General features: G+C 35.0%; 1 protein-coding gene across 2 annotated transcripts; it reads left to right on the top strand.

Annotated features, from left to right (window-relative positions):
- The first annotated feature begins 20,020 nt into the window (after positions 1 to 20,020).
- On the top strand, positions 20,021 to 42,993 carry LOC111511727 (probable cytochrome P450 4s3). Of its 2 annotated transcripts, XM_074181450.1 has the most exons (8): positions 20,030 to 20,243; positions 27,216 to 27,407; positions 30,300 to 30,488; positions 33,223 to 33,566; positions 37,949 to 38,017; positions 38,072 to 38,246; positions 41,904 to 42,077; positions 42,758 to 42,993. In XM_074181450.1, exons 1-8 carry the CDS (start codon positions 20,084 to 20,086, stop codon positions 42,913 to 42,915), a joined length of 1,461 nt encoding a protein of 486 aa, XP_074037551.1. In that variant the 5' UTR covers positions 20,030 to 20,083; the 3' UTR covers positions 42,916 to 42,993. The 2 variants fall into 2 exon arrangements, with proteins under 2 accessions (XP_074037552.1, XP_074037551.1); XM_074181451.1 differs by lacking the exon at positions 41,904 to 42,077 and having other exon boundaries at positions 20,021 to 20,243.
- The last annotated feature ends 29,096 nt before the right edge of the window (positions 42,994 to 72,089 follow it).

A 72,089-nucleotide genomic window follows, 5' to 3' on the forward strand; every position in this document is an offset into this window, starting at 1 on the left:
TGTTCTTTTAAAATCTCTTGTTATCTGTTTTTCCGATAACCAGCTGTCGACTCCTTATGGAAGACAACTTTCATAGGTCGAAACTTGTGCGAATTGAGGATTAACGAGGTCTCACCGTTGAACGTGCGATTCCTGACAGTCACACTCAATGTAAAACATTGTGCGAAGAAAACCAAAAGCTCTAGTCAAAATCTGGGTTATGAAGTGTCTGCTAGGAGAAAATCAGATATCAAGGAAATTCAACCACTACTTCAACTTCTAGCAGAGAACTATGGTTCGGAGACTAAAATTCACTGTTTCACTCCATTTTTTAATATATAACATTCCAATTTCGTCAAAGAATATTCTAAATTTTTTAAATGGTTACTTCACTCAGGTTTGTATTTGTATGAATTTAATCATTTTACAGATATGTCTTTGAACGAACAAATATATGGATGTATCCAGTGGTATCCATAAATGAGGATTTTCATAAACGAAAGATAAAGCAATATCGCCCTCAAGTGCCAAGTACGCCAATAAGACGCCACAATAAACGAGAGAAATAACGAAAGTGCCTTTTTCTTATTTTTGGGTTCAGTTATTTTCGTAGAAAAAAATATGTTTTTCGCTCAAAAACCATCTTCAGGTCAAATTTTTCAATACCGACCTGATATTCTTCACATTCTAGATATTTCAGACTTACAGAGACCTACCTATTCCTTAACATTATTTTCAGTACGGTTCTACTTCAATTCGATAATAGTCGAATGGGCCTCGACTCTATAAATCCTACATTACAGCTGAGATATGTCGTCTGGGCGTTTTGTAGACACTCCTAAGAGCTTGCGATAAGAAAATTCACTATTGTTTAATTTTGCGTCGTTATTATTATTATTATCATTTTTACCGTAGTGTGCGCTGGTCAGGCCCCATCCACCGAAGCCCCGATACATTCGGGAGGGCACAGTGTTGCCCTACGCTCCGGTGGATATTGAATCCGTTGTGAGGAACGGTGTTGCCCTACGCTATTATTGCTTCTCACATTCACATAAATAGAGCTGTACCTTTGTAGAATTGCCTGAAGCTAAAGTCCCCGTTTCACAGCCCTATTTTGTTCAGGTGTCCCCTCGGTAGACACTGTCCAATGAGTAACCTTTACTTATTCTGAACGTATCTTCGATGTCCGAAAGCAGTTTTACAGATGATCTCCACTTGAAGGCTTGGCATGTAGGTTCCCAGGTGAATTTTCCCAGTTTTCTCAATACAACTTGAGAGAAATTTCGAAATTAAGACCTCAAACTTGTGAAATAAAGTAATAATATATAATAATATGTTAAAGACACAAGGTTCGAATGTATGAGCAGAGTACTTGACGCTACTAGATGCTTTAACTGCACGTCGCGTATTCTTTTCGATTTCAATGAAACTGCTACTATATGATGTTTTTATTTGATTTAAAAATATCTAATTAAACCAATAGCTTAAGATGTTGAGATTTCTGAATATCATATATAAATTGTTGGTATTCAATGAGGGGTTTCAATTGGAGGGATTTTGTCTTATTTTCGTGAGATTATGGGAATCTGTTCGTTGTATTCGTCAGTTTCATTTGATTAACATATTCATTTGAGTTGTCTCCGTTGAGAATCCGTGCTAGGAATCACACTTTGAAAGGTAAGACCTCGTTAGTCCTTAGCTCGCACAAGTTTTGAAAGTTTTCGATCGTAGGGGACAATAGCTGGTTAACGGAAAAATAGATTTCAACAGATTTTTTCAACAGAGTTTGGGTTCAGGCACTGCCATAATCATAATATCAAATTAAACCTCTGGATTTCTGTAGACATTTATGCAAAATATTTTATCAGTTCGGACTTCCATTGTCTAATGTAATATGAATTGATTTGAAAACCCTGAAAAAACAATTAAAAAATCAATAAGATTGACCGAAAATAAAAATTTTAATAAAGAAAAAACTGAAATAACAAAGAAATAACATACAAGTAACAACCAAACAAATGAAAATAAAAAAAATTTAAGTAATAATAAAAGCTGATAAAAATTAAAAAATATTATTAACAAAAAATGAAAAATAAAAATTAAGGGATTTCAACCAAGTTATCTCACGACGTTTCGATTGTTAGTATCCACAATCGCCTTCGATATAGGTATAGGTCACTCGAGTGCTTTCATCTATCCCCTCTTCACTCTTTCCGCTTCATTCCGAAACATTGTCAACCACGTTTGTTTGAAGATTGACAATGTTTCGTGATGAATTTCACTAGTTCGGACTTCCATTGTCTACTATATACAATAATTTGAAATCCCTGAAACAACTAAAAAAGAAGAAGAATTGAAATTGAGTAGTTGAAAATAACAATTATGCAACAATAAACCTGAAATGAAATTTCAGGTTTATTGTTGCTTAATATAATTGTTATTTTCAACTATTTTTTTTTAATTATTCTTTTTTACTTGTTTCAGGGATTTCAAATCATTTTATATAGTAGACAATGGAAGTCCGAACTAGTGAAATTGTCAACCACCTTCAAATATTTATGCAAAATGTTAATATTCGTTCACAATCAAACTTGAATATTTGATTTCATTGGTTCAGTTTGATTAGGACAGTGACAATGATAGAATACTGAGTGAATATTGCATAACTAGGCTCCTAAGGTGAGATATAATTCAAGAATAATGACGCCTGAATGTTAATTTCATGGCCGTCAGTTTTATCGCTGGTGGGAAGAAGCGTTTTATCGCTGCAAAACTCTGTTTTGGTGGCCTTACCTTCAATTTTTTCATAATTCTATCGGTTTGGAAGAAATTTTTCGTCTAATTTTTTCATTCACCTCATAGAAAATATCGAAAAGTGAAAGCAAACAGCTGATAGTAGAAAAGTATTCCGTAAAAGTGGAATAAATATACTGTTATCACAAATAATAATACAGTCTTTCGAAAATGTAGAATATTTGAATATTTTCCGTCGGTAAAACACTATTTACTAGTTATTTCTCAACTGAACCATGAAAAAATGAAAATATGCTAATATTATTTGTGGAAGATAGTGATATAACATAATAATTATGTTTGCGTGTACCAAAAATAACATTTATTTGAAAAGTCGAGAATGAAAGTTTCCTTATTTTGACATAGTGAGTTCATATTTATAATAAAAAATGTCTTTATGAAGAAAACTCATGTGGAATTGAACACTTGTTTATGTTCAAATGTGATCATAACAATACATTTCTTGGTGAATATCAGAGATGTTGACTCTTATTTTAAAAAATGTGTTGTAGTGTTTGTAAAATTTCTGGATCTCCGTTTCCTAAATCTCCATTTGAAATTGATGCAGCGACAAAATGGACAGATGTCGCAGCCGAGTTGTTCAATCTGTCAAAGCCATCACTTCAAATGGAGATAATTGATTTGCAAGAAGATGTGTCTTTGCAAATGTATAGAACGGTATCCACTGAAGAATTTTGGGCCATACATGTCCCAGAAAAATATGAAAATTGAAAAAGACTAGCACTCAATTTGGCCACTATGTTTGGCTCGACGTACATATGTGAAACATCTTTCTCAAAGATGAATTTTTTTGAAAAATAAATATCGTTCGAGATTAACAGACGCTCACCTAGAAGACACACTTGGAATTTGCTGTTCCTCTCGAGAACCAAACTATAAAAAACGGGCTCAATACCGTCGGTGTAGTTTATATTTTATACTGATTCATGCTCTGCTTTTGTAATTGACAACTCTATCACAGATCATTTCTCCACCGTATTAACCAATATTATAAACCACACACTGATCAGAAAAACGTGTGATGATGCGTACTTTAGGAAATTCATTGATTATGAACAATTGAGAAGAACAATAATGACGCATAGCTGGTTAGAATTTCATGAAATTGAGGGAGTAGAAGAAGCAGCTGAATACTTTACTGATATAATAAAGAACATGATCGAAACACACACTAAAAGTATTAAATACAATAGTAAACACAAAAAAAGAAAACCTTGGATCACAATAGAATTAATGAATTCAATAAAACGCAAAGAAACTTTATACAAACATTATAAGCAAGATATGAGTAACGCAGAAAAGAAACGAGAATTTATCACATACAGAAATCAACTAAATGAATTGATTAAAACGACAAAATACAATTATTATAAAAATAAAATAAGTAAAAGCAAAGGTAACAGTAAACTTTTATGGGAAACAATCAAAGAAGTGAGCGGCGAAAACAAAAGCACAAATCAAATAAAATCAATTCTCAATGAAAAGGGAGAACTCATTGAAAATCAACCAGATATTACTAATATATTCAATGATTTTTTCACAAATATGGGTCCAAAACTCGCTGGCAAAATAATCAAACCTCTTTCTCCAGGCCCTCGCAGTTCTCACACAAGGGGCTCTATATTCTTGAAACCAACAGACCCCACAGAGATTCGCAATATAATCCACTCCCTAAAACCTCATAAATCTCCCGGAATAGATTCAATAAAAGCTGAGACATTGCAAAAGAACGCAAGAGAAATAGCTCTACTCTTATGTCACCTGATAAACAAAATAATAATAGAAGAAGTATGTCCGTCACAATTCAAAATTGCCAGTATAAAGCCCATTCATAAAAAGGGAGACAAAAATGTTCCATCAAATATCAATCAACCAATATCATTGATATCAAATTTTGCTAAGATATTAGAAAAAATATTGAAAACCAGTCTTGACCGTTACTTAGCGCAAAGTGATACTCTTTCTGCCAAACAATTTGGCTTCCGAATAATAAATCGACTCAGGATGCTATTTCCTTCCTAACCAGACAAATGTATGATGCACTTGATAAAGGAGGGGTGTCACTTTGTTTGTTTCTCGACCTTGCTAAGGCGTTCGACACTGTCGATCATTCCCAGTTGTTGGAAGCCTTAGACAGTTTTGGCATCCGAGGAAGTGCTTTAAAATTTTTTCAATCTTATTTGGACTCAAGAAAACAATTCGTGACTATAAACCGATGTATAAGTGAAGGAAGAACTGTACTTTGCGGACTTCCACAAGGAACAGTTCTAGGGCCAATCCTCTTCGTGATTTATATACTCACCTTGCAAACATGTGAAAATATCATCAGCTATGCTGACGATACGGCTATCTTTCATAGCGCAGACTCTTGGGACAACTTGAAACATATCGTTGAAGAAAATTTTAGCCACCTGATAGATTGGTTTAATCACAAACTACTCACCATCAATTTTGAAAAATCTATGTTTCTACCGCTGAGCTGTTATGCTTCCAACTTGCCTAATTATGAAAAGTTATCTTTCAACAATCACGGAACTACTTTTGAAATTAGCGCAACCGACCAAATCAAATACCTTGGTGTCACTGTTGACAGACACTTAAGATGGAATATACATGTCGACAACGTAACAAATTCCCTCAGAAAATTAATATATAAATTCAGAGTATTATCAAAGATGCTTGATATGCCTGAATTGATCACAACTTATTATGCACTCGTTGAATCTAGGCTCTCGTATGGCATAATGGGCTGGGGAGGTGTAGCTAGCACACATTTAAATAAATTACAAACTTTACAAAATATGTTGATCAAAATACTATTCAAAAAAGATCGATATTACTCCACAAATCTCCTATATAACGAAACAAAAGTTTTTTATATCAGACAGCTATTCTTTCATAAAATTTTGATACATCAATACAAAAATAAAGATAGCCTAGTTTTAGTATCGCATTCCTATCATACAAGAGCAAACGTAAACAAAAAGTCAACTATACCTATATCCTATAAAGCTATTGGGCAAAGATGTCACTCTCACCTTGGACCCAGACTTTTCAACACCTTGAATTCAGAACTCAGACAATCTCCTTTTTTTATATTAAAAAAAAGCTTAAAAAAATACATCACGGGCGTAGATCGAATGAAAATACATGATCCTATTGATATGAAAAATTCCCACCAATCATAACAGGAAATAACTATGTGTACACATGTATCATCTAGTTATTCAATTCTGGGAATAACAAATTGACTGTATTACCAATTTCAATGTATATATGTACCTACAATTTTGTCTCTGAATATATTTACAAAAAAAATGAAAAAAAAATATATTTTTTATATGAATTCTGAAATATACTAACTAACCATACATTATATATGTAAAATTATTGCTTATATACATTATATACTAACCACACTTTGAACATTGTAGAGTTTTCCACTAATAGCTTTCTATGAAAGCAAAGAAATCATGTTAATCTCACTTAGTCGAGAAACCGCACATAATAACCTCAAGATAAGTGAATAAAATCAACATTAATCCCTACGGACAAGATTATCTTTTGTAGGATTTTTGTTTATTTCTTGTAATTTCTTTATTCTTTGTAAATTTCCAATGTAACCATTGCCTTTCATGAAATAAATTGATTGATTGATTGATTGATATTCCTTTTATGATTCAGAATTTGATATAAAACCAAAATAATATGTTGCACTTTATTATTAATATTTTTTTTCTGGGCCCTGTTAAAATTTTCCCACAGTATCCGGACCCCACCTGAAGCTACTTTCCAACCTCTGATATATGTTCAAACAATATAATTTACAAAAATGTTGATCACATTGCTGATGACTCAGAGTTGATAATTGTTTTGATATTTATGATATCATTTTATTCCATTATTTCACCACGATCCGTTAGAAATGAAAATATTTGGACTACTGCCAGTCATCAATTCACCTTTTGGTACTTTTTCCACGTCCCTCCCTACTAAAATAAACACTCCGTCGCAGCTTAATTTAACAGTGCAGCTTTCGACTTTATAATTTATTATCATTAAACAAACATAAATAAATTTCAATAGAATAACAAGATGGCCCTCGTCCAAACAAAAACTTGATTCGATGCGGACGATGATCTCTCATCTGAATAAGATGGCGATTATCAACATCCCACTTGAGAAATCGAGAGAAAATATGATAGCGTGACCGAGCATGCGATCATTTAAATCATTTTCCACATAAATACATCGTTAATTGAGGTATCTGATGCTGGAGATTGGACGTTATATATTTTTAACAATGTGTGCCTGTTGATTTTAATCGTTACTATCGCATTCCGATTGATTCAGGAATTTTAGATATAGCTTTTTGAATAAAAAACATCCTAATCTTGAATATTTTGAACAAGATGTGTAGAAACCATCAACATACTAATTTTGATTCGTTTTGTGATCATCTTCGCTTGGTTGATTCGACGTCAATTGAATCTATTGATGATGTCAATCAGCAAGTTAATGATTTTCATCAGATCATCAAAATATTTTAGGTCATATCGATTTATGCATACTGTGAAATTTTCAGGTTGATCCGTTGAATAGTTTGTCAGAAACGGCTAATTAACGCTCATCATGAAAAGTCCTGTGTATGCAATAGATTGATAAAAATATAACAATAGGTTAGTATAAAAATAAGCTGATATCAATTCAACATTCACGTGATAAAAATCTAATATATTGTACTATTTCTCATTAAAACATTGACTTTCAGAAATAATGACTGGTTCTTGAGATCAGTTTACTTCATTAAACCTGGCCAGGCTCTCTGCAAAATCATACTTATAAAATTCTACAATGATTTAGAAAAAAAAATCATTTTAATTTGAAAGTTTTGTACTGGAAGATCTTTCAAATGCTCATTTCAAGGTCTAACGAAATTGTCTCTGATCTATTCAGTCTAAAACGTTGTCTTAACAGGTTAATGAGTCCCAATTTTTGCATAGGGAGTTTTTTATATCAAACTTAGGTATACACACAGATCTTTATCTCAGAGTTTCATAGTATTATCGTCGGCAAAGAGGATCCATTTGTTCAGTTGGCAAATATTTTGTCGTGTCGCCAGTATTTTATAAGTATCCATATTATTCACATAAACCACCACCTACGTAGCATTTTCTCTGCATGGTTCAGAAATTATTCCGAAATTCACGTTTGCGGTGATTTTTTGATGTTGGTGCAAGCGAAGGATTCAGTATTGGGTCGACTGAGATAAAACGCGGATATAAAAACCTGAATAAATATTGGAGCGAGTTGTATGATTAAATTTGTTTCCATTTCGCCCATGAATAAATGAAAATATGAAGAATGCGCATAATTTCCCTATTATCCGCTCGAGTGCTGTTACTTTTTAATGTTTTTCATTTACCAGTTATATTCGTTTTCATTAAAAATACAATAAAAATGTAAATTCCTCTAACAAGATACGCGAATTTACTACTCACCGGGTTCATTAATATTTTATGCGACAAGTCGCGATCCGTGAGATAATTCTCCGAGAAATTGGTTACCTAATAAAAATGTTTCTGGGACAATTTATACGAAATATTCAGTGGGAGGCTTCCATCTATAAATATGAAGTACTCGGTCCGATGAATATAATTGCAAATTTGATTTCAGTTCGAACATCTGATCATGGTTATTGATTTGCAAGAGTGTGTATTGCGTTTAACTCAATATCCGACCCTGAAAAGGTTGGTATCATCAGCATAGGTCTTCTTCGACCCTGAAGAGGTTGGTATCATCGGCATGATATGTCAATAATAGACATAGGTCCTCTTGGTCCCTGAAGAAGTTGATATCATCAGCATAATATGTCAATAATAGACATAGGTACTCTTCGACCCTGAAAAGGTTCGTATCATCAGCATAACATGTCAATAATAGACATAGGTCGTCTTCGACCCTGAAGAGGTTGGTATCATCAGCATAGCATGTCAATAATACACATAGGTACTCTTCGACGCTGAAAAGAGTGGTATCATCAGCATAACATGTCAATAACAGACATAGATCCTCTTCGACCAATAATACACTTATGTCTTTTTCGACCCTGAAAGGGTCGAATGCTTATCATCAGCATAGGTCCTCGTCGACCCTGAAGAGGTTGGTATCATCAGCATGATATGTCAATAATACACCTAGATCTTCTCCGACTATGAAAAGGTTGGTATCATCAGCATAGGTCCTCTTCGACCCTGAAGAGGTTGGTATCATCAGCATGATATGTAAATAATACACATAGGTCCTCCCCGACCATGAAAAGGTTGGTATCATCAGCATAACATATCAATAATAGACATAGGTCCTCTTCGACCATGAAAAGGTGTTAGGAATCACACGTTAAAAGGTAAGACCTCGTTAATCCTTAGCTTGCACAAGTTTCTACTTCTGAGGGTTGTCGTTCGTAGGGGTGCGACAGCTGGTTAACGGAAAAACAGATTTTAAACAGATTTTTTTAAACAGATCAGCATAACATATCAATAATACACTTAGGTCCTCTTCGACCCTGAATGGGTTGGTATCATCAGCATAACATGTCAATAATAGGCATAGAGGTCCTTTTCGACCCTGAAAAGGTTGACATCATCAGCATAACATATCAATAATACACTTATGTCCTCTTCGACCCTGAAGAGGTTGATATCATCAGCATAGTATGTCAATAATACACATAGGTACTCTTCGACGCTGAAAAGAGTGGAATCATCAGCATAACATGTTAATAATAGACATAGATCCTCTTCGACCATGAAGAGGTTGATATCATCAGCATAACATATCAATAATACACTTATGTCCTTTTCGACCCTGAAAAGGTTGACATCATCAGCATAATATATCAATAATACACTTAGGTCCTCTTCAACCCTGAATGGGTTGGTATCATCAGCATAGCATGTCAATAATAGGCATAGAGGTCCTTTTCGACCCTGAAAAGGTTGACATCATCAGCATAACATATCAATAATACACTTATGTCCTCTTCGACCCTGAAGAGGTTGATATCATCAGCATAGCATGTCAATAATACACATAGGTACTCTTCGACGCTGAAAAGAGTGGAATCATCAACATAACATGTCAATAATAGACATAGGTCCTCTTCGACCCTGAAAAGGTTGGTATCATCAGCATAGGTCGTCTTCGACCCTGAAAAGGTTGGTATCCTCAGCATGATATGTCAATAATACACCTAGGTCCTCTCCGACCATGAAAAAGTTGGTATCATCAGCATAACATATCAATAATAGACATAGGTTCTGTTCGACCATGAAAAGGTTGACATCATCAGCATAACATATTAATTATACACTTATGTCCTCTTCGACCCTGAAAGGGTTGGTATCATCAGTATAACATGTAAATAATAGACATAGATCCTCTTCGACCCTGAAATGGTTGATATCATCAGCATAACATATCAATAATACACTTAGGTCCTTTTCGACCCTGAAAAGGTTGGTATCATCAGCATAACATGTCAATAATACACTTAGGTCCTCTTCGACCCTGAAAAGGTTGGTTCTCTAAAATGAGTAACATAAGGATTTTCTTTTCAATTTCAACACTGAGATGGCTGCAACCACCTACTGGTGTTCAAAAATCAACCAAAAATCATAAAAATGCTTCTTCAAAAATACCATCTAGAATTGAAATCAAATTGTTGTGCACTAAATATTTCGAAGACACTGATATGTTTTGTATTATTGATCTCGTTTCTTACAATTTCACTTTCATGATAGTATTGGAAATAACAGAACTTATTTTGAATATATGTTTTTTCACTATCGATTTATCTGGAAAATATATTTCTTACAAATGAAAGGAATAGGGGAGACTGGGGCAAGATGAGATAGCTAAGACAAAACTCGTTATACAAGGAAAATTAAACACAAGCTTACTTCCCGTGCTGCCCCGAACTTCATCTTTCCCCGGTCTCCCCTACTCTCTGTGTACTTCAACAAGTAGATAATGGCAGAATATCCATCACATCTTACTTGAGTATTTGAATAAATTGAATGAAATCAACTCAGAATAAGGCCTCCTCGTATGTGTGCCCGCAAAAATTCCAAATTTCGCAGGACATCGAGTCACTCCTGCCACCAATTCAGCGCAACACATCACAAGTCATATCCTCTAAACAATGGTTTAGTATCGCTTACTCGTAACGAAGTGGAGCTTGCCGCAGTCTGCATAGTTAATGCTTATTACTTTCTTGTTTTACGTACCTTTACAGACCTTTGTTGGGGAAATTTAAGACTTCTTTGTGCTAGTTGAGAGTTTATTTAGTCTATGTTGAACGTTTTTACAACCCGAAAGGTGTTTGCATTCAGCTATATGCCTTGTTTCGAAAAACAAACAAGGTTATTAAATTTCAAAGGACACGGTTCTTTTGTTTATTGTTTTCGAACTGGAGCGGGTTAATTTACCACACGATTTGAACCTGAGCGATCACGGTTTCGAGGGTCTGAAGAAAAATAGGTCGGTGGAAATTGGGCCAAGTTTAATTCTGATGGTGAACTGTTTGATGGATGAATTGAGTTTCTTTATTATTCGGTTGAAAAACAACTGAATTATTAGTTGAAAATTACTTTTGCTGTGACAAAATTAGGGTGTATTTCCAAAATATTTATTCAAACTTTCTTCGTTTCGTTGAAAAGAATGTGATTTACCATTCAAAAACGACAATCAATTCCATTTGTGAGAACCGCGTCGAAAAAATGGTTATATAAATTGGATATGTAATATTTTTCCAAAAAATACCTCCCAATTTATGCGTAAAATCAAAAATTTAACACTGAATTATAACGATATTTTGGTGAACATTGATGTTGACAGTTGTTGTGACGAACGTACCTGTGACCATTTCAAGTGAACGAAATAGTTCAAACTTTTAAAATACAGTTAGAGAGCTAACTGATTTCGTTATTTAATAATCATTTTTGATTATATATATATATATATATATATATATATATATATATATTATATATATATATATATATATATATATATATATATATATATATATATATATATATATATATATATATATATATTATATATATATATATATATATATATATATATATATATATTATATATATATATATATATATATATATATATATATATATATATATATATATATATATATATATATATACACATCGGAAAAGTCTAGGGATATTTTTATAACATACTAAATATCATAAAAATAAATGCATGAGGTCGTTTAATTTCGATTAAATTGGTACACTCGACCACCTTGTAGATTTCTATGGGTTGAACAAAGCCTGCAAAAACGGTAACTAATCTTTTGTCAAGTTTTTTACAAACTGTAGGTTTTCGGCTAAAATGAATAATCTGAAAGTGTCGAGTTTGTACATTCTATGCAGTTCTTGCTCAGTAATTAAACTGGAAATATTGTGCTTTAACATGGAACGCCATCACTTACCTTCGGCTGAGATGAATAGAGCTGTAGGGCTTCTTCAAGGTGGCATGCGACAAAATGATGTAGCTCTTCGTTTGGGGGTCTCCCAAAGTGTTATCAGTCGATTGTGGCGGCGTTTCCGTGAAACTGGCAGTCCAGCCGAACAACATCCAGGGCGAGGACGCGCCACAACTGCAGTTCAAGACCGATTTTTGGTCTTAACCGCAAGAAGACAACCGACAATCACAGCACCTAAGTTGGTTAACATGTTGCAGCAGACGCACCAGGTAACCATTGGTCGTGATACTGTCAGAAATCGACTGCATGAAGCAGATCTCCACAACAGAAGGCCACTTAGATATCTACCTTTGTCGAGAGGCAATCGCGGTAGAAGATTAGAGTTGTGTCAAGAACATCAAAACTGGGATGCAAATGATTGGGCCACAGTTTTGTTTACAGACGAATCCAGATTTGGATTTCATCCAGATTCTCGTCGAGTAAGACTGTGGAGACGACCTGGAAATAATGAACGTTTGAGACACGTCCAGGAAGTCCACACATACAGAGGTGGTACAGTAATGCTATGGAGCGGAATCATGATCGGCGGCAGAACCGATCTCGTTTTTCCAAATCGCTCCCTCACAGCTCGACAGTACCTCGACACCATTCTTCTACCTATCGTCCGTCCGTTTGGTGGTGGTGTTGGTGAAAACTTCCACCTAATGCACGATAATGCTCGTCCACATGTCGCGCGTCTAGTGACTGACTGCCTCACCAACAAAGGAGTTGATGTATTGCCATGGCCAGCACAATCACCGGACCTGAATCCCATCGAACATGTGTGGGACATGCTTCAACGAAAATTTACTCCGCATATGGGGAACATTCACACAACGTTTCAATTGAGAGAGCTTTTAATCTCTGAATGGGCAAATGTACCTCAACAAGACATTGACAATCTCATTTTGTCGATGCACGATAGATGTAGGGCCGTAATAAACCAGCGTGGAGGCCATACTTTGTACTGATTCCAATTTTTTTTGTATCATGATTTTTTTTCGGGGTGCCAAAGAAGAGCCATATTTTTTTTTTAGTTTTGCTTATATGCGCACTCAGTATTTTTGACCATTTAATAAATTTTGTTGTAGGTTACATTCGTTTAATAATCACCCGTCAACTTTTCTTCCCTAAAGCGATCTAAAAAAAATTATTGCCATTTTTAAAAATATCCCTAGACTTTTCCGATGTGTGTATATATTCAAATTCGATTCTGTACATGGGAATCTCGTAAACAATAAGAGATAGAGTGTCGGTTAAATTGTGACAAAGTTGTGTATTTTAGAGACCTATTCAATGATGTAAAGAAATCGAATTCAGCTCTTTTGGTTCTGGAGATATAGAGGAAAAACAAAAAAATCGCAAATGAATTTTTTGCCTATATCTTCTTTATTCGCAGACATATTGAAAATCTGTCCACATTTTGCTATTGGCACTTGATGCGGGCCCTCAGAATATATCCATTAATCTTTTATACAGGGTGTCATCTGACTTGGGCCACCCTCATCTTTGAATTTTTAGATACGGACCTGTATTTTTTGTTGTAGTTTTTGGATCGTAGACGTTCACTTCATACTGGAAAATTCAATTCAATTTTATATTTCGGGATGTTTCGGTAATATTCGATTATAATTGTGTGAATTATTCCGTTTTAAATTACGGCCCTGGAAATTGGTTGACTGAGTTGAATAAAAACATAATAGCAACTTTCACGTCTCCCTATGTATCGTAGAGTTTTTTTTTCATTTTTAGGTACCTATTCATATTTTTTCCATTGCTCTGAGCGTTTTCTACAATGAACTTCGAGTAAGAAAACCTTTTATGATTATTTGAAGCATATCTACATCAAAAATATATTATATGTGTTTTAATAAGCAGAAAAAGAAATGATAGTAATAATAACATCCGAAACGAACACTATAATTGTAATGAAAATTGAAATGAAGTGATTTATATAGGTACCCAAAAAAACTATTGGCGCAATAAATGTTCGAATTGGAGTCCTTCCATTTCGAGACATTTTTAAACTCGGTTTTTCATACTATTTATTGCCCTTAATACACTTATTTGCTGCATTGTTGCGAAATCATTCAAAATCCTCAATCTCGAGTCTTCCACATTTTCTATCTCTCTGCCAGCGTAAATCCAATTTTTCAATGTCCCCCATAGAAAATAGTCCAAATTAGTAAGATCTGGTGATCTTGCAAACCATCTTATTCTCTCATTATTTGTCTCGAAATGGAAGGACTCCAATTCGAACATTTATTGCACATTTATTGTCTGTATATCTCCAGAACCAAGAGAGCTATATTCGATTTCTTTACATCATTGAATAGGTCTCTATAATAGGCAACTTTGCCATAATTTAACCGACACTCTATCTCTTATCATTTACGAGATCCCCATGTACAGAAACGAATTTGAATATCCCTGTATATAAATAGATCTAAACAAATAGTGGGGCTTGGCAGCAAATGAAAGAGTACTCTTTAAAGTTTGTCCAAGCTTTCGGAAATTTAATATATTGTTTCCATCATCAGGAGTGCTACAAAATTGTGGGTGTAAGTAATATTAAGATATGAATGAATGGTTAGACTAACAACTTTGTTGAGAATGTTTCATACGATGGTTATGTTAAATATTGGGCAAATAGTGTTCGATGAGCATTGATACAAAATATTTGATGAAAAACGTTACAGTTCAAAATTGTTTTGAAAGAGGATAATGTCACATGTCGAAATTTCACAAATCGTTTCTATTGGTTAGGATTAACAGACAGTTGACATGACATATGTCAGTGGTTATGGTGATAAAAGTTGTTGCCAATTTCGAATTGTAAAGAATTCTTTGGAAATTTCTACCTGTGGCTAGATTTTAAAAGTGAAGTTAGGATAATAACATTTGAATTAAATATATAAATACATCATTCTATTGATGCTAGACTTGATAGATTCATTGAAACATTGTTATATGGATTTTCATCCGACGTCAAAAGATAGAAATATATCTCACTGATAATGAATAATATCAGTTTTTTTATTAATGCAGTTTTTATTTTCAGCAATGAAGGCCATTTTGAGAAAGGACCTTTTTGTTAAATGTGTTTCACTAGCTAAGACCTTAGTGGCATCAAAATTCATATGGTGGTCAAACTTGTTGACATGTTCGGCTAGCGAACATCTGGATGGTGTCTACAATCACTTTTGTGAGATGTTATTCTAGATCCTAAAGTTCTTGACGTTTGACCAACATAGTTTTTGTTGCACGATTGACATGGAATACTATATACCACATTCGTTCGAGAAGTGAGGGGGGTTTATCTCTGTTATATAGAGTTCTAATTGTGAGAACTGCTTTGGTGAGTATTTTAATATTCGGTAATTCGTTGAAAATTCTAGAGAGTTTGGGAATAATCTGCCTAATGAAGGGTAAAATACTATGAAAAAATTGAGTTGGAGCAATATTATTTTCTTGAGTTTGGTGGAGAAGTTGTAGTAATGTCTGATGTGGATGAGGAATTAAACAAAATATTTTTCAACATACTTGAAGGGTATAAGTTATCAAGAAATAGTTTAAGTAAAATATCAAGATTTTTTTTGTGAAATTGGATGTCAGAGATTTTTTTCAACACTCTATTTTTCATTTGTTTCACTGGATTCACTTTCATCGAGTATTTATGATATGACCAGTAGTTAATATATCTTCCTGAGCTACAAGGTTTTCTGTACCAATCTATCAGAACATTGTTGTTGGTAGTTCGTATGAACCTTGGGTCAAGAAAGGGTACGGAGTGGTCAGTGTCTTCTGTTTCCATAGTGAATTGAATGTACGGATCATAGCTTTTGAGTGTGTCGAGAATCTCTTCAGTACAATTCATTGGCAGTGACACTATCGATCGCTTCAAAAACACTTCTGTAACTTTATTCGAAAGCTTCTGATAAAGTTTGCTGTTAGAAAGTCGTTTCATTGAAGAGGGAATAAATGCCACCATGGATGATAGAATAACTTCCGTAACTTCAGAAGCACAAGTTGGTGGATCTTTAGAGCTGTAACTAACATCTAGCCAGGGGAAATACCGGAAATGGTCTTGAAGATCCTCCCTTACGCTGATCTGTAATGCCAAACTGTGAGTGGCTTAGATTGTTCCCCAACATTTATCGGTAATTCACTCAACACAGAAATGAATGTTTGGTCATAAAATCCCAATGGAGACATAAGGGTGGGTGGCTGTGTAAATTTCTGGATTGGTTGTTAAGTATGGTCCAGAAGACTAGCATATTCTCCATCACGGTCAGGAATCTTGGTTGACACATTTATAATAACGCATATATAATTGCACAATGTTTATAGACTTGTGTTACGTTGGCAAAAGTGCATTAATTCAAATGACGCCTATTTTGATCAAATTGAATACGTATTCACTGAGATTACTAACTGTAACAAGTAGACTCATGAAAAGGGACAAAACTTTAAAAAAAACACCTATATATCTTGGTACTATCAACTTGAAAAATTGTGAGGCCATTTTAACATAAATATAATCAGCAATTCGAATTCAACTTCATTTGATACTTTCGAAAATACAACGCTCTCAAAGTTTTTCAGAGATTATCCTGAGTTTTCTCAAAAACATATATTCCTGGTCATTTTGTAGTTTCCTAAACCTGTTGACAGTTTCATATTCAACTTCACAAGATCCTAAGATTTAACCATCAATTTCGAAACTGTAATTCTATTTTTATATACCGCAGATAGATATCCAAGCAATGAAGTTTGTATCGAAATTTATTAGCGCCAGTTGCGAAAGGAATCAAATTTCCGTATTTTTTAAATAAAACATTTGGATAAAGAAGTGTTCCGGTTGCCATAAAGTAACTATTTTCGAAGAACTCAACACCGCATTCATTTTATGATTATGTTTACATAAGGAGACTGATTCAAATGTATATTAGGCTGCATTGCAGACATTGTAGGGGGTTATTTTTAGTAATTCGTAGTACCCCCGTAAACCATCTTATTTATATTCTGAAACATTACATGAAATAGCCCGATAAAGAAAAACAACCCGATAAAGATTGTGATAGCTATCTGATCCAGAAGTGGGTGCAAACAATTGTCACTACCAAAATTTTTCAGACTTATAAAATTTTTAAATAGCTCACCAAACAGTTTGAAACTCCCTCATTTTCAAAAACCAGATTGAGTAGTGCAAATTATCATGAATTCAGAGAGAAACTACAGGATTTATTGGTATGGAGAGATTTGATGTTCTACTAGGATGAATTTTCATTTTTCTCAAAAAATATTCATTTATTATTCTATTCCCTCCAGACCCTTATCACAACCCACCATAGCTGGAGCGCCATCGGTTGTCAAGCCTACCATTTTCGATATTAGAATTTTCTCGGAAGAAATGATATTTTTCAAATGAGAAAACAACTCATGTCCAGTAGTGTGTCCTTTCAGTGGAATGAACTTCAAAAGATCTTCTTTAACCCTAAAATCACTAAAAACCATCCTGACGAACACGGCCATCTGGGCAGTGTCAACGACATCTGTTGATTCATCCAGTTGAAGTGAAAAATAAACACAGTAATCTAAGTCAGTTCTTAACTGTGAAAAAATATCATTGCTCATTACTTCTACACGTCTCATCACTGTATTAGCAGAAAGTTGCATAGATTTTATAGCTGAAACTATTCCGTTTTTATTTCTAAAGTTGGCAAATAACAAATCAGCACCTTCTAAAAACGCTTTTATTTTCCCGTCTTCATAAGGTTTATTTTTTTGTGCAATTATCTGGGACACACGGTACGATGCTTCAGTTGCAGCCTTATTTTTGTCGATTGTTGTCCAATTAACTGCTTTTTTAACTGTTTCAGTTTCTCCTTTCTGGCGGCAGAATGTAGTGGGAATGATTTTTCAAAATTAGAATGTATAGTTTTATGATGTCTCTCAATATTTCCTTTTTTAGCAACGGAGACCAAGTATTACATAACAAACACACATTTTTATCTTTAACTTCTGTAAAAAAGTATTATTCTTCCCATTCCGAATGAAAGTGGTATGTCTTTACCTTCTTACAACTGCTTGCCATAATATTATTTTTGTTGTTCTCTACTAACCCAACCGCTGGACGTTGGTTACGCGTTCAGTTTTAAACTAAGCGCAATGTCGCCGCGCCATGCGTATTTATCCCGTTCTCCCGTTCAAAGCAATCCAGATCGTTCTCGAACACTAACGCGCTGGTCCGGCTGGTCGGTTCTAGCCGATTCTAGCTTGATGGCGTCAGCGGCAGATCGCTCACCGCAAAGTTGCGGCTGTTTATGTTTATTATCATGACAATTAAATTTTTTTGTGGAATTTTCCGAAACGTCTCTGATTTTTGCAGTTTGTATTTTTTAAATTAAAATCGTTGTGAGAGCTACCAGAATTGCCTCCGCGAGCTACCGGTAGCTCGCAATCGACAGGTTGGCGACCACTGATTTACATCAATGATCTGTTATTTCATTTATTTCCAAATAATATAGTGATGGTTGCTGATGATGCTATACTCATAAACGCGGATAGAAAAAAGGAAAACTTGGAGATTATTATTGAACAGGCAGAAAATCAAGCGGAGGTGTGGTATAATGCTAAAAATTTAAAATTAAATAAAGAAAAAAACTCAAAATCTGTTATTTCAACAAATCATAACGTTGCGGCAGGTAATGAGGTCACATTGCTTGGAATTATTTTGGATGATAAACTGAACTGGTCCAGGCACATAGTAAGTAAGTAAGAACTCAGTAAGAAAGTATCGAGCTAAATTTTTCCAATGCGACAACTAAAAAAGGTTGTTAACATTACCACTCTGCTCTCTACGTACTACTCATTGGTACATTCTCAAATCACTCATGGGATTCTTCTGTGGGGGAACTCAAGCTATGCTCTGAAAATATTCGTTCTACAGAAAAAAAACAATGAGTATAATCGTTGGTGCGGACCTCAATCAGTTCAAGATACCTAAATTACAGTTAAACAAAAAGTTACCAACTAGTTTGAAACAACTTCCTCTAGGACTATTCAAGAGAAAATGCAAAGTGCTATTATTAAAATATTGTTTTTATTCCATCAATTAATTTCCCAAAGCTCTTTGGAACGACAACTCCATCTGCTATTGAGGTTCAGTGTGATTTTTAACAATTTTTTACAATTGTATAGTAAATACTCTTATTTTTTTTATAAACTTGTAACATAGGTATTGTAACTATTTGTCGTGTAGGATGAGCCCATGGAGGTATATGTATATTCATGTATTTGTCATGTTCCCATTTACAGTGGTAGCATTGGTCTTACTATTTAAATTCTACATTACTTCAATTCTTGTTCCGAAAGGTGGAATACTGACTTACTACAAATGTATTGTATGGATATGTAACGTGGAAATGAAGTTTTATTCGATTCTATTCTATTCTATATTTTATCCAATTTCATGACAGAAATAACGTCAACCTAGAATTTCAATATATTTCAATATTATTATAATATTATTTCAATGAAATTATGTTTTCCCTCTGTTTAACGCCTGAAATTGTACGACTTATTCAATGGTGATCCCATTCGTGATTCCATTTGTCTTTAAACTTTTTTCTTCAACGGCTTCCTTCGACTAACGAACTGAAACTCCCAATCAACATTTTCGCGATAAGCGTAGTACGTAAAACATTTCATTACTCTAGTTGCCATTGCTGTGATACTATGTTTTCGGTGGTGTTAGTGCTTTTCGTTATACTCCTCACTGTTTTGTATTCGTCTCTATGTCTGTACAGATATAATACGTATTTGAGTACTGTGCCTAAGCCTTCCTGTAAATTGAGCTGGATTCTAGGACACACCGTAGCCTTATTCAATCCCAGAGGTATGAAAATTAAGAATAATAGGAAAAGCGTGTCGAATAATTTCCCTGGTAGAAATACGAACTTCACTGATGTAGTTAATCTTATTCGAATATCAGAAATTCGAAAACAAGAATGAAACAAGATATTCGATTAACATGATGTTTTTGATACAGGTAACGATGGGTCTACGAACTATACAAGTCAGATGAAACAAACGGTCTTTCCTATTTTATTCTCTCACTAAGAATATTTACACAGTACACTATGGAACGCCGTTTTACTTTTTATTGTCACAAATATTCATTCCTCAATTTATTCAACTAACAATTTATTTGTTTGAATTTAATTGACTCCTGCATTTGTTCGACACATTAAAAATGATTGTTCGCAAAATTTGTTCTATTTTAAATGACACTTGATTTAAAATGTTACATGAATAAAATTGTTATTTGAATAAAAAAGAGTAATGAAATAACTTGAAGCTTTTATTGATTCCGAAGAAAAATATTCTTTCACAGTATTGGAAAATGGAACGCCAATCTATTATATATTATGCTGAAAAATAATCTATATACATATAGTTCAACTCAGCAATAAACCAACATTTTAATTCAACAATCAATGGAATGTATTATTCGAGTAAATTCAACAAACGTTTCAATTCCGCATATAATTTTGACCTTTCAATAAAATGTTAGTTATTTATATGAGTGTTGAATTACAATGAAACTTTAAATTCACTTTCTAAAAGTAAGTTTGGGAATAAAATTTCAATGAATATATTTGAATGACTGACAAAGTTTTTCCATGAAACATTGTTGGTAATAAAAATAGACTTTCGTTTGTCTGAAAATATAGCAAATTAACTTTCCATACTAAATATTTTTCAATGAATAATGAAGATTGTTATATTTCAATTTTATTGAAAGTGTTCAATATTTGCAACATTCACTTTAATGCATTCAATTTAAAATTTGGTTACAACTTTTGTGCAAAACATTCTCAAGCAAGTATCATTTTATTTCATCAGTCTTTTTAAAGAGCTAATTTCTGACAAAAAATTAAATTTTTTGATGATTTAAAAAGTTTCTTGTATTTGAAAGATACATTTAAAACGATTGTTGATAATTTTAATTCGGCGCTGGTATCGAGCGGATTTATCAAGAACTTCAATTGTTACATATGGCAACATGCTAGTTCATTTATAGTACGACAACACGCCGTTCAACCGTGGCGCCGAATAAAAATTATCAACAATCAATTTAATTCATGTATCACTGAAATTCAACAAACAAAATAATTCAGATCATTTCAAAGGAATATTATTAAAAAGTAAAACGGCGTGGTACGCCGTTTTACTTTCTATTGGTATTTTGTGAAAATGAATTGTTTTGACTGTTGCATTTAGGAGATACATGAATTAAATTGATTGTTGATGATTTTTATTCGTCGCTGCGGTTTAACGGATTATTACCGTACTATGACCAACGCCATACATATATACAGTTGAGTAATTCCATAAAAATACGCCCGACGACAGCACCGAATAAAAATTATCAACAATCAATTTAATTCATGTATCACTGAAATTCGACAAATAAAATAATTCAGCTCATTTCAAATGAATATTAATAAAAAGCAAAACGGCGTGCCACGCCGTTTTACTTCTTATTATTATTCCTTTGGAAAGAATTGAATTAATTTTTTTGTTGCATTTCAGTGATACATGAATTAAATTGTTTGTTGATAATTTTTATTCGGCGCTGACGTCGGGCGTATTTTTGCGGCGGCATGGCACGCCGTTTTACTTTCTATTGGTATTTTGTAAAAATGAATTGTTTTGATTGTTGCTTTTAGGTGATACATGAATTAAATTGATTGTTGATAATTTTTATTCGGCGCTGCGGTCGGACGGAATATTGTGTTACTATCACTAAACTATCATGTTGCCAGATTTAAAAATTCAGTTTCTGCAAGAATCCGTTCGACGCTAGCGCCGAATTAAAATTATCAACAATCGTTTTAATTCATGTAACTATAATTATCAACAAACCATTTTATTCATGTTTCACAGAAATTGTAGTAAATTATTCGATAGTTACAAAAAAAGTGTATATGACAAACATTTACTTCCAAAAATTTCAAACAATGAATCTATTTTATAACTGTTCGCAACTTTTCATCAAACAAATTATTTCATGTAACATTTTAAATCAAGTGTCATTTAAAATAGAACAAATTTTGGGAACAATCGTTTTTAATGTGTCGAACAAATGCATGAATTAATTAAATTCAAACAAATACATTGTTAGTTGAATAAATTGAGAAATGAATATTTGTGACAATAAAAAGTAAAACGGCGTTCCATAGTACACTGCTAGTTATATGCAAACTGACTTCTCGATAAGGTAATGGATCTTCCCTTTCATACTATTTACAGATATCGGAAAATATATTCAAAAAAACATCCCCTTTCCAATAGTAGGTACTCTCATGTATTTATTTTTTCACTGGTAGTTTTCTAATAATATCATTTCAAAATTACAGATTCATTAATAAGTTGTATATACTAGAAATCTGGTTCTACCTCTCTCAATAAAGTAAAATTGAAAAATTGAGAAGAAGATGTAGTGACAATATTTCAAACTTTGAGTAACTGATAGAATTTTTTCATTGTTTCACTTCTACAAAAATATCTTTCAATTTTAGTTAAAAAAATTCGAAAATAGAACACATGGCATCTACTTACTCAATATCTGAGATTTTGTTGTAAATGTTTCTAAACATCATAAAAATATGTTTAATAATGATAGTATTAATAATAATTAACGTCTATATCGTGTCCACTCATTATACTATTATAATATTTCAATCTAAATATAATTCAATATAAATGAAATTAAAAGGCGGAGTTCACTTTTCGTTCACTTCACAATTGATTCTGAAGTAAATATTATACTCACTTCAGGTGGTTTTTGAAATGTGAAATGCTTTCGTGTTTTATCTTCTGGAAGATTTCATTCATTAATAATAATAATAATGATCGTCTTTATTGTTTTCCAGCTGTAGTTACATACAAATATTTAAATAAATTACAGAGCTAGTTGCTGACATAACAAAAGGCGAAGTTCAACTCAGTTAACACAAGTGCTACTGAGTTGTTCTGGTGATTTAAAATGAGAATGATCGTTTGAAGGTTTCTATTCTAAAGGCTGTAGATGTCAAGGTACCTTTGAACCTCACATTCAATTTGTGGATGTCGGAACGAAAATAATTTGTCCGTGTAGATACCTACCACGAGGTTTTGTTCGTGATAATCATATGAAAGGGATTTGCACTATGTAGATGTCTCCTATTAGCTATATTCAAGCATTCGATGTCTCATAATTTATGTGAAATTCTCTGACGTCTACGGATTCCAAAAATTAGTCTCAAACATGAACTTTATACCTTTCGAATTTTGTTTTGATAATGGCTTGTTAGTCAAGGACCATGAAAGGAATCACCATAATTGAACAATGACAGCACCAATGTTTCTCAAAGAATAGCTTTCACATACGGTGTTAGAGTTTTTCGACTACCGTATATCGTTTTCAAAACAGAATATAGATACTCGTTGTAATAGACCATTGGTTGACAATCACGTTGAGGTTTTTGACGAGTAGCGACTCAGACACTTATTTGCAATACGTTTTTGATGTATCAAAGCAGTCAGTTTCAAGAATTGTTCCAGAAGTATGCAAGGTGATAGTGTTGCCTCGCTAGCCTAGGAACGAAAATAGCTCATGCTCGTCTACATCTAAACGGGACTGTTGGAAGACAGTGTGTGTCGCCTTTGTTTTGAAAATGATGAAACAGCAGAGCACATACTTTGTGCCTGCCCCGCTGGGGACTGAATCAGGTTTTTATAGTTCGGCAGAGCCGTACTCTTACCATCTAACCTGAAAGACCACTCGCCATACAAACTAATCAGCTTCGTTGAAAAGCTGGGTTTATTTGGTCGAGTGTGAATAGGTGTGAGCCACAATGATCCCTTGCGGGTTGCGGTAGAGGGTCGAATAGACCCACTCACTTTGGACCTAACCTAACCTTACATCTAGACGTATTGTATGCGAATTATCTTTGAAGTAGCGACAATTACGGATAGCTTTTGACTATTTGTCGTCTACATCAAACGTTCGGCTTGTTTTCACATGCCTCATTCGTTTTCGCGTTCAGATGTAAACACACCTTAAAGATATAGCTTCGCACGGGTAGCAGAACATATGTCTACATTTTTTCCGTGATAGTTTAGCATCATCTTGTAATTGATAATAATGACCTGTGATCAAACTCACGCAAACAAAAGTATACTCATAAATTGCATAATAAAACCTCATTACGATTTTTGCGGGACTCTCTTATATCTCTTGAATCAGAACAAATTAAATCAATTACAAAAATCACAAAATCGTGGAATGCGAATAATATTACTCTGCAATAGAATGACACCTATATATAATATTGTAATGAATCTGAAGCCGGCCCTGACCGATGTCCCAGTCAGCAAACGTATGACGCATCACGAAATACCGCGAAAGGTCCGGATGGGTCCCGAAATCCGCAGAGGGATCCGGAACGTTCGTTGACGATATAAAAACGTCGCTCTCCGTCCCGAAGGGTAGTCTGTACCAAGAAAGCGAATCGAGCGGTTAACAAACGGTGAAGATGAATTAAGCGTTAGTTACTGAGTGGTGTAAATAAATTAGTTGTGATAGTGAAGTATTGTTAAAATAAATTTGTTTAAGACAGTTAATTCTTTAATTCGTTACAATATTTTCATTTCTTCGATTGACGACTTGTTTATTTTGTGGAAATTCATGTTCACTGAGAATACACTACAAAAACACACTTTTGTCTATTTTCCACTATATTTCTTTATTGTTGACCGGCTTCGGCTATTTGACCATTTTCATGACTAAATGATTACATTTAAATCTGAGTAATTTATACCTATGTTGCTTATTCTATCATAAATGATTTGATATACCTGATACCCGGTACCTGCGTTTCATATACCTGTAAAATCCATGAACATAACAAAGCTTTCAATATAATGTAGGTTTTGGGATCTGGATTATAGGTTCAGGAGAGGACTATTATTTAAATCAAGTTTTTCGTTGAGGACAATAGAATTGGGATTTTTCTTTGAACTGTTTATTTCCATAGATTCCAACAGATTCATCATTTTCCCTTTTTCGCATGTGTGTAGGATCTTTAAATTATCTTTATCTATTTTATGTTTCGAATTTTGAAGATGTTCGTACATTAATGATTTTTTATCCGAAATGACATGTTCGTGGTACCTTGTATCAAAATTTCTCCCAGTTTGGCCTGTATATATGGCGAGGCATTCACCACATTCTATTCGATATATACTTTCTCTCATTTATTTAATGCCAAACCTAAATTAGAGAAAGGGAAGAGATCTGATATATATCGAATAGAATGTGGTGAATGCCCCGCCATATATACAGGCCAAACTGGGAGAACTTTTGATACAAGGTACAACGAACATGTCATTTCGGATAAAAAATCATTATTGTACGAACATCTTCAAAATTCGAAACATAAAATAGATAAAGATAATTTAAAGATCCTACACACATGCGAAAAAGGGAAAATGATGAATCTGTTGGAATCTATGGAAATAAACAGGTCAAACAAAAATCCCAATTCTATTGTCCTCAACGAACAACTTGATTTAAATAATAGTCCTCTCCTGAACCTATAATCCAGATCCCAAAACCTACATTATATTGAAAGCTTTGTTATGTTCATGGATTTTACAGGTATATGAAACGCAGGTACCGGGTATCAGGTATATCAAATCATTTATGATAGAATAAGCAACATAGGTATAAATTACTCAGATTTAAATGTAATCAGTTAGTTTTGAAAATGGTGTAATAGCCGAAACCGGTCAACAATAAAGAAATATAGTGGAAAATAGACAAAAGTGTGTTTTTGTAGTGTATCCTCGGTATATATAATATGCTCTGTAGTTTGAGGTGGCTTAATGTCTCTCAACGATTGTATTATCAAACTATGATATGTATATTTAAAATAATAAATAAATTGCAACCAACATACTTAATAAACCTTTTATTCACAAATAGTGAAGTACATCTTCGTGGTACTAGATCGAACACCAATTTTCACATTCCAAGGACAAATTCATGTAGCAGTATGAAGTCGTTATTTTTCAAAGGTCTGGACAGTTTCAATAAACTACCAAATAACATAAAAAAATCTCCTTCTCTCCGTCTATTTAAGAGGGACTTGGTAACATTCATAACGAAAAACTGAAGTAAACCTAATTTATATTTAAAATATAATAATAACTAAGACTTTGTTTTGAATGAATATATAAGTAAATGTGTAAACGTGTATCCTATACATATAGAATATGTGCGATATAGTTTTTTTCTTTTTTGTGATTTTCTGTTATTTGGTTATAATAGACTAATTTATTTTTATTTTCATGTATTATATTTAGATGATGTACATTAATTATATTTATATTAGGCTTCCCTATCTGGAAATAAAGTTCTTCTTCTTCTCAATTATATCGGTTACAATTTCAAAATAGGTAAGACAACACATAATAAAAGTGCAACCTTAACCTTCAAAGTGATCCACTATGTCAAAGATAACCATTCGCAATTGCAACTTTTCTTTATTGATTAAAGTTCCCGAAATCTATAGGAATGAGCTTCGTTCTATCGATTTTGATAAGGTTATCTGAATTCTATGGAATTTGACAATACCTGAACAGACCAGACAACGTTTTGAGGAAATGACAGCTGGTTAAAATTCGATAATCATCTGTCATAACTCAAAAGTATCTATCAAGATATTTATACTAATTTTTTCCACTGAATACCAATCTATTGTTTTGAATATCGCGAAAAATGCTATCACATTTTTAATTATCTCATTAACTGTTTCAGATATCCTTCAAGTAGGAGTTGACGCAGCAATTAAATATGGCGGAGTTATTAGAGTACTTATACCACCAAGTGTAACTATCGCCATTACTGATAACGAAGTAATACAGCAATTTTTCAAAGACTCAATAGTTAAGGCAGGTGATTATGCTTTTTTCAAACCATGGCTGGGGACCGGTTTGTTGACAAACAACGGTAAGCCGATATTTCATTCAATTAATTTCATTTACAGCCCCAAATAGGAATTCCTACATTAAATGATGAACTAATCAGAAAAAATATTATGTCATCTTTATCTTCATTCAGTCACATTACAGAGTATTATTCTATTTGTGGTAGGGCCAGGACAGGTCCTGGCATAATGTCACCATCATGCTAGGACAAACATCAGACTTCTTTGGGTACTTTATCTCGTTATTTTTCTAATAGGGACACATTCTACAGGGTACTCAAATGAGATGTAAATAAAACTCCGTTTCAGTGTCACTATTCCGGGTGCAAAGGCCGCAGTGCAATTGTGCGAAAGAGAATCTGTTCTTTAAAGGAGATGTTGCCCAGAACAGTATAAACATAACTTTTTTTCATTGCCTGAATCAACTATTGCAAAGAATCTAATATAAATTCGGAACAAAGTTTTGGATAGGTTGCAGAGAGATTTCACCAATTTTATGTTTCTCGCATATTTGTCATATTCTCCTAAAAATAATTTGAGTTATCTATGAATTGCCTTGCTTTTGTGCATCACATTCGCATAAAATATGACGATCTGTCTTGATCCCTTCATTACAATGTCTCTGATCTACAGCCAAATGGTAAGTAATAAATATAGCTGTTACTATTTCAAGTCGATCAACGCTGCGGTAGTTCTACAGTTTTTTTCTTAAACGTTTCCTTGATGAAGATTTTTTCATGTGAGTTCCCAGGACTATTTCCCCAATACTTTTTATGACTCCTATCAAATCATTTCCTGATATTATCCCGTACATGTTTTTGGATACCGTGAAACAGCTATGATTCCCGAGTATCCTAGCACCCAGTGATGGCTCGTGCATTGGAGAACAGGGAAGGCTAAATTATACGTATAAAACTGACTATTAAAAAAACAAAAACAAGGAAGAAAGGTTGTCTTTGAGTTATTTAATATAAATCATTTTTAATTTTTCATTTTTGAACACAAAATTTAATAAATCTGTAGGAAACTTGCAATTTTGAAACATTTGAGGGTCGCTGTACATTACGATTTATTCATTTTTCAGTTGAATAACATTGAAAAATAGATACTGAGCTATTAAGTAGTTATAAAGTAGTCAAATCAAAGTAGTTTAATTTAAGTGAATATTCAAATCTAACTTTGATTTGCATTAGCAAGGTGTCCAATATTTCATTTGTTTATAATTTTGTCTCAAAGCGGGTAAGTCTGAATTGGTTTTTCTTTTTTTCGGCGCCGGCGGATCGAGAGTTAAATCAATTGATTCGAAAATATTATTAAAAAAATGTATCGTTATTTCTAAAATTCATCAACATTTCATGTTCATTCTCAGACCTAATGTTCCTTGGGAATCTGTTGCAAACTTTTCATTTCAAGTAGGGACAGGTGTGGTGGAGCATGAAATGACAATGGATTATCACCAAAAAACACTTCAATTTAATTTTTATTTCTAGGAGGATCAATTCCGATATGGGAATTATATCCGAAACTTCACCCCCCAACTACCCCCCTATTTTTCTCAATGGCAAGCTCTTTTGTCCTCTATTAATTTAAGAAACAACGAAATATTCGCTGTCGTTCATTTTAATGAGGAAATCAACAGTGGAAACAAAATCAAACGGAGTAATTCTTTAAAATGACCTCCACCTAGTTGCTGAGCACAAGAAACACGCACAGCGAGGAGAAACCAGCAAATCCGGAATAGCAGAGCATGTTTGGGCTCATCAACATAATATCAAGTGGGCTCAAGCTGAAATCATTCACAAAGAGGAACATTGATGTAAGAGAAAATTCAAAGAAGCCGCGTATATGTTGTCCAACAACGCATTTAGTCCAGCTAGCGTAAAGATACGTAACATATGGAAACCTCTAATCGAACGTAAAACGACCAACTCCTGCCAAACGGTCATCTCCCGCTAAAAACCAATGAAGCGGAGAGAGAAAAGAGGGGAAAGATGAAAGCACTCGAATGGCCTATAAATAGTCGGATCTCGGAGGAATAAGTCCAGTTATCACCCGAAGACGATTGTGGATACTAACAATCGAAACGTCGTGACATAACTTGGTTTGAAATCTTTTAATTTTTATTTTTATTTTCCATTTTTTGTCGATAATAATTTTTAATTTTCAGCTTTTATTAATATTTCAATTTTAATTTTTTTGGTTGTTGTTTGGTTTTATGTTATTTCTTTGTAATTTCAGTTTTTTGTTCAAATAAAATTGTGATTTTCGGTTGATCTTTTTAATATTTTTTCAGGAATTTCAAATCAATTTATATTATATTAGACAATGGAAGTCCGAACTGATGAAATAGGAATGAAAGACCTTACGAATGATGTATCACTCGACCCCCAATGCCATTGAAAAAAATAGGGGGGGTAGTTGCTGACCGCAGGAGGGTGAAGTTTCGGGTATGATTTCCATATCAGAATTAGTCCCCCTAGAAATAAAAATTGACATGTCCTTTGAAATTTTCGAATACACGTCCGTTTCTGACTTACAGGTGGGGTCAAATTTTCGTTGGAACGCCCTGTATATTAGTTTATGAGTATTGATACCAATATTGAATCAATCAATCGATACTGAAATATTTACTGAAAATATTTCTTTCATAAATTGAAAGGGTTATTTTTTCAGGAGTGATTGATTTTTGGAAAAGAAAGTTTATGGCTTTCTATTACTCCATCTCGATACAAAAAAAGTGATAATCTTCCAAAAAAAGGTAGGAAGAGTTCCTTTTTTGAAATTGATTGCTTCCTTTCTTTCTTCGGAAGATTCTCACAGTTTCAAGATGGAGTAGTAGAAAGCCAAAAACATTTTTTCCAAAAAATTTCTTTCATATTGTGATGAAGCAAAAAGTAATCAACATTTTCTTCTAGGTCAAAGTTGGAAATCGCGTAGAAAACTTTTGTCTCAATGTTTCGGAAGTTTAGGTCTCATGAAGGATTTCATCAAGGTTTTCGAAACAAGTGGACGACATTTCATGAACGAACTTGAGAGTAAGATAGATGATGAAAACCTGGATATTATTCCCATAATGAAGAAATATACGTTGAATGTTCTGTGTGGTGAGTAAAATTCATCATCGTAGTGAGAAGTTGAAACTGAGGGAGTTGAAACTGTTTGTGGTTTTCTTCCTGACGATTCGTCAGGAGAGAGTCCAATTTTGGGGTGCAACTCCCACCTTAGAAGCAGTAGTATACAGTTAGGTTAAAATGTTCGTAGGCTGACAGAATTTTTTATAAAATTTAGCTTCATAATTCAATATAGTTGCCTTTCAGGGCGATATAACAATCATAGTAGTCATACAATTTTTCGATATCATTTTTATAGTACGGGTTGCTTTAGCCTCAAAACGCAGGTCTCAGTTTTGACGATCACCTCATCATCGGAGCTATTTTTTTTTTCAAGTGAGCATTTTCATGAGGTCTGAAAACGGCTGGAGGCCGTATCTGGAAAATACAGCAATTCGACGCCCAATTCATTACAATTTTGTCATCGTTTTCATTGATGTGTTGGTGTCAAAATTGCTGTCAAAATTTACCACTTTCCCTTCGGTACTAGGTATACAACGCAGCACTTACTGATATAGCGGAGTTTCTTTCTCAAGTAACCCAAACACCTCAATTTTATCCAATTATATAACTCACCCATGAAAATATCTTCCAACTGTGTAAGACCTTAAAATCACAGCACACCAACGTTACTTTCGAACACATACTGGCGCGTATGCGAACACTGTTCTAATACCTATGTTCAAATAAAACAGTTTTTTTTTTCAAACTAAAATCAATGAAATACTTCTTTAAAAGAAATGCTGTCCATTCTATGCAAAATTCCTGTAATCTTCAGTCGAATATAATATAGTTTTGTATATAGATTCAAAAAACTCTTGTAATAAACGAATTGAGTTATTTGAAAAAATACAGTTTTGAATTCAAAGAAACAATGAGATCAAGTTGATATTGCTCTCCATTTGAACAGTTTATTTTTCTCTTCTTGATTCAAAATAGTTCATCATCGGAATAATATAATCAAACGGATGGTGTCGTTGAAAGACCAAGAAATTTGATTTCTTCGTTAATAAAAAAGTGTGATTCTCTTGTGGAACATGGCGCTTTTGGCATGAAGTAATAGTTTCTCCAATAGAGATAAAAATTTCAAAGCAACCTATGATCTCCTTTAAAAGAAATACACTTTTTGAAAGTACACCTGTAAATATACCTAACTATTTTTAAAAGTTATAGAACCTCAACCTACTTAGGCCAACCCACTGCAAATATTTCAGATTATCTGCACAGCAAAGATGTAAATACTGCTTTCAAAACCAAGAACAACTTAGGCATGCACTTTAAGAATAACAGAGAGAAAAGTTCAGTTTCAGAAAAATCAGGAGTGTAAAATTATTGTGTGGGTCATGTCCGATGTTTTATATAGGTTAAACAGGAAGAGCGTTCAAAGCCCGCATAAAGGAACACAAATATAGTTTCCAGAATAGGAAAATAAATTCCACATATGCCACTCATTCAATCTCAGAGGGACATGAGTTCTACTATGAATACAAGCCCCTCCATTTGCAGAAGAAAGGTTTGAAACTTAACATGTTGGAGGGTATGGAAATGAACAAATTTAAAAACTCCCACCATCTTATGAACGATCAAACTGAATTGAATAATTTGCCATTATTGAATATGTTCATTTGCAGGTGAAAATAGGGTATATTTACAGGTATACTTTCAAAAAATGTATTGATATAGTTGGTGAATTCATACCTGACCTTTTTAGATAGATTCATTCGTTAGGCAGACGAGTAGGTGATAGGTTAGAGTATAAAATAGTTTAGAAGTAAATTTCAGTTTATGCTTGAGGAAGCTATTATATAGCGAAACACGTGTCGCGGTTTTTGTAAAACCCTTTAGAGTGAAAATCATACAATGAACTGTATTACTCGTAATTAGTTTTTAAATACGGATTTTTATCAAGTATCGGCCAATACTATTCAATTATTGAACCAGAACATTATACACACCTCAGCCACAGTAAACTTACACAGTAATCCCACTTCGGGTGATTTTCGATTTGAATTTTCTACACGCAGACCCAAGAGTTGCAGTCTCAAGTCTGCACAAACGACGAGTTCAAGACAGGCACGCAACCCTTCCATAATTGTCGAATTTGGGTGAAAGCTTGAGAAAAATAAGGAGTCTTCTTTGTCCTAATACCAAAAATTCTGACTGCAACCCAACTAAAGCTTTTCCAGATACACTATAGGCTACATAGTTTAATTTTTTTCTTCTGTACTTATCAGTCAGGCCAGGAGGAAAAACGTTCTTCATCGGTAACAACCTCTTTGAGGCGTACACTGTTTGCACCGTTTTCAGAGCTTATTTCACCTCGTTTAAACTTAGCAAACCACTTCTCAACGGCAAAAAACAATGCTTCATTAACACACAAAATTCCTTCTTCAAACTAACAAAACTTTCTTGACTCAAAATGTTCTGTTCCACAAACTGATAGTCCGACAGCTGTGAAATTTCTACACATGTCTTTTGAAGCTTAGGGTTAACTGAAAATCATACGAATTCGATACTAGCAGCGCCACCTATGTGTTAGCCTACGAACTTGTAAGCCCGCCTAATAGACGTAGGTAAATGGCGACCACTAGAGCTGCCGAGATACCAGGAAGAAATTGCAGTAGACAACAGCCACAAACAGTCTCGAAAGATTTCTATAGAAACTCTTGAAATAAGCAAGCCTCAACCCTACTGAACATTTAGAGATACTGTATTGTTTTCTTTTCAGAAACAGCTATGGGCGTGTCTCTTTCCTCAAGAGGAACCCAAGGCGATTTGTACATACGAAACATCCAAAATATATGTAAAGTGATGATAAACAGATTCAAACTACCTTACGAGCGAATCCACTGGATTTTTTATTTCACAAATGATTATAGAACCCAGCAACGATCCATTAAAATGGTGAACTCCTTTTTTGATGATATTTTTGAGGAGAAACTAAGAAGGGTGGATGATGAAATGAAAATTGATGGCAAACGTGCTCTGTTAGACGTTCTGATACAGTTCCATAAAAGTTCCATTTTGACGAAGGAAAATATTCGAGATGAAGTCAACACGTTCATGTTTGGGGTGAGAGAATGTGTGATGGTTTCAAGTGAAGCTAGCTGATATTACATGATGAATCATTATAAAATCACCATTGATTGTGAACAAGATTTCGATTCATGCTTGTGATTGAACTTTTCAGTAGCAACTTTACCTCAAGATTAAGTTGAAAAACGCCTGTCAACTGGGCAGATATACAGTTTAGATCCCCCAAGAGTAGTTAGTCTGTTAGCATGTCACTCTTTACAAATTGAGCTCAAAGAACAGAATGAACATATTTTAGAATATTCTGAAGTGGGTAGGATTAGATAATTTAGGAAGTACTTTCTACATCAATAGCATTTCACAAATGTTGTTCATGACGAAGAATTTCAAGAAAAAGGTTTTAACGATGAACGAAAACGAGAATGTTTCTTACTTACTCATCAAACTCAAGCACCTGTTCATGCAGCTGCAGTTTCGTAAGAATCCACTAGATACTCGTTAGGATAACAAGAGGATTGCTCCGAATTTTTGGGGTTCTTGTTGAATACTCTTCGTAAGCAAAAAATAGCAGAATCAATAATCCGGACCGCTCTGGATTGAATGAGTCCGTACAGTATATCTCGTCTTGTGTTTGTGGATAATTTGCTGGAAGAATCCTCACTTGTTTACTTTGTAGCAAATGTTCAACGTGTGAACTTCTGAAACTTCAACTAGCGTTTCCTATTATGACTAATAACCAGTCCGTGCAAAACTTTTTGTTAAATCACCTGAGAATGGAAATTTTAACAGATGATGATCGACTGTATTGACAAACATGCGTCAAACTAACTAACTGTTATAAGAAAATAAGTATAGCTGAGGCACCAGTCAATCTAATAATAACACTGATGATCTTCAAACATGACTCAACCTCTGACAAAAAAACACCAAATTCTCACGAAGGTTCGAAATAAATTAACACTTCAATCTAGCAGATCACTATTATAATCTTCATGCTGTCATTGTTCACTGTGGTTCTGGCCTTAAGTCTGGTCATTATTACGCCTTGGTCAAAGACGACTGGTTTAAGTTTGACGATACTCGTGTCACTGGCGTGTTCTGGCGATGTATTGAATTTATTGAAGCCTCTGGAGACACCCTACATTTTGTTTTATGAAAGAGAGGACATTGGCAGATCAAGATCTTCAGATGATGTAGTGCTGCAAGTTTTTCCGGGTTTTCCTGCAGCTGAAAAAGCAAATGCGCAACTGGAATCAATGAAGTCACCCCGGAGCGTCAATTAATTTTTGTTGTTGTTTTATAATTTCCAAATTAATCAATTGGAAATATAAATAATTACATTTGAATGACACTATTTCAAGTAATTTTGTGTGTAACGATAGCTAGTTGAGAAGAAATCATTTTGATGACTTTGACTGTAACTGCAGTAGCATTTTGTAAAATGTCACATTTTCTGAAGAATCATGCTATTCAGAAATGTTATTGCGGAAAGAATCAGTAATGACCTGTCGGGGTATAATTTTCTTACTTTTTGTATGAATCAATCTACTTTGTGTGAAAAAAACTCCGTTGTTGATTTCCAAAGCGACCTCCGAAGCGAATGATGTTTTTGAATGGATGAAATGAGAAAACCAGGGCCTTGGAATACAGTGTGTCAATTTGAAAACTTCCCACCCTCAATATCTCCCTTCCAGTACATAATATGAAAAAATGGTCAGACAGGTCAACTTTATTTGCAAGGGGGACACTCTGAATGAATATTTTCAACCCTCGGGGTTCAACCCCCTAGGAGGGGTGGATGTTACCCTCAGAATTTCAAATGGAAAGGGGGGTCAAGTGGCACATCATTTTGAAGGGCATTCAATTCTCTTGCCAATGATACCTTTTTCATTAGTTTTTGATGAGCAGTTTTTGAACAATAACGTTCCAAACGAACGGTGATTAGAAGTGAATAAGAATAAATGATTAAAACTCGCCCGCACTAGATGTTTGGTATTCAGGTTGGTATTCAAAACAAATGATTGTAATGGACTATTGGAAAAGGTGAGCATCGTACTAGGTAGCATCGTTCCAACCCTTGAGTAATATTCGAATTCGTGGATGTGAGAGGAATGTAGAACTACTTAGTTAACGAAATACGCATCGAGTGCAAACAAAAAATACTAAATTGCAAAAAACAAATTTCAACCATCTTGTTACGCTTTATCTGATAATATGTTCAAAATGTTGTCCATTCTGCTCTAAACAGTAATACAGTCTGTTTTCGAACTCCTCTCGAACATTTTGGAAAACTTCACCACTAATTGACCGGCATGCTGCTGTAATTCGTCCTTTGAGGTCATCCATATCAGTGGGCTGTGTTTTATAAACGACAGATTTGAGATATCCCCAAAGAAAAAAATCTAATGGAGTCAAATCCGGTGATCTCGGTGGCCACTCAATTGATCCCCTTCTGCCAATCCATCTCTCCCGGAATCGCTCGTTCAACCATTGTCGGACGGGGCGAAAATAATGAGGTGGCGCACCGTCCTGTTGGAAATGTAACAAATCTTCCTGCAACAGTAAATTACCGTGTGCATCAATTTGAGTTTCGAGCTCGTGAGTTATAAGTGGATCGATAGGTGCTTGAAGCATATCTAGGTACAGATCACCATTCAAGTTTTCTTCAAAAAATAAAGGTCCGATAATGGCATTTCCAAGAATACCAGCCCAAACATTAACTTTTTGTGGGTGTTGTGTATGTCCTTCTCGAAAATTGTGAGGGTTTTCGTCACTCCAATAGCGACAATTTTGCCTATTAACATTGCCATTCAGGAAAAATGAACATTCATCACTGAAACAGATATTGAACAGAAGATTAGGTAAAGCATTGATTCGAAGAGTCATGATTTCACAGAATTCTATTCTTCTGTCATAATCATCCTCATGGAGCTCGTGGAGAATCTGCATTTTATATGGATGAAATTTGTGCATTTTCAGTGCTTTCCTTACAGTCTCGTGTGACATTCCCGTCTGTTCTGCTACTGATCGTAAGGAGCTAGTCGGCTCTGCAGCAAATGTTCCCAACACCTCAATTTGAGCATCCTCATTCAGTACTCTGGGGTTATTCCTTTTTTTATTCCTCACCGAACCAGTTTCGGAAAACTTTGTCACCAAATCAAGCACATACCGGTGACTTATATTAAGATTTGGATTTCTTTCATTAAAAAGAGATGCCGCCCTTCGTGCGCACTTGCCCACCTCTCCATAAATAAAAATTATTTCAATTCGGTCTTGGATAGTGTAAACCATTCTTAAAATTTATACACTTTCTAAGGTATCGCTGATCAGCTCAACAAATGAAACTGAAATGATAGTACTACCAAATGGCTTGAATGCGATGAACACCTTTTTTGCTCAAAAAACGATACTTTTTATAGCAGAAGTAACAAAAAAGGGATAAGAGTTTTAAATCCGATAATAAACCCAAATGAAAGTCACCGAAATCAGATAACTAATTAATGTAAATTTTTTGAGGCTTGTCTAATTTTACCCCTGATGGAAAGTTGAAAAGCTGACCCGTCATCACAAGTTTTACTTATAAGAGAGTCAATAAATTGTATTTCTTTGCATACTAACTTGATAACCAGGCATTTTAGTATAGGCCAATTCTAATTACTTCTATTAGTTTAGAACTACATTTTCGGATACTGCTGATCGGAAAATAATAAATGAGGGCACCGTCGGCAAGCGAATTGAATGCCCTTCAAAATGATGTGCCACTTGACCCCCCTTTCCATTTGAAATTCTGAGGGTAACATCCACCCCTCCTAGGGGGTTGAACCCCGAGGGTTGAAAATATTCATTCAGAGTGTCCCCCTTGCAAATAAAGTTGACCTGTCTGACCATTTTTTCATATTATGTACTGGAAGGGAGATATTGAGGGTGGGAAGTTTTCAAATTGACACACTGTATATAAAAATATTGCTAAGAGGGCTCTTCACTTTCCATTTATTAAAATTTATTTTTGCACCCTAACTGAAAGCCAAATTTTCGATCCGACCCTGCATTATTTTTAAATTCTTCTACAAATTGCACTTTTCCAACAGAAACCTTTGATTTCCTTACTGATGTTTACTCTTGGGATTTGGAATATCAGTGAAAATCCTTGATTTTATGAGTATTTCATTAACTTACGTCAATTGTATTCAATAACGAACTGAATATTTCCTCACTGTTGTTAGGAAAATGCTGGAAAATATTTTGAAATTTGTTTCCGGTAACCAACTATCGCTATCTTATGAACGACAACCCTCAGAAATCATGCCTTCATTACAACTACTGAGAAAAATGCTCTTTTGTTTTCAATTCATATTTCTTTATTTTTCCAATATCAACATATATTCTTCGGGAGTGCTAACTTGTTTATATTTACACTTTAGGGTTACGATACTACAGCCATCGCATTGTCTTTCGCCCTGTATGCATTAGCGTATCATCCAGATATTCAGGTGAAAATAGTTGATTTTATTGTTAGTGTATTTCCTATATATTTTAGTTTGTAGGAAAAAATAATAGAGGAACAAATAGAAATATTCGGAAGTTTAAATAGTGGCATTGAAACGACATATGGGCATCTGCAACAAATGAAGTATTTAGAATTGGTTATTCTCGAAACTTTGCGGTTATATCCTCCTATTCCTTATTGTGGAAGAAAAGTAATTGAGGAAACTGATATAGGTATGTTCTACACATCAGCAATGACTCTTTTTGTGAATAAACTAACAATATAACTGTTATAATATGGCGCAGTCAGTAGGATATGAGCAATACTTGTCAATAGCGAAAGCAATCTATTGCTGGTGTTCCCCAGGATCTATATTGTCTCCAACCCTCTTTTTATTATTTATCAACGACTTATTGGAAAACAACAAGAATCCAAAATATTGCTTTGCTGACGACAGCACACTTGTCTTATCATTCCATTTGGATTCCAGGACATCGGCTACGGAGGAACATCTTCACCGGCAGCAGGAGGTTGCATATCGTCGCTGCCGTGGAAAAATATTCTATGTGTTAAAATGTGAATTTTACAGGAGACCAAAAAAACATAATATTTTGAAGGGAAGACAAACGGCACTTCTTCACTTAATTTTATTATTATAGACAAATATGCCTCTATATATTTAAGAAAAGAAATAAAACAAAGGTTTGTGATTTTCAAACTACATGATTATTTCAGGTTTCAGTGAACACATGAGAGCTTTTGCAGTTTTTTAACATGACTCACATAAGCGATTTCAGCCCATCTGACTGCAAAAGAATATCAACTTAACATAAACAAATAAACTAAAAACTAGGTACAATGTTACAGAACATCAATAATATTATCTTTAATATTTAATTTTTGGTTTTAACTTTTCTATCAGATTGAAATGGAATATTATCGTAGAAACTACGATCTTTCTCGATGACACGCCTTAAATCTTGGAGGCATCTAGCCACTCAGAGCAATAGCTAATACTCTATTTCTATTTTGATAATTACATCCATCAGCTATGCTTATAACCACCCGGAATGTATCAGTTTGAAATGTAATAAAATCTATAACACAACTAGTAAACTCATTAGATGTTACGCCACCATTTGACACATGCGATAGGTATAACGTCACATCTTTATTATTAAGAACAAAAATAGTGAAGTTATGAAGCTGTAAGGTCCATGGTTAGTACTAAGTGATTCTCATCAGATTTATCCTTGGCCGCATTTTTAGCATCCCCAGCTTCATTTTTCCTCTCAATGTGTTTCTGGTACACATCTGGAGAGATCATTTTCACTCCATATCCACAACAGATGTCGCATTGGTCTTTGCGAGGTTGGTGTATTTTAATATTTTGGTCTTTTAGAACATCTAAGAAGAAGGTTCTTGAAACACTCTTCACTGAGTTTTGCCTACACCACTTTCGAAACACGTTATGCATTTGAGAAAGAGATCTAAATGTGAATTCTACATATGTATTGCTCCCACAGTAATGGCTTGGAACAGTTGGAAGTAATTTTAGCCATTTGACAACATTTTCCTTCATCTCTTCATGTGTTTTTTTTTATTCCATCGGTTTTGCTGTTTACTGTTGCTCCTCGTTTCACTTGTCTCCTCAGTATCTGGAATTTCGTCACACTCACTACGTTTATACCATCTTTCAAATGTATCTGCTTCTAAATTTAGGGTGTTGATAAAACAGTTCACACACTTCTACTCTCTCCCTATTAGAGAGTAGGAATATATAGTAACTTTATGTTTTTCTGAATACTTGTTTTGCACCAAATACTTGTGCTCACCAAACCCGTTGCCAACGCTTTCTTCTCAGACCAAGTGGAAAATCTCCAAAAATTTTTGAAAAGTACATTTCTTTCGTCATCAGTCATCACATTACACATAAGAGTTCTACAAGTCTTTTTAATTGTATTTATATGGGCACAACACTGCTTAACTGACCTTGATGATTTTTCGCAATTCTGGTCGATTTTCACATTTTCGAGCTTTGAATATCCCACATAGAATTGACCCAAAACTCGCATCTTCTTAGCTTTTAGTATGTTTTTACTTATTCGAGAAACTGACTTGTCCGGTGTGCTGGATGAATGCTCTTCTGAAATGCTTGAAGACCTTCTATTGCTCTTCCTATTTTCCTTATTGGTTTCCAAAATCTCTTTTTTCTTATTGGAGTTTTCTTCTTGTGAAAAATAACTTTCAGCTTCCATGGATTCACTTTCTATCAAGTGCAGTTCTTGAACATCTCAAGTATACATTTCCACTGGTACCTTCCCAACTTCTTTCTCTTCGTTTCTATTATTTTGTATTGAGTTTAATTCTTGCTTGCTCTTTCCATCCTCCTCTAGTATGTTCACTACTTCAATTTCCTTTTCCGTAGGACATATTGGCAGCAAAGTGGAAAGGAACAGTTTACTTTTGTCATACTGAAGCTGTTCATGTTCTACATTAGGATATGTGAATAGTCACATCTCCTAATGTTATTTGCTGGTGTTTCCATATCGTTTGGTTTTTTTCGAGCTGCAAATCCATGATCAGATATCACGGCCTAAAATACCCCAATTTTCGAACACAATGACCAATTCGGTTTGACGATACTTAATGAACAACCATGATCTTCCGTAATTGATATTTCAGATCTTATTCAGTAAAACAATCAAACCAATTTGGATTCAGACAACGTACAGTTATTTAATAAATTCAGTCCATGTTGACTTACCTTATTTTTATTAGTCACTGATATAAAAAATGTTCAAAAATAGTTTTTAAACTTCTAGACGAACGTTGAACTGAAATCAACTATGTGCCACTTCGTCACATAAGCGCGGTTTTGTCGCGTTTAAGATTACAGCAAAACATTCTATGTGTCCAGCCAATGATGAACCAAGCACCTAGAATATTTTACCACGTGCAGTTTCCGCTTGAGGCTACATAGGAGACTTTTTATTATAAAAATTAGAAATCACGATTTGAACTGACACATACGAGATTTTGCTACAAGTTAGGTATCCTAAAATGCCGTCAGGTGTTACCAAAACATAGTTTTCATAAAAATGTACACATAGGAGGTTTTTTCACGGCAGCGACGGTATCGTAATGAAGATCTAGAAGTGATTTCGAATTGGGCTAAAAGTAACCAGGTTCAATTCAATACCACAAGAACCTCAGTAACTTTTGATGCTTTATAAAGCTCAGATCATACCTTCTTTGGAATATTGTTCTCATGTATGGAACTCTGCCCCCAGACATACTGTGAAGTTGCTGAATTCCATCCAGAAAGGAGCCATCCACCTGATTGGAGACGCGAACATGTATAGAACTCTGCCCCCAGACATACTTTGACAGACATACTTTGAAGTTGCTGAATTCCATCTAGAAAGGAGCCATCCACCTGATTGGAGACGCGAATATCACGTGCAACCTTGATAGCCTAGAACATCGAAGAAAAGTTGGAGATTTGCTTCTCTTCTATATATATTTTCACGGGAGGTGTTCAAATGACTTGGCACATTTGATTCTACCAAGAGCGGTACAATATCAGATTACGCGACGGACTGTGGCTGTTCATCGTTTTGAGGTTCAACTCAGTACACCTCGAACTTCACTGTTCAAGAACCCTTTCTTCTAGAGAACTGTGTTTATGTGGAATAAACTTCCTGAGAACATTTTTCCAAATGGATTTATTCTCCAGCGATTCAAATCCAATGTGAATCGCTACTTTCGCACAGTCACCGCTCTGAGAGCGCATTAAGGATTTTTGGGTAGTGCTTGTGTTTTGTCTTTAAAAAAAACAAAAAAAATATTTATATTTCAATGGTATTATGCTTATTGACCCATTTCAGGTAAAGGTATGGTTCTTCCGACGAATCTTTCACTTGTGATTTCAATATATGGATGTCATCATCTTCCCAAACATTTTCGAGAACCCGAAAAATTCATACCGGAAAGATTCGAAACCGATGAGATATTACCCTACAGTTTTTTGCCATTTGGGTTCGGCCCAAGGATTTGCATAGGTTTGTATTGAAGTTCCAAAATTATGTCATTATACCATTAGAAAACCGTATTCTCTATTTGAATTTATTGGGTGATATCATATTACTGGTATATCATTAGCTTTAATTTTACTGATCGATGTGAAAATACTAAAATATTTTTCACATATATTTAGTTGGCATACTTGAAGACTGGCTATAATCAAATCAAATTTCGGATATGCGGTTGGTTACTTCGTTCACAGGCAGATGGGGCGATGACAAACCTGTTGTTTGTTGTCCGCTTCAGCCTAGTTCGGGGGATGATACTCTGAATTCGAGTTTCAATTATCGGAAATCATCGATTTTATGTTGATGATAGACACTACCTTGCACTGACGAGTGGCCAAACAGCCCGAAACCGGTCAGCAAGTGTGTTCCAATGATTGAAAATCTATTGCGGCAATTGTATCGCCAACAGCATATGCAGGAATAACTTCAGTGAAGAATCCTGCACTGACACCTGTCGGACATAATCCAACGCCCTTCGTGGTATTAGCCCGGGGAGTAGTTGTTTTCTGATAGGTGTCAGTCCATTAACCGACAGGGAGTTGAGACTGACCTGAACAAATTGTTCCTTTCGATAATTTTTTTCTACTGATCATGTTGATATTCTGAAAAAATGTGAAAATACTAATATAGCTTTGATTTATATTTCGCAGGAAAGAAGTTTGCAATGCTCGAAATGAAGACCACCCTATCGAAGATCGTTAGCAATTTCAGAATATCACCATCTAAACAGGAATTCAAACCACAGTTAGTACCGGAAATAACTTTGGCGTCCTTGAATGGGTTGAGAATATCCTTGGAGAAACGGTAGCACTCCACCAACTACTCCATGTGAACTGAAGTAACATTGTGTTTGTTGATTCAAAATTAAAATTTTAAGGCAAATCTGTATTTGATTTCTGATTGTCTTTATGTCTTCATGACTATTACTGGAGTTTTTTCCCAACACCAAATCGTTATTTTAACACCTCGACAGGAGTTTACTTTGATCTTCCTTTTGAAGATGATCACTTGGTGATCGAAACACGTGTCGAGGTGTTAAAATAAAGGTTTGGTGTTGGGGAAAAACTCCAGTAATATTTATTACTACACCAAAGGTTCCAAACAGTGCATCACAAGTTCATTTCTTTTTGGCTATATATTTCCAAACCACATGATATAGTCATTTTCCCTCCCAAATAACAAAATCTAGAATCAATCTAGAAAAATTTAAATCAGTTCGGAAGTAAACAGATTCAGGATTGAATATTGCTGGAGTTATTTTTCCAACACCAAATCGTTATTTTTAACAACTCGATAAAGTTTAATCTTCCTCTTTTCGAAATATGGCACGACCAACCTGTCGAGGTGGATCTGAAGCTGTTGCTTCGCCACCTCACTCGAGAACGAATGCGCGTATATCTCAGTGTCATCTTCGTATATAGGTACCAGATTCGTTATCAGGAAAGTGATGCGTATGCACCACAAATATACAAATGTTGAATACTGTGAGGGTAAGGTTGATATTAATACTGAATCAGACCATGATAATTTTCTACTTGCAGTACCTTCAGATAATGAACCTTCTGTTAATACAACAATTTATGCTAGGGAAACGAGTGAGGTAAATATTGATAATTTTATAACCTTATTAAAGCAGGAAAACTGGGAAGTGGTTTACTTGGTAAACAATACTGATTCAAAATTTAACGCCTTTCTTGACACATTGATTTACAACTTTGAAGCCACGTGTCCCATTAAAAACAAAAAAATTAAAAAAACCATTGGAAATGAATGGGTAACAAATGAAATAAAAAAATCATCTCAAGATTTAAAACAATTACATTACCTAAGAAAACAATTTCCAACACTTGATCTTGAGTATAAATTTGCCAAAAAACAACATAAAAACCTCTTGTTAAGTACGAAAAGTCAATTTTACATCAATAAAATTCAAAATTCATCAAACAAAAGTAAGTCTACTTGGCAGATTATAAATGAGCTCAGTGGAAAAAGAAAACCCAAAAACACGTCGCAATAAAATTACATAATGAAATTATTGAAAAACCATCAATTTTATCAAATATATTTAATGATTATTTTGTAAACATACCAAAGGAAACAATAGGAAATATACAACACCTAAATCATCAAATTAAATATCCACAAAATAATTTTCAGAGAGTATGTTTGTTCAATATGTTTCTGAGATAGATGTCCTCAATGTTATAAAATATAAAATTAAAAATAAGCCCTCCTGTGGTTATCATGGAATTTCAGCTGTAATATTAAAAAAAATTGCAGAATACATAGTTAAACCTCTAACTCACGTGATTAATAAGTCTCTTGAGGACGGGATATTCCCAACAAAATTGAAAACTTCATTAGTGTCTCCTATTTTAAAGAAAGGTAATCCATCTGACATATCTAATTATAGACCAATCACTATTCCATCAGTAATATCAAAAGTAATTGAATATGTGGTTCTAAATCAACTAGTATCGTTTTTAGAGAGGAACAAAGTTATTATGGATAATCATCATGGTTTTCGTAGCCAATACTCTACTACAACAGCAATTATCTCCTTCTATGAAAAAGTATTAATAGCTATTGAGAAGGGTGAAAATCCAACAGGAATATTTTGTGATTTAAGTCGAGCTTTCGATTGTGTTTAACACGAAACTCTGCTTGATAAGTTATATCAATTTGGTATAAGAGGTATAATTCATGACTGGTTTAGCTCGTATCTGAAAGGACGGAAACAAATTGTAAAAATCTCTCATTGTGGTAAAACATCTCGGTCATCTCCTCAAAGAAATGACATTGGGTACCTCAAGGCTCCATTCTGGGGCCAATACTATTCGTCTTATATATTAATGAGTTACCTCTGATCTTAACTGATGCATTCACTACATTGTATGCAGATGACTCAACGCTACTTTTTACAGGAGAAAACTCTGAAATTCTGAAAACAAAAATTAACACCACAATGCTCAACTTTTCAGTCTGGTCTTCTGATATGTCTCTTCTTTTTAATACAAACAAAACAAATTGTGTAACTTTTCATACTCATGAAAACAAAAACGTACCGCCATTAAATATCAACATTAATAACACATGCATTTATAGTACTTAAAGTGTTAAATTTCTTGGAATTTTTTTGGACGAAGACTTATCATTTCGAACTCACTGTCTACAGCTTTCTAAGACACTGAACTCAAAATGTTACCAAATCAGAAATCTTAGATATACATTGAATTTGAATCATCTCCGTTCATTCTATTTTGCAGAAGTTCAATCAAGAATTAACTATGGTATTGCAGTCTGGGGTGGATCAGCATATGCACAAAATGTTTTTCTGGCTCAAAAGCGCATTATTAGATGTATTGCTAGAGTCTCATTTAACCATAGTTGTCGTGACCTTTTCAAAAACATGAGGATTTTAACAGTTAGTGGTATTTTTATTTTAGAACTTTTGAAGAATATACACAAAGCTCGTGACGACCATATGTGTGTAGATGAACTACAGAATTATGATACTAGACAGAAAGGCAAATATTGCGTTCCCTTCAGACGCTTAAATATTAGCTTAAATTCACCTACTGTACTTGGCTTAAGACTCTATAATCGACTTCCACAAAGATATAGATCCTTTTCAAACCGGAAATTTCTTATTGAAGTGAAAAAGATACTAATTGATCTGTGTCCCTACTCCCTAGAAGATTATTATGATTTATTTCTTAAAGAACAACCTGCGGGACTCCTGCTTCAATTGGATAATTCGCAGATGTCATTTGGTCCACTCTGACGCGAAAAGTTCGGTAAGTCAATGCCTGCTGACCACATCTTGGCGACAAATCCCTCTATCCAAACTATATCAAAGCTTTGTGAATATCCAAACGACCATAACCAAATTAATTCCCTAGTTGAAGGATTCCTTCACTTCGTGAACAACCCGGATTGCTCGCGAAACCCGAATTGCACCTCGGGAATGAGCTTCATCCTATCTTCCAGGCGAAAAAGTGTGCTCAAGAGGATTTTATCGATGACCATCGCCATCGCACTGAGTAGCGAGATCGGCCTATAGATACCTATGAGAGATTCAAGTTTTCCAGACGGCGTGCTTCAGACAATCCGGATAATGTCAGTGTCAAATAATTACGTTTATGATGTGTACTAGTACAAAATCATTTCGCGGCAGGTTACGCAGGAGAACTGCCACAATTTCATCAATACCTGGGTCTATGTGCTTCCTTAGCAAATAATGAAATTCGCGAATCAATCCACTTTATATAAAGATGAAATCGCATGAGAGAAGCGCCTTTTTCAGTGTTGCCAGGTCTACTGTTCTGCAATATATCTCTTGTTTTTTGGCTCTGCAGCTATTTTTCCACTGTGTGAGAGTTAAAATCTACTGATGACTCAATTTCCTTTCCGTTATAAATGTTAAATTACTGTAAATAAGAAGAAACACCTCGTATGTTGTTTGTATCTATAGAATATATCTTCTTCTGTATCAATCTACTGATTCGCTGACACAAAAACTACTTCTTAACATGAAAATTACCTGGCAACGCTGGCCGTTTCAGTATGGCTCTACTTTGTGCTTCACAAACAGAATATTCGTAAGTTAAAATAACTCGACCAATATTTCAACACATGTATCAATAATAAGGCGGTACGATGTTAGCTGGGTCAGATAATAGCTTATAAATACCGGACTACCCGGACTACAAAATCCGTCAAACACGAAATTTGATGAGTCGTCAAGAGCTGAAATTTGACTGCGAAATTTAATGACCTCTACTAACCCTAAATCGGCAAATTCAATTATAATTAGTTATGTTGATTACAAAAAGGCCGTGGATGGCCTTTGGCTTTTGTTTCAGGACCGCAGGGCGACACTTTGAATTCAGGATTAACCAATTTGAACAAGGGATGGATGAAAGGGGTGAATGTGAGTCTGGAATCCGAATACTTCATCGTTGATGTATAATGTGATACCCAACTGGATTCTGTGAGAATGTGCATACATAAATAGGTGATTTGATCATCTCTCTCATAATGGTTCATGTACCGGAAAAATAATTTCAGGGAAACAGAGTGACACCGCGATAATGGGAAAATGTAGAATATCAAACAACATTGAATAGTTGACAAATCTTAAAAACAACCATTTGTGTGAAGCCACACAGTCTACAATTTTTCAATCAAATATTAATGTAGGTTTAACTTTATTCATAGGTCGTTCATATGTGCCAAAAAATGTATAATGCTGTTCCATCCCGTGAACAAAAAAACATTAAACAAAAATTGAAATTATTCCTAATTATGAAAACTCTATACTCTTCATTTGTCTTTTTAAAATCTGTTTTTCTGCTGTCACCCCCTTACAAACGGCAACCCTCAGAAATCGACATTTATGACAAGGTCTTACGTGTTTACGTTACATTTTCATCACTCCTGAAGTTCCTGAACAACTTATGAAATGTCGCAAAATAGGTAGAAAGACAAAGTCTGAATTTACGGGGAGGTCAGTTGGAGTCGACATCCATCTCCTTTGTAGACTCAGCGTCAGAAAGAATTTTTTAAGTTTATTCTGTCCATAAAAGTCCCACAAGTAGTTAGGGAAAGAAGGTCAATCACGGCAAAGCCCCACATTACCGTGGATACTACGACAAGTTGTTGAAGAACTTTAAAAGAAGGCTCTTTTTAAAGTACCGTTGGATTTAGGTTGGAGGTGGTTTCAACAGAAAGTTACCAATATTGAGAGGTTCAAAAAATAAAGTATTTGAACTGAAGAATTCAAAAATAAAGAAAAGTGAACAAGTTCACATGCCCAACTGGAACGCTGGCCACTACAGTAAGTACGACAGAGACGACCTATTTCCCGCATAACCCTCCACTTAGGTTACCTTGTGGATGTCTTACAGAAAAAATTATTACCTTAACTCCTGGAGCATTTAGAGCTTGCTTCCATTTTTTATTAGTGAACTGAGTTCCTTGATCACTCAATATAGCCTTAGGAAAGCAGTATTTAGCGAAGTAATCATTGGTTAAACGATTGATAATAGCCCGAGTCGTGGCTTTTTTCATAGCATAAAATGTTACAAATTTTGTGAACACATCTAAGACTACGCACAAAAATGAGGCGCCTCCTCTACTTCTTGGAAGTGGTCCGTACAATCAATAGCTATTAACTCATTCCTACTACTGGGCAGAATTGAATAAAGCAGGGTCTGTGCTTTAGGAGCACATTTTGCTTTCTGACATAAGTCGCAACTTAGAATACATTTTTTCACATCTCTATTCATATTATTACACCAAACTTCTCCTTGTAAAGCCTTACAAGTCTTAAATGAACCGGAATGATCAAGCGCCTCGTGAAAAACTTTAACAAATTCAGAAGTTAGTTTTTTCGGTATGCACAATCTACAAAACTCGTCATTCTTACGACGGGTATACAGGGTGATTCAAAAGTACTTTGACAAACTTCAGGAGGTGATTCCTCACAATATTCTAATATGAATTGTCCGAATAAAAAAACCTCCGGAAACGCTTCGTTTCCAAGATACAGAATGTTGAAGTTTTATTTTTATTTTCGTTTCTTTCAAATAACTTTTGGAATACTGAACTTCATTGAACGAAACTTGGTAATAGGAGGTTTTTGAGGTGTCGAATTCGAACCTGATGCTCTTACTCGTAGGGGGCGTCACCTACACGTCTTTTTCTTTTTTAAAGATTCATTACTTTTTTGGGCGTACTTCTAGCACATTTTTCAGTAAAAAAATCGATTCCTCTATCATATATACGTAAATAAGCTACCCTTGTTACTAGTCGCTGTAAGCAACCGTTTTCTAAATATTTGGACTTGAAAACTTCTTCAAGTTACTTTTAATTATACTTTTTATAGTTAACAAACGTGTGTAATTATTATTATTATTATTATAAACTTTTTCACAGTTTTCACCAGATTTCTTGCGAATTGCTAAAAAGAAAGGTCAAGTATGTGGTATTTTTGAAAAGGTAACTAAACGACACTCAACCCATCTTTACATTTATCCACTTTGGGGTGTTGTCGGTCTCCGCTGGATGGTTAATTAAGTAACGGGTCAGTCCATTCATAATTTGTGGCTGAATGGCAAACTAACCTACAAAATGGTCCCCTTAAGTACGTTTGATATGTTTTTGCATGTTTCCAGATTTTCAATAGAGGCTGAAATATAGAGAATACATTTCATATCAATTGCAGTTGCAGAATATATGAAAAGAGGTTTCTTTTGTTGAAATTTAATACATTGATACGCCCATGTCAATGTAACTATCTTATTTCGTCCCCGCAAATAAAGGACTGAATCCACCCCAGCAATAAGTAATACTCAGCATGAAATACGGATCACATTTTACGGCAATATGCGAGATATGTACAAAGAGAACCACAAATAGGAACAACACATGACTGGAATATTAATGTTGTAATATCATATTCAACAGTAGGTATACCGCAATGTTGAAGAGAAATGAATTATATGTAACTACATTAACGGTAATGGAGTTATTCAACAGAGAGTATATATGTTTGAGAAATCCCTCTATAGTAGTACTTTTTTATTACACGAAAGTTTATTTATGTGTGTGTAGTTTTCCTGAACCAGTTAATAATGATGATACCTTCTGTTTCAAGGAACTCGTCTTACTTTTTCCAAATTTTTTATATACTCAGATTCAAAAAAGTCTAGATAATATTTTTGGAGAATTTGAACGACGCAATTGCGGAAAAACGGCCCCATTTACAGAAAAAGAAGGTGCTATTGCACCGTATCACAAATCGATGAGAACGATGGAAAAATTGTATGAATTGGGCTTTAAATTGCTTCCGCATCCACCGTATTCTCCAGATCTAGCCCTCAGCGACATTTTCTTGTTCTCAGGCCTCGAAATAATCTTGTGGGAAATAAAGAGGTAGTCGTCGAAACTGAGGCCTATTTTGAGACTACAGACACAACAATCGTAGTATCGCTCTTGAAGGCAACAATTTTGAATAATCAAATCAAATCTATTCTTTCAGAATAGTATCAAGCAGTCAACCCCATTCTGGTACATTCTTTATATATTTTGATAGCACTTGTCATTCAGGTAAGTTAATTATAATAATATAATAATAATATTTATTTTCCATTAGACACAGATAACATGTAATTGGAATTGTCAAAGTACAACACCTTTGTTATGAAACAACAAAATTAAAATACAGCACAGATACACTTACATATTACGAATCGTAAAATTCTTGCAAATCATAAAAATACAGCACAGATACACTTACATATTACGAATCGTAAAATTCTTGCAAATCATAAAAACAATTCTCGATCAAATTTGGGAAGGTTACTAAATTTATTGAGGTTTGTTATATCTTTTGAACACCTAGGGAGGTTATTGAAACTAGTAAGACCTACGGCTTCTCGCAAGGAAGAGAAGCCGTCACAACCAGTGCTTGCACTTTCCTACATCAGAGGATTATCGGAGAGGATAAGAAGAATTGGTTCCAAGTACAACATCAGAACCTGCTTCAGATCCGATAACACTATCCGTAGCAGCCTCACGAAAACTAGGCCACCAAACGCGGACTGCGCTTCCACGAATTGCATTTTCCGGATACTCTGTGAGTGCGGAAAATCCTATATTGGTGAAACTAAGAGGCCATTGAATGTTCGCATTGCCGAGCACAAGAAACACACACAGCGAGGAGAAACCAGCAAATCAGGAATAGCAGACCATGTTTGGACCCATCAACACAACATCGAGTGGTCCCAAGCTAAGATCTTGCACAGAGAGGAACATTGGTTTAGGAGAAAATTCAAGGAAGCCGCATACATGTTGTCCAACAACGTATTCAGCCAAGCCAGCGTAGAAATACGCAACATATGGAAACCCATCATCAAGCGAAAAATGGCCAACTCCCGCCAAAACGGTCATCTCCCACGGAACCAGTGAAGCGGAAAATGGAAAGCGGGGATAAGTGAAAGTACTCGAACGACCTATAAATAGTCATCTCTCGGAGGAATCAGTCCAGTCATCACCCGAAGACGATTGTAGATACTAACAATCGAAACGTCGTGAACTAACGTGACTTGGAATCTCTTCACTTTTTATTTTCTTTTTTTTTCATTTCTTTATTTTTATTTATTCAATTGTTTTATTTTTACTCTTATTTTATTTCACTATTATTTCATTTCAGGTTTATTTTGGTTAATATAATTATTATTTTCAGCTATCTCATTTTTAATTCTTCTTTTTTAGTTGTTTCAGGGATTTCAAATCATTTTATGTAGTAGACAATGGAAGTCCGAACTAGTGAAATTCATGAAACATTGTCAATCATCTTCAAACAAAGATTAACAATATTATGTATCAACGATCACGTTTTTATCATTATTATTATTATTATACATATGTTCTTGTTTTATTTTACATTAATATGTGTATTCGTATGTGTAAATCAAATTGTGATATAATTGCATTTATAATGAATATGCAAGGAATATATATATATATATATATATATATATATATATTTCATCACACTTTGTCAATGAGAATTTATTCTTGTGCAATAAAGTATATTTATCTATCTATCAAAACCAATATAGTGAAGTTTGGGCACTTAGAAGCTCATGATTCGTGGTGTCGAATGCTTTACTATAATCAATTGATACAAAGAGAGTTAATTCATCGTTGTCAGAAGCCCGAAAGATGTCATTCGTCATTATCAGTAGGTCGCTAGTGGTACTATGGTTTCGTCTGAAGCCTGACTGATTTTCAGGTAAGATATTGTTTTCCATGGTCCACTCATATATTTGTTCATATGCTGCTTTCTCTAGAATTTTTGATGTAGTCGCAGTATGTTTATGGATCTCAGATCATTGTAGGATTTTGGCTTGGATATTTTGTTAAAAGAAGGTATCATAGATTTTTTCCAACTATCTGGATAACATAAGAACAATGCTCCAAAGGAGATCTGATCTGAACTTTATGAAGCATTGATAGTTGCTGAAGTGTGTACAGTTTTCTGGTTTGAAACAGTGTTTCTAGCTTTAAAGAAGCAGCCTTCGCAACTCTAGCGACATTATAATGCCAAAACATATTGGTGCCTATTTCAACCCCCAACAAACTTATCGATGCAGAAAGCGGAATTGTCTGACTTGGCATTATTATATCCGGTTCGAAGACATTTATCTTTTTGGAGAAAACCATGTCAGCAGCAGCCAACACTGGTCAACAGAAAATGTCCGATCCTACTTCACGATAACGACCACCGCCCAAAATATTGAGCGGGGTCCTGCCTCATCCACCACACTCTTCAGACTTCCCACCAACTGACTACCATCTTCTGATGACTCTTATGAACAAAACTTTTGAAACAACCTAACATATTTTACTCTCTAACCCGAAATGTAGCCCACTGTCACTTTGAAACTGCATATCAATAAAACAAAGTCGAAATCATTCAAACAAATCCAATCGCCTGGTCGTGCCTTCTAATTAAAGCCTAATTGAAAATACTCCGCCAACTCAACCCGTGAAATGTTTAATTACGAGAATCTAATTCTGTTCCGAAGAAGGCAACATAAAATAAGTCATTTATTATGAGGATTGGGGTGGGCTCTTGCAAAGCCTGTGCTTTCTCTCAGTAAATATTTTCGAGAAAAAAAAAGGCATTATTTTCATCCGATTCTGGCGAGCATTTTAATGAACAACATACCGAATTAGACTGTCGTATTTTTATAATTCCCCACTTTTTGCTCTGCGAGATGATACTCCAGCGCCTGGGATATTGAATCCGTGACAAATGACTATGAAAATAGCCTTTTCAACAACGATATAGCGCTGTATTAATCTTAACAGCCATTGCACCTATTTAGACTCAGGGCCGTAATTGAATTCAATCTACGTGACGCGATTTAAAAGCCCTCTTCATGTTTATAAAGTGTTCCAGAAAAGCTGAGAGAGAAATAACCTGAATGTTTCATTACAGTATAGGCAAGAAGGTGCTTCAGAAACAGTTGTTGAAAAATCTCTTGTCTATTATACTGAATAGCTTATTTTACTTGACCCCAGGACACTTTGAGTGTCTGGATAAAGTGGTCATTCACTTGTACTCGCTAAATACTAATTCCATCTGGCGATGAGGACGTGAACTAACGCATAGAGAAGCCATAGGTGTTCTGTTGAATTAAAGAGTACCTATTTTTTCTCTTACTAGAAAATGAACATTAGTCCAGTAACTTTATACATCACAGCATGCGTCAAATCCGTTGCTTTCACCACGCGTAGTCTTTCTGCTTAAGGATCTGAGCTTCTACTGTCATACCATGTAATGTTGAGAATTTTGTGATCTGTGTTTTTAAAACAAACAGTCATGTGTTTGAAGGATCTCTCAACGATCAAAATGTCCTCCCCACACTTTGCAAACAAGCCAGTTTTGACTGTTCGTAGTTAGGGTCGTTCTGGTTCATGAGTTCATCTAGAGAGAACTGACACTAATCAGCGTTCTCTTTCAGATATGAATAAATTTTTCCCATGGCCTTATCAACTGTGGGATGCTGACGATTTCCCCTGGACTTTCCTGTTAGTGGTGCTTCATAGAGCTTTGTTTGGCAAAACCGATGATATCTGGCATCAAGGGCTACCAAATCTGTGTTCTCAGATATACGCTCTTTTATCTTAAGAGCCTATTCATCACCACGTTTCTCAGCTGCTTTCCAGATTGTTGCACTGAGAGATAACTTTTCCACAGTAATGACATTGATTGTTCCGTTTTTTCTGGCTTCTTCTTCCTTTCTGCTACAAGGAACTCTTCCGTTATTTTGTCTCCACATAGACAACAGTATTCTCTGAAACTGAACTGCTCAGAGACTGATTTCGTAGCCCTTGATGGCGTAATATTTGATATTTTTTATTGCTATAGACTGCTTTGATCAACTTCGGATTTTTGTATTCCATCTGAGAACCAGTGTGCACATATATTTCATTTACGACCTTTGATAAACGCTGATTTTCTATGTTCTTAAGGGAAATACTTGACGCAAGAAGGGTTTTCACACCTCTTCCCTTCACTAGGCGCACTTGACCTTCACTCAAAGTCTCCTTACATATAAAACACAAACCCAGGCTGGGACTGGGATCAGACGTTCTGTAGATTTTGAGTTCAAACGCCTCACTCACGTTATGGGCAGCCGGCCAGTCAAAAACTGAAACGAAAAAAAAAATTGGATTATTTATTAGGCCAACATTACAAACAAGTCTGCAAAAATTCAGAACTACCGGATTTCAAAAACTAGTCCTTTAGGGTTATTATCGCCAAAATTGGAGAAAAACCCCAATTTTTCGGTTTTTTTTTTATTTTTGACAAAGTTGTGTTTGGCGCCCGAAACCACAAACTTGGATTATTCATTAGGCCAATATCACAAACAAGTCTGCAAAAAACCAGAACTACCGGATTTCAAAAACTAGTCCTTATCGCCAAAATTGGAGAATAAATCCGAATTTATGCGTTTTTTTTATTTTTGACAAAGTTGCCTTCAGCGCCCGAGGTCACAAACTGGGATTATTCATTAGGCCAACATCACAAACAAATCTGCAGTGAATCAGAACTACCGGATTTCAAAAACTATTCCTTTAGTGTTATTATCGCTAAAATTGATGGAAAACCCCGATTTTTCACGGTTTTTTTCATTTTTGACAAAGTTGCTTTTGGCGCCCGAGGTCACAAACTTGGATTATTCATTAGGCCAACATCACAAACAAATCTGCAAAATATTAAAACTACCGGATTTCAAAAACTAGTCCTTATCGCCAAAATTGGAGAAAAACCCCGAATTTACGCGGTTTTTTTTATTTTTGACAAAGTTGCGTTCAGCTCCCGAGGTCACAAACTTGGATTATTCATTAGGCCAACATCACAAACAAATCTGCAAAAAATCAAAACTACCGGATTTCAAAAACTAGTCCTTATCGCCAAAATTGGAGAAAAAACCCGAATTTACGCGGTTTTTTTTATTTTTGACAAAGTTGCGTTCAGCTCCCAAAGTCACAAAATTGGATTATTCATTAGGCCAACATCACAAACAAATCTACGGAAAATCAGAACTACCGGATTTCAAAAACTAGTCCTTCAGGGTTATTATCGCCAAAATAGGAGAAAAAACCCGAATTTACGCGGTTTTTTTTATTTTTGACAACGTTGCGTTCAGCTCCCAAAGTCACAAACTTGGATTATTCATTAGGCCAACAAACAAATCTACGGAAAATCAGAACTACCGGATTTCAAAAACTAGTCCTTCAGGGTTATTATCGCCAAAATTGGAGAAAAACCTCGATTATCACGGTTTTTTTATTTTTGACAAAGTTGTGTTTGGCGCCCGAAGTCACAAACTTGGATTATTCATTAGGCCAACATCACAAATGAATCTGAAAAAAACCAAAACTACCGGATTTCAAAAACTAGTCCTTATCGCCAAAATTGAAGAAAAAACCCGAATTTACACAGTTTTTTTTTCATTTTTGACAAAGTTGCGTTCAGCGTCCGAGATCACAAACTTGGATTATTCATTAGGCCAACATCACAAACAAATCTGCAAAAAATCAGAACTACCGGATTTCCAAAACTAGTCCTTATCGCCAAAATTGGAGGAAAAACCCGAATTTACGCGGTTTTTTTTATTTTTGACAAAGTTGCGTTCAGCTCCCAAAGTCACAAACTTGGATTATTCATTAGGCCAACATCACAAATAAATCTACAGAAAATCAGAACTACCGGATTTCAAAAACTAGTCCTTCAGGGTTATTATCGCCAAAATTGGAGAAAAACGCCGATTATCACGGTTTTTTTATTTTTGACAAAGTTGTGTTTGGCGCTCGAGGTCACAAACTTGGATTATTCATTAGGCCAACATCACAAATGAATCTGAAAAAAACCAAAACTACCGGATTTCAAAAACTAGTCCTTATCGCCAAAATTGGAGAAAAAACCCGAATTTACACAGTTTTTTTTTCATTTTTGACAAAGTTGCGTTCAGCGTCCGAGATCACAAACTTGGATTATTCATTAGGCCAACATCACAAACAAATCTGCAAAAAATCAGATCTACCGGATTTCCAAAACTAGTCCTTTAGGGTTATTATCGCCAAAATTGGAGGAAAACCCCGATTTTCACGGTTTTTTTATTTTTGACAAAGTTGTGTTTGGCGCCCGAGGCCACAAACTTGAATTATTCATTAGGACAACATCACAAACGAATCTGCAAAAAATCAAAACTACCGGATTTCAAAAACTAGTCCTTATCGCCAAAATTGGAGAAAAAACTCGAATTTACGCGGTTTTTTTTATTTATGACAGAGTTGCGTTCAGCGCCCGAGATCACAAACTTGGATTATTCATTAGGCCAACATCACAAACAAATCTGCAAATAATCAGAACTACCGGATTTCCAAAACTAGTCCTTTAGGGTTATTATCGCCAAAATTGGAGAAAAACCCCGATTTTCACGGTTTTTTTATTTTTGACAAAGTTGTGTTTGGCGCCCGAGGCCACAAACTTGGATTATTCATTAGGCCAACATCACAAACAAATCTGCAAAAAATCAAAACTACCGGATTTCAAAAACTAGTCCTTATCGCCAAAATTGAAGAAAAAACCCGAATTTACACAGTTTTTTTTTCATTTTTGACAAAGTTGCGTTCAGCGTCCGAGATCACAAACTTGGATTATTCATTAGGCCAACATCACAAACAAATCTGCAAAAAATCAGAACTACCGGATTTCCAAAACTAGTCCTTTAGGGTTATTATCGCCAAAATTGGAGAAAAACCCCGATTTCCACGGTTTTTTTATTTTTGACAAAGTTGTGTTGGCGCCCGAGGCCACAAACTTGGATTATTCATTAGGCCAACATCACAAATGAATCTGAAAAAAAACCAAAACTACCGGTTTTCAAAAACTAGTCCTTATCGCCAAAATTGGAGAAAAAACCCGAATTTACGCGGTTTTTTTATTTTTGACAAAGTTGCGTTCAGCTCCTAAAGTCACAAACTTGGATTATTCATTAGGCCAACATCACAAACAAATCTACGGAAAATCAGAACTACCGGATTTCAAAAACTAGTCCTTATCGCCAAAATTGAAGGAAAAACCCGAATTTACGCGGTTTTTTTTATTTTTGACAAAGTTGCGTTCAGCTCCCAAAGTCACAAACTTGGATTATTCATTAGGCCAACATCACAAATAAATCTACAGAAAATCAGAACTACCGGATTTCAAAAACTAGTCCTTCAGGGTTATTATCGCCAAAATTGGAGAAAAACGCCGATTATCACGGTTTTTTTATTTTTGACAAAGTTGTGTTTGGCGCCCGAGGTCACAAACTTGGATTATTCATTAGGCCAACATCACAAATGAATCTGAAAAAAACCAAAACTACCGGATTTCAAAAACTAGTCCTTATCGCCAAAATTGGAGAAAAAACCCGAATTTACACAGTTTTTTTTTCATTTTTGACAAAGTTGCGTTCAGCGTCCGAGATCACAAACTTGGATTATTCATTAGGCCAACATCACAAACAAATCTGCAAAAAATCAGATCTACCGGATTTCCAAAACTAGTCCTTTAGGGTTATTATCGCCAAAATTGGAGGAAAACCCCGATTTTCACGGTTTTTTTATTTTTGACAAAGTTGTGTTTGGCGCCCGAGGCCACAAACTTGAATTATTCATTAGGACAACATCACAAACGAATCTGCAAAAAATCAAAACTACCGGATTTCAAAAACTAGTCCTTATCGCCAAAATTGGAGAAAAAACTCGAATTTACGCGGTTTTTTTTATTTATGACAAAGTTGCGTTCAGCGCCCGAGATCACAAACTTGGATTATTCATTAGGCCAACATCACAAACAAATCTGCAAAAAATCAGAACTACCGGATTTCCAAAACTAGTCCTTTAGGGTTATTATCGCCAAAATTGGAGAAAAACCCCGATTTTCACGGTTTTTTTATTTTTGACAAAGTTGTGTTTGGCGCCCGAGGCCACAAACTTGGATTATTCATTAGGCCAACATCACAAACAAATCTGCAAAAAATCAAAACTACCGGATTTCAAAAACTAGTCCTTATCGCCAAAATTGGAGAAAAAACTCGAATTTACGCGGTTTTTTTTATTTATGACAAAGTTGCGTTCAGCGCCCGAGGACACAAACTTGGATTATACATTAGGACAACATCACAAACAAATTTGCAAAAAATCAGAACTACCGGATTTCAAAAACTAGTCCTTCAGGGTTATTATCGCCAAAATTGGAGAAAAACCCCGATTTTGCGCGTTTTTTTATATTTGACAAAGTTGCGTTCGGCGCCCGAAATCACAAACTTGGATTATTCATTAGGCCAACATCACAAAGAAGTCTGCGAAAAATCAGAACTACCGGATTTCAAAAACTAGTCCTTTAGGGTTATTATCGCCAAAAATTGAAGAAAAAACCCGGTTTTTTTTAATTTTTTACAAAGTTGCGTTCGGCGCCCGAGGTCACAAACTTGGTACAAAAAATCAGAACTGCCGGATTTGACGCATACTACCCCATTTTTTCAAGCGACAAAGTTGCATCCCTATTTTTGATTTTTTGACCCCGAGACTGTGAAATTGCATCCTAATTCAGACAAATTTTGGTGGTGTGTTATTCGATGATCTCTTCACCTTACCCCTTCACCATTTATTTCAGTGTCATCTGGAATCACGATAGATGATTACGTTGGTAGATAATCCTAGTTTGCATTGCATTTCCAGACAAATTTTTAAATATTGTCAATAGGTGTTCTCTTGAGGCAACTCTATTTGCTGATTAAATGCCAAAAGATCACAAGTAATCTTCATTACACAAGAAGTTGTTGTCAGAAGGCCCAGAAATAATCTTCAAGTTGCCTAGTCCCGACAGTAGATTGAAATGACTTAAGTAGAAATTTAGACTTCAGAGCCACAAAAATGAGTTTTCGGCAAAAATAAATAAACACAATGATGGCAAACAGCTGCCCTTTGGAATGACGTGCTGAAAAATGAACTTCGGCTCTGCACACTTTCTGCAGATGAAAACGTAGATAAGGTAATGTTGTGAATTAGTGACTGATGATCACCACAAGAGATTAATTATTTTATTCGGTGAAATATTCACGGACGTTTCAGGTCGAAAGATGGAATCTCGTTAAGATAAGGCTCGAAAGAAACATGTTCATCTGTTGTCGGTTTTAAAGCAGCCTTGTTTTTTCTGGTGGTATATTAATTTTCGAAAATTAACAGCAATATTCGTTCACGGTGTTTGTTTTCAGGAACTGGCACCATTTATAACGGCCGTCTGAATTATTATATCTCAGATAAGTTGGACCACGGACCCAGCAATAACATGTATGTGATTAATTGCCTGCTGCTGGGGTAAAACACCAAAATGATTTCATCTCGTAGCTTACTTTGGAATAGTAATGGGTTTTGGGGCGTTTGTCATCGGCGTTTTTCGATGACAGTGAAGAATTTGTAGGCTGAAAGGGGCGTCATTAAATACAGCCTCTGGCAACGAAATCAGAAAGAAATTTTCTGTACTAGTGAAAGAAATAAATATTTCCACATGAGTCGCTCATTTTCAACTTTAGGAAATGAGGTGATATGAGATTTATTGTTGAAAATGTTATCACGCCTCGAAATGCATGATGAAATATAGGGTGTTCCATTTAAAAAAATATCATTTTATGAAATATTTTGAAAACGCGACTTAATTCGGAGCACCCTGTATACTTATGATGCACTGTTTGGAACCTTTGGTGTAGTGATGAATATTATTGAAGTTTTTTCCAACACCAAATCGTTATTTTGGACACCTCGACACGTTTTTCAAGAGGTAGTTTAAACCTAGTATACTGGACTATTTTATATGTTCGGAAATACTGGAGTATCGTAAAATTTACGACGTTCAATAAAACACTGAATTTAGAAAAATATTTTATTACAAAAAAAATCCATATACCTAATTTTATAATATACTGTATTGTAAAAAAATATATTTAGGAAGTAAAATCTTAAACAGTTGCACATGCCGTACATATATATTTCCACGGTGTTCACCACATATAGCTTGTTCGCACTGGTTACAGTATGTAGTGGTCATGCGTCTTTTATTACTGGGGCAGTAAAAACAGATTTTCCGCTTTTCATTTTGACACTCTGGTTTCACATTTTCCACAGAAATATTTAGTATATTACCAACATATTGTCGAATATTGCGCAACAAAGTTTTATTATTGAGCCTCTCCTTCAGCCATGGTTCCGCAAGACATTGACTTACTTCAATCATATATTCATATCTGTTCAATGGTTTTTTGTTCAGTCTGAGTAATTTTGAGTTATAAAGTACGTAGGAATTTATACTTACAATATTTATCATGTCATAAAATATTACCATCGGCCACCTTCGAGTTTTGCGACCAGAATTCATATTCGAACACATCTGATTGAAAGTGTCTACTCCACCCTTTGTTTCATTATAATTTATTTATAATTGCAGGTTTTCCTGTGGCTGACATTTCAACCCCCTCGTGGAGAGCAGACAAAAGTAAAACAATTTTCTTCTTTTTTGGCATGTATGATACCATCGTTTTCATCTGATCGTGACAAAACATAGACGTGTTACGATTTCTACCTGTAACATCTAACATTTCCTTGGGAATTTCCTTTTTGTTTTACGGAGGGTCCCTATGAGAGTAAGTTTATAGGAATCTTTCAGTAAATCATCAGCCAAACTTACCGATGTAAACCAATTATCCATGGTAATGTTTCGATTACTACCATGGACAGATTTAGTTAGCTCTTGTACAAAATACGTTGCCAGTGGCAACCCATTTGTTTTTGTGTTTTTTCTCAATAGGGGCTGGCATCCAACATGTATTTCGAAGACGAATCGCAAACCATGATTATTTTTATTCCATATTTGGATGGTTTACTCGGTATATACATGCGAAAGGGACAACGTCCGCGAAATCCAACCAGCTGTTCGTCAATAGTCAAGTAAGACGAAGATGTATACGAGTCTCGACATGTCGAAATAAAAATCCCATATTTCACGAATAGGTGCAAACGAATCTTTATTTTTTCTTTTCTAAAGTTGAACAATCTTTAGCATTCCCTCTTTGGGACCAGGCAAAAAATGGATAATATTTCTTGCTTTGCTTTTACCATGCTTGGAAGGTAACACCGCTGACCATTTATGACCATTTTTTCCTTTCAAGCTGGTGTTCTTGGGCTGTATTATATATTTAGGTAAAAAAGGGCTATCTACTATATTTGTCTCCGAATCATCACTTCCAGCAGGTCGACAGTAGGCAGAAAGGGACTGAGTCGCGTTGGTTTGAAATTCTTTTTCGACGTTATCACCATTTCCTTCTTCTAAATGTTCTTGACGTTGGGCTGAGGCTCGAGTAAAAAAATATCTTCATCACTTGAACTTTCTGCTTCGAATTCTAGAAGGTCCTCTTCCCAATCACTACCACTATCTTCGAAAGGATCGGGCTCTGATTCTTCACCAACCATTATACGCTCTATTTCGGCCTCTATTTCCTTTTCTGTTAAGGGTTTAAGCGCCATCTAACGAAAAAAACTATTACCTAAGCATCAGAAAATTAAAAAAAGTACCTTACCTTACAAATAGATCAAAAATAGCCCAATTTATCGACGATCAAGTTACAATAAAAACTAACGTAAAGACTTAACTTTCATAAAATTTACGACGAGCCCGCGAAATATATCACCAAGCGGTAAAAAATACGACAAACAAACGAACCACTGGTGCATAACCCGGAAGTACTCGAACTTTAATGACTTTACGCGCGCGTCGAATATTTTACGAATGTCCAGTATACTAAGGTTATTCTTCCTCTTGAAGATGATCACTTGGTGATCGAAACACGTGTCGAGGTGTTAAAAATAACGATTTGGTGATGGGAAAAAACTCCAGCACCCTGTATATCTATATAGAAAATAAAGGAAAAAGAGAGGAAAGGAAAATAAAATAAATTCATTGGCCAAAAGATAAATCCATCCACAGGACAATAATCACATTAGAACAAATTGAAAGGGGTGTTTTTTTTTAATTGACAGCCTTCTTCCTTTCTTTGGAAGATTCATAGTGCTAACTATAAATTAGACACAATTTTATCATACCACGTCAGGTTTTTGGTAATATTAATATATTTCCATTTTTTTCAACAAAAACAAGTTAAATTATTAAGTTTCGACGCTCTTTTCTGGAAATGTGGCGACCTCTTGTGAGAAAATAGATTATTAATTTCAACAGCGACACACCCATTCGCAACACGTCACATGAGAATGAGCTGTTACAATAAATTTATTTGCAAAATTTTTGCTGAAACTATTTTAAAGAATTGTATACATTTTACTGTTGTTATTTATTGAATTTTATCAGTGATTTGTGAATGGAAGGAACTGTCAAAATAGTGCGGATACATTTTGTTACGTTTGCAGAAACTTTATGGCATCAAAGCAAAAACAAAAGGAAACTGAGTTTGTGGAAAATGCGTAAATCGTTCATTTTGGCTTCAAACTACAATTGAAATCGACTCCTCTGTTAAGGTGCGTATTCACCAAAAAAGCGAGCACGAGCGAACAAGAGCAAATATACACGAATGGTCGCTCATGCTCGTTCGTGCTTGCTTTTTTTTGAATACGCACCTTTAGATTTTAATGTTGTGAACTCCATTCTGGGAAGATATAGTGCGGAAAGCGTGAATTCAGTTTCATTTCAGTTGTTGAGTGGGAATTTAACTGGGTTGCTAATGATCAAAGAAGAATATTAAGCTGCGTATTCACCAAAAAAGCGAGCATGAGCGAGCATGAGCGAGCATTCGTGTATGTTTGCCCGTGTTCGCTCATGTTCGCTCATGTTCGCTCGTGCTTGCTTTTTTGATGAATACGCTGAACAATTGAGGCGGTGGACAAATCGCAAAAGACAATAATAATTACCTTTTGTTATGCCTATGAGGGAGCAAATTAATCATATTGATGACTGCTATTTCGGCTGTACTAATGTACAACAAAAAATTAAAATAATATAGTCTATGCAAACCTAACCTCAGTTACAGGTCCGATTTCACACGGTCCTGAAATTCAAGTACCCCTTTCATCGGACCGCAACCTGTCATTGGCATCACTTTAGGCTTTGCCAAACGAACATTGAACACCTGGATGGCTTCGTTAAGAAGCTGTTTTCATTTGGTCGAGTGTGAATAGGTGTGAGCCACAATAAACCCTTGCGGGTTGCGATGGAGGGTTGAATGAACCCACTCACTTTAGACCTAACCTTACCTAACCCCTTCCAAATTCAATATCTGATTTCAGTGCAACATCGTCAGAACCAAATATACAGCGTCAATTTTAAGTCAGCCACAGAAATTCACACAAGGTGAATTGAATGATTTGATCAGAGATTTAGGTCTTTTTGAAAAATCTACTCTTGGGTCTAGACTTCATCGAAAATTCTGTTAGCTCCTATTACACATTTTTCTCGTAATTACCTTTTCTCAGTCAGAAAAAGTCAATAATTTATTGCAAAAATATTCCTGGACTCATTGAAAAGTTAGGAGCACAATATGATCCTGCAGCATGTTCCTGCACAGTTGTAATCAGTACGCTTCTGTACTTGTTGTTCATTCTCTTCATTTGAAAGAGGCTTATGGAATTTGTAGACACTACTTGTTAAAACTGGATATGAAACACACGGTTTGCAGCTTTCTGGAGATCTGAATTAAAATTATGCTGTAAGGTCAACAGTCAGGATAAACACGATGTCCTTGTTTTTGTGCGAATGGGAGAATAGAGCACGACAAAAGTACTACGTACAAAGAAAATGGAATCCTCGTTGAAATCTTGGAACTGAAACCGAAAATGTTTTGAAAAAAATTGAAATGAACCTACAAAAATTATATTACCTCCGCTTCAAATTAAACTCGGTATGATGAAACAGTTCGTTAAAGTATTAGATGAAGATAATGATAGTTTTCAATATCTGAGTCAAAATTTCCTCGGAAAATCTGATACAAAATCAAAATAAGGGGTAATCGATGGACCACAAATTAGATCTCAAATCACAGATGGAAAATTTGATGCAACAATAAATACCACTGAATTAGCAGCTTGCCTGGCGTTTAAAGATCTGTAAAAAAATTGTTAAAAATCTGTTTTTTCGTTAACCAACTGTCGCTCACCTACAAACGATAACTCTCAAAAGTCGAAACTTATGCTAGCTAAGGACTAACGTGGTCTTACCTTTCACGTGCGATTCCTAACACGGGTTGGACGATAGGACTTGCGGTTCGAACCGCCGGTTCGCACATGTTTCGATTAAATGAGTAGAGCAAACCACCCACCATAGATATTGTCGAACAATTTTTTAGGGTATCACAAACACCTCGAGTATAAAAATACTGTGGCAAACTTATTAGATATATATATATATATATATATATATATATATATATATATATATATATATATATATATATATATATATATATATATATATATCAAAAATTGGGATATAATATAATTCACCTGTGGATTATTTTCCTGATAATGTGGGTGATTTTAGTGGAGAACAGAAAGAACGGACATCAAAACTATGGAAACAAGGAACCAATGTCGATAGAATGTAAATATGATAGCTGATTACTGCTGGTCAATGAAACGAGTAGTTACTCATGATATTCACAAAAAATCACTACCATACTTAATTTTATAACAAAACGTGAAAGGTGTCACTCAAAATAGTCCTATGGTGATGATTGTACTTGATATTTTCTCAATAAATGTTCAAATATATGTATTGGTAATACAACAATCGATTTGTTCTTAAAAAGTTTCCAAATAGACGTTTTATTGTATTTGTAAAAACCTGATGTGATACAGTGAAGATGTGGGTACTTCTGTGTACAACACACTCAAATTATTGGATGTAATGATAGTTACAACATTCTACATTCTTCAACAATTTCCTCAATTGTTGAAAGATTCAATCATTAATTTGATTCGATTTTTGATTTCTACTGACTTGACATCTTCGTGTATGTACTAACAACAACATTTCGACCGAAAAGAATCGAGAAAAAGTCTAACAAACAGAAATCGACAAGAGATCAAAGTCAATTTTTTTGGTAAAACTGGTATTCATCCAATGTTTCTACAGGTTTGTTTATTTATACCACATTAAAGTCATGTCAGGTTTTACTACGTCGTAATCCGGGTTCATCGTAAACAATTAACGATGTTAATATATTTCAAAACATAATAATATAATAACAATTTGTGAGAAATGACGCTAGGAGTCGGTATGGTTATTAAAACGAGCAGTTCGCTTCTCCATGTGGTATAGTGCAGGAATATTAAGATTTTTTGAATGGAAATAGGTACATAGTTGACAAACCCGAAATTTTATATTGACCAAACGGAAAGAACTTTTCCCAAAAAATAAAAGTACGCGAAAGTCGTTTCTCAAATGTGAAAACCAATTCCATATTCGCAACTGACGGATTCGACCCAAATTTGAAGAATGCATCCGCAAGCATTTGATATTGTTTTCTGAAAAGAAAGATTATATTCTCACCTCGAAATGCGCCAATGTTGTGGAAGCCATACCAGGTTGGTGTGGGTCCGATTATCTGTTCTTCAATAATTAAAATCAGAGATATATACTCAAAAAAACTAGGCAAACAAATAATTACTATGAGCCCATTTGTAAATAGAAAGTGAAAACCAATGCTCCCAATATTTTATTAGAAAAGTGATTTACTCACTAATTCAGTTTCACGATGAATACTCTAACAGTTATTGCTTATGTGCATGAGCTGTAGTTAATGTATCAAGGTTGTTTAAAAAAAATCTGTTTAAAATCTATTTTTCCGTTAACCAGCTGTCGCACCCCTACGAACGACAACCCTCAGAAGTCGAAACTTGTGCGAGCTAAGGATCAACGAGGTCTTACCTTTTAACGTGTGATTCCTAACACGGATGTTGTGTATGTAGGGTTGTGAATGTGTCAAAGAGAAAATATATCTTAATGCTACTACTATTACTATTACTACTACTACTGGAGGGATTGGACACATAAAGAAAGAATACCAAGCAGTGGAAAGATGTTATAATTGTGATGTGGATGGTCTCAAAGCGGACTCGATGAAATGTCCAGAATATAGAAAGCTTCAGGAGGCGCGGAAAATAGAGAAGAAGGGTGGGGAAACAAGCACATAATATGGATAATATTACTGTATTACAGGGCAATCTAGACAGGGGCAGAGCAGCCACAGACTTGATGTTTAAACATGCAGAAGAGAGAAAGGCGGATATGATCATCATGACAGAACCCAACAGAAAAAAAGTCGTGAACAGTGACTGGATAGTGGATAGAAACATGGACGTGGTAATATATATATATACGTAATAAAAAAATGTACGCAACGAACAAAGGGAGTGGATCAGGCTTCATCTGGATTGAAACCAAACGGTTTATAATATACGGATGCTACATATCCCCAAATATAGATATAAACACTTTTAATGAATTCCTGAAAGAGCTCAGACAAGATGTGCAAAAACATAAAAAAGAGATAATAGTAGAAGGAGATTTCAACTCCAAATCCTATATGTGGAATTCAGAAGACAGAAGACGGTGGAAGACAGAAGGGACCAAATTCTATCTGAATTTCTATGCGTGGAAAATCTCTTAGTACACAACGCGGGAAATGTGCCAAATTTCGTGAGGAGAGATAATACATCCTATATTGACCTGACTTTCAGCACCAACAAAATTGCAAAATGTGTGAGCGGTTGGAAGGTCATAGAAGAAGAGAGTCTGAGCTACCACCAACATATAGTCTACGAGATCATAGGAGAACAGAGCAGAGACACGATCAACGAATGCAAAGGATGGAAAATAGTGGAAGAAGACTTATAGAAAGTCTCTTAAGAAATTGGACGGTCACTCCTTACGAAAGGGATTGCGATCGAAGTGGCACTATAAAAGCTGCATGTAACAAAATTTTACCGAAAAAAAGAGTGAAAGGTAATAGAACTTCGGTATATTGATGGACTGAAAGAGGTTGCAGGAAAACGTAAGGCATGTGCTCAGGCTAGAAGAAATTTGGTAAGATCGAACAGAGGTTATGATGGACCTCAAAAAAGACTGAGGCAAGCTGAATACAAACAAAGCAAAAATGATCTGAAGAAAACAATAGTAGAAGCCAAACAGAAAGCGTGGAGAACACTGATAGAAGAAGTAGATGCGAATATCTGGGGAAAGAGCTACCAAATAGTAGCTAACAAGCTCAGAGTCAGACAGCCGATTGGACTTACTGAAGAAGAACAAATAAAATTTGCTAACACGTTGTTTCCATCTCATCAGACTACCAACAGCACCAGAGGAGATACCACCGTTCACAATGGATGAACTCATGGAAGCCAACAAAAAACTAAAAGAGAAAAAAGCCCCCGGTCCGAATGAACTCCCAGCGGAAGTCATCAAAGTTGTCGTTAAGGCACACCCGGAACAATGTCTGAGGATAATGAACCTATTATCAACAAAAGGGCAATTCCCCAAAGAATGGAAGATAGCCAGACTCGTTCTTATCGAGAAAGGTAAAAGTAAATCGTACAGGGCCATATGTATCCTGAACATCATGGGAAAACTCCTGGAGCATCTGATCAAGGCGAGACTCTTGAGAGAAATAGAAAATAAAGAAGATCTGAATGAAAATCAGGTCGCTTTCCGAAAAGGTACGTCAACAACAGATGCAGTTACGAAGGTACAAAACATCGCAGACCAAGCAAACGAAAGGACTGGCAGGAAAAGGTGCGCCATGAAAACGTTGGATGTACAAAACACTTTCAACTTCCCGCCGTGGGAAGGGATTTTGAACGAAATCAAAAGAAGAGATGTACCTGCATACCTGTACAATATGATTGCCAGCTACCTTGAAGAGAGGGAGTTAATAGTAGGACACAAGGGAAAAATAAACATCACCTGTGATGTTCCACAAGGCTCTGTAATTGGTCTCACATTGTGGAACATATACTATGATGGGGTACTGAATCTGAAGGTCCCTAGGGAAGTTAACCTAACAGGCTACGCAGATGACCTAGCCGTAGTGATGGTGGAGAAAAATGAAGAAAGTCTGGTAAGAACTTCCAATAGAACTGTGAAGGATATAGCCGAGTGGATGACAGCGAAACTACTCAAGCTTGCCCCTCAGAAGTCAGAGGTAGTACTGCTGGCAGCAGGCAGAAAACTGAAAAGTACTACAATTGAATTGGAGGAAACGAACATCTGTAGCCAAGAATCTATCAAATACCTGGGAATCCACATGGATCGAAATATGAAAATGGGAGCTCATGTTAGAAAAATAGCAGAAAAATTGGGAAAAGCCATAAGCAACATAAGCAGGATAATGCCCAACATTGGGGGTCCTCGAGAAGGTAGCAGAAGAATTCAATGCCCAGTCGCCCAGTCGATTATGCTATATGGCGCAACGATTTGGAAAAGAGCAATGGGAAAAAAGGTATAGAGGAATATATTACTTAGTTTTCAATGGAAAGCAGCCATAAAAATAGCGTGTGCATATAAAACAACATCAACTAAAGCTCTGCTGATGATTGCAAGAACCCCCCTAATTGATCTGCTGGCGGAAGAGAGAACAATGGTACAAAACAACGTATCAAAAGGGTCAGCAAGGTTACAAGATATGGAAAAATGGCAACAATCTTGGGAGATAGACGATGGAAAGGCCAACTGGACAAGAAGACTGATAAGAGACATAGAACCGTGGATGAACAGAAAATGGGGAGAAGTGAATTACTTTCTCACACAAGTACTAACGGGGCATGGGTGTTTTCAGGCGTATCTGTTCAGGTTCAAAGTGAGTGACACAGATGAGTGCAAGTATTGCGGGATAATGGATACGGTAGAACATACAATCTTTGAATGCATACGTTGGGAAGAACAGAGACGAAACGCAGAAATGACGACAGGGGAATTAACACCGGAAAACATAATAGGGAAGATGCTCAAAAGTATAGAAAACTGGGAAGCCGTTAGTAAACTCTCCAAGACCTTCCTGAACTAGATGAATGTTAATGAAGTACTGAAGGAGAAGGTAGAACCCTGAACCATCACTACAGTCAATAGAAGTGTAAAACTTCAGAATGCAATTAATGGAGATAAAATTTTCAAATCAAATAAGGTTATTTTGAAACGTTATGATATAACTTTCCACAATATTTTTGCACCACACTGTCGACCCTCAAAATTAGAAAGACAGCTATTTGTGATAATATCGGTTATGAATTGCTTTCCCATTTCAAGTACAATATGCCTGTACTAGAAATTGAAAATAGTTATAAAATGAAAACGTTTTTAATATGGATAATCAAGATCCTGGAACCCGACTATTAAGAAATTATGTTTAATTGCCGTCAAACGCTTGGGTTTTGATTAATTCATGAATAAAATCATTCGTTGATTTAGGAGACGAGCTGGTAGTTTTATTCGACGTTTCTCTTCTTGTGATGTTTTTACTGGCATCCAGTGTTTACTACAGTCATAAACATGCTCGTATACACACGGCAGTATCAAATTACCCTAATATTTTATTTTATTGTCATTTCATGTAAAAATATGTGGCAATTTTTTCATGAAAAAGTTTGAAATGCCTACTTCTCACGCTGACTAACACTGTTGTTACTGTTAAAAAAAATGTGAATTTTAATTTTTATTTTATCCTCTTCAAAGTAGCCCCCCTCAGATATTATACACTTGTGGATCGCCGTTGACGTCAGCAATTTTGAAACGAATTTGCTGCCACACGCTTCATTAAAATTGACAATATAAAATTTTCATAAAAATTACGTTCATAGTATCATAAGGAAGTAGAACTATCAACATAATAATATTCTGAAAAATCCTTAAATTCCAACAAAATAAATGAATGAATGGACTCACCTGTTACTTGATGAAAATCAATCATTATTCATGATAATAATTAATCAAAATAAACATGAACTGAGGAGATCCAACTCTAACATAAATCGCTACTTTCCCACGTGCACCACTATTAAACTGCTATCACACTATGCGTTTCAAACGTTGCGTGTGCGAACGCTGTGATTTGAAAGAATGGTAGCAACGTACTGAATTGAATGACCGCTGTCACAATATGCATTTTGTGTTTATGATCAAATGTTTGTGACTCGTTGATTCTACCAACTCACCCTCTGCTACCAATAGATATACTATTACATAATCTTTCGTTGAATTTTCTGGACACCAACGAAATAAAGAACATACAATTTTGTAGGATAGTGAGACAAATCAAGCCGATTCGAACAAAACGCATCATTTGCATTCGCACTGTTGAAAACGCGTAGTGTAACACTAGCCTTAATGTATTAAATATTTTTCTGCAGTTCTTGTTCACATGATAAGAATATAATCGATAGATTTATTAATTCAGAGATCTTTTTAATTATTGTTTGTTAATCTAATACATCATGAAACCTAGTCACATTATTATTTTAACGACCCCACCATTTGAAGATCAGCGAACAAAGGTTCGAGACCAACTCGTAATAACTCAATTTAAATTTCATTTTGATTAATGTTGTTGAATTATGTCCGTAAGCGATACCTTTCTTGATGAAATTTCAATATTGCATCGATAAATAATACGCCGAACTGCAATTTCAAAATGAAATTCTATTAAGGATAACCTGCTTTAAAAAAAAAGAAATACCTACAACTTCCATGTATATTAATTTCTTTCTTCATGGCCATGAATCCGTAATGAACCAGGGGCGTATCAAAATATACTGTAAATGAACTAAGTAACCCTGTTGAAATGTATTTCTATGTTGTTTTCTTATTTGCTTTGAACTATTCTAGCTTCATTTACTTGTATATCTATGTACCTAGTACCTATTACTACCTAAGGAAATATGTTTTGTGAAAAATGACGTACCTGACACAACGTATGTTACAACAGGCAATAAAACTAACTATCTATTTATATGACTGTTCATGATATTGCCTGCTATCCAGTTCCGTCGCCATGGAGGGGGATGGGGGAGGGTCCCCCCTGCTTTTTTGACTTGGGAAAAAGTTGGGAAATTTTGGGCAGTGAAGATAGAAAAAAATTATGGTAAAAAATGAATAAAAATTAAAAAAATAAAAATTAAAGAAAAGAAAGAGAGAGGTAATAAGAAAAGGGAAATAACCAGGAGAAGGTTTGGATTTCCCAACATGCATAACTTAGAGATCCCTTACTTTGAGATTCTGAGTTGTTTGAAAACTTCAAAAAAGTTTAATTTCTTCCAAGTAAGAGAACAGTCCACAAATTTTGAAGTGACAATTTTACAAAATTCCTAACTTTTCGCTGTTTTTTCGACTTGGAAAAGTTGGGAAATTTCGGGCAGGCGAGATAGAAAAAATAATAGTAGAAAACAATAAGCACAATAATATTTAAATGTTGTTTCCTTTCATTTGTATTGAATATTCCTATACATGGTGGATATGGTGGAAGACCAAGGACCTTGGTTCAAAGTAGAATAATTCCCATTATTATTTTTATAATTACTAAAATTTATTTTTGTTTGTGCATACCCTAACGGGCATAAGCATTCAGTCAATCTAAGTAAAAAAATTAATATATTATAGTAGTAACTAATCCCTCGACTTTCATTTTTTCGAAATTTGGGAAAGTTTGCTCCCTCCCCCCCTGGTTTTTATTTTCGCTACGGCACTGCTGCTATCATAAGAAAAACTGTTCTCAACTTTTAACACCATAACTTTCCAACGTGTGGAGTTTCTTTTTCACACTGATTTTTTTATAACTCATACACATTATAACACTGATTGTA

The sequence above is a fragment of the Leptinotarsa decemlineata genome, unplaced genomic scaffold (genome assembly GCF_025532065.1).
Source record: "Leptinotarsa decemlineata unplaced genomic scaffold, Ldec_3_MD MMD2_tig00026314_RagTag_RagTag, whole genome shotgun sequence".
Taxonomy (NCBI): domain Eukaryota; kingdom Metazoa; phylum Arthropoda; class Insecta; order Coleoptera; family Chrysomelidae; genus Leptinotarsa; species Leptinotarsa decemlineata.

Excerpts from the sequence above, each read along its gene's own strand:
- LOC111511727 (XM_074181450.1), top strand. The coding sequence starts at position 20,084 with ATGTTTTCGGTGGTGTTAGTGCTTTTCGTTATACTCCTCACTGTTTTG. Across the intron at positions 27,408-30,299 it reads CGGTTTGTTGACAAACAACG|GTCAAAGTTGGAAATCGCGT; the intron begins GTAAGCCGATAT and ends ATTTTCTTCTAG. Across the intron at positions 38,018-38,071 it reads CGTATCATCCAGATATTCAG|GAAAAAATAATAGAGGAACA; the intron begins GTGAAAATAGTT and ends TTTAGTTTGTAG.